This window comes from Protopterus annectens, chromosome 6.part0 (genome assembly GCF_019279795.1).
Source record: "Protopterus annectens isolate FY-2018-M chromosome 6.part0, PAN1.0, whole genome shotgun sequence".
Taxonomy (NCBI): domain Eukaryota; kingdom Metazoa; phylum Chordata; order Ceratodontiformes; family Protopteridae; genus Protopterus; species Protopterus annectens.
The window spans coordinates 1,873,732,821-1,873,804,909 of record NC_056737.1 but is presented as its reverse complement, the minus strand read 5'-3'; positions in this window follow the sequence as shown (position 1 = coordinate 1,873,804,909).

Genomic DNA, 72,089 nt, shown 5'->3' with positions numbered 1-72,089 from the left:
ACGCTATATTCTCTGTATTTAGACAAGTGCAGGGTACGATCTGGGGTTACTTGCATGTGCACTGACTAAAATGTTATCATGATGTTGTTGTACTTCACACTTCATGTTATCAGAACAGAATGTGAGTACAACTTAATCAGCGATGCATCATTGTGTGAACAAATTGATAGTGACTATAATTGTGTTGCTGAAGTAAACAGAGTTAGTGGCATAGATCATTAACCTTAGTGAGGTTTAATGCAAGCTGAAGTCTGATTCTTATCTGAGGCAGCTCTGCTCTGCAGATAGTTTAGTGATATATTGGGCCATACTTCAATAATGTGTAAATATATATATGCTATCACCTTTTTATCAGTGCCAGCCATATGGACTGTATTAAACTAAGGTGATTAGTGCTGAATGAGTTTAAGATTTGTGGAAAAGAAGCAAAGAAAAAGTTATCACAAGAGTGATGGCATTTTGCCCAGTGGATAAAAAAAATCAGGCAAAAACTGAACCTATGTCTAATCCAGTGCCATAACCGAAAAAGTCTGTTATTCGGCAGTGAATCATTTTTACTGAGAGATACACTAGTTTTGAGCACGGAAAAGCAAATTTACAATATCAGCTCTGATGCTAAGTAAATGAATAATATCAACTGCCATAAAAAAGTAATGTTATATTTATAGTTTCAGTCTTAAATGCATGTAACACATAAAATAAAATCCATTCCACATTTATAATGTGGCAAAAGCAACATGGGAAGTAATTGTTAAAAATGAAATGCAGATGAATTATGATGCCTGGCTATTATAACTGTCAGAGGAGTTAAGCAGGAGGCTAAACTTGCTATAATATGCCAAATAATAACAGGAACTGTTGAATTTAGCTTATTAAAGCAGCTATTCCTTTTAAACACAAATCTATTTACTCAGCATAAAGGATTCCAGCTATACCATTTCTTGTCTGATTTGTAATGTTGACACCTCCTTATGAAAATGAAAAGCAGAACAAAATGTGCCCCAGCACACAACCATATCATACACAAGGGCAAAAAGGAAGTTAAAGTCCCCACTACAGCTTACTCATAAAACAGCCACTGGTGGTCCACTTCCTCAACATTCTTAGTACATCTACGTCCACAAAAACCTGCCTTGCAAGAAGACACTTCAAGGGAATGTGTGAATAACAAGTGACCCTAGGAAGGAAAAAGAAATGGAATATGTAACCAGTCTGAAATTAGTGATGGCTGATCCTGCAAAAATAGGAGAAAGTCACACAATCGTGCACAAAAAAATCTCTCTCTCTCTTTCTCTCTTTCTTTATTTTAGTTGTTTGAAAAAAATGATGTGAGTGTCAATAGCTCAGTAGTTTAACTGAATGATTTGGGTTTCAGGGAAACTGATCAGTTGGACTAATTTCAGATAAAGAAATTAATGAAGACACTTTTATAGCTTAGATTGATGTTGTATGACTTTGTAGCATGTCAAAATATTTTAAGGGTGCAGTGAACTTCACAGACTACTTTGAGTTCCCGCTTCATACAGGTGCCATTTTTAATGTTGTTCACTGAAGTGAAATTGCTTTAGTGGGTTTCATAGAAATATATATTTGCATTTATATGCATGTTAGGTGAGAGAGAGAGAGAGAGAGAGAGTGAGAGAGGTAGAAACAGGAGCTTGAGAGCTAGGAAGTAATATTTCAGATACATGGAACTTTACATATATACACTTTTTCTCACAGATAACTCCTGTACAGAAATTTGTGGTAGCTGAAAATCTTATCTACCCATCCTCAAATGTTTGATGAATGAAACAAAACACATACACATAAACAAACATGGGGAGCACCTTCTCTGTGGAGTCTGCATGTCCTCCCCACGGTTGGTTGGGCATTCGAAAGACATGTGTAAATGGGTGTGCTTTGTTGAAGGTTGAACGTCAAGCTGGCACCTCAGCAATCGTGAAAATCTACTGCCAATCATTAGCGGACCGGAGTTCCGCTGTGGCGACCCCTAACCGGGAAAAGCCGAAAGACAACAACAACACATAAACTAACATGCTCACACACACTCACACATAATCTCTCTCTCTCTCTCTCTCTCTCTCTCTCTATATATATATATATATATATATATATATAGGTGCTACGGTAGCGTTGTCGCCTCACAGTAAGACGTTATCCTGTTCGATTCTCAGCTAGAGAGTCTTCTGTGTGGAGACATGCGTAAATGGGAGTACCTTCATTGAAGGTTGTGCGTCAGAGCCGGCAACTCGGTACGTAAAAAAATCTACTGCCAATCATTAGCGGACCGGAGTTCCTCTGTGGCGGCCCCTAACTGGGAAAACCCGAAAGACACAACAACATTGTTTGAAATGTTTTCTATCTATATCTATATATACATAGATAGATATATGATTAGCCATGACTGGGTTCTTTCACTCCACTCTTCCTTGTCTCCCTTCACTTGCATTTCTTCCTTTAGATGACCCTCAATATCAGAAGCTAAATTCCTTACTTTAGTCCTCCACCAGGCTATTCCCTTTTATATCATAATAATTCACAATTAAGGTTTTGAGATCTGCTTAAATGCTAAGAGAATATCTCCATACTACAAACCATAGTACACATCAGTATATAAGGTAAGCTTTTTTTTAAAACATAAAGAGTTATTAGCACAGGTTCAGAACAAATAGTGTTTTTTTAGTTCATTAAAAGATTCCATTTGCCCAAGACTCCATTGCATCATGACAGGATGTTTCTCATTGCGAGGCCTATCAAAGAGGCAGTGATAGTTGCAAAAACGGTTTCAAACTTTCTGCAGTACTCAGCTGATCAAAGGAAAACCTTCACCTGTCTCTCAGTAGAAGACAAAGGTCAGTTATTATGGACTCTGTATTTTATGACAGAAACATCACAATCCCTTTTCCTCCTAGATACCTTAAGTACTTAGCTTCCAGTATACCCACTTTGCTTTTCTTGGCAGTTACAATGAGTTCTGCCTCTCCTTTGCCTTCAAACACAGCTTGCACTTTAAAATACAGAGATTTCCAGTCCTGTGAATGAAAGTCCGTGTCATTGGGTATGCAGCACTATGATTGGGGATTCATTATTTCAACCATCGGCCTCTGGAAGGTGGCTGGGCCTGCATGAAGGCCAGAAGGTAAAAATGTGTACTGAAATATTCCATAAGAAGTTACGAAAGCTGTTTTTATTCCTTGATAGAGGGGATAAGTGGTATCTGCGATCATCCCTTTTTCAAGGTTATTGTTGTCATGAATCTTGTCTTCCCTCAGTTCTCTATTAACTCTACAACTCTGAAGGTGGGATAGCTTTCAACTTTTGAAATTCTGTTCAGTTTTATAAATTTGTTACAGAATCTGGCTTAGAGACTAGCACTACTGCTCAGCTCCATAAGCTTTCTGATTCTTCTCTCATGCCTGCTTTGAATATTTTTCAACTTCTCTCATTAAATATTTTTGTGACTCTAGTACTCGACAAGATCTCACTCTAATTTTATTTATGTATTTGTTTATTTTATTTTACATTTGTTTACCAGGAAAGTCCAACTGGGTGTGAGCCCATTTTCAGCGGAGGCTGGGGAGAAAAGCTCCACATACAAAATAGAACACAGAGGTCAGTCGTTAGCACAGGTGAAGTCTCTATATTATGCTCTATTAAATTAGTTCTCCAAAGTATTTCTGAAAGCACTCCTTTGTTTCTTAACAAAAACCACTCATTTCCAGCTTCTGTACTTTTGACCAACTTTACTGTAGCTGGACCTCAGGTAGAGGTGTTCTGTTCTTCCCTGTAGGAACTTGAGCTTGTGTCATCTCTTGCAATTTCTGTACCTGTTTCTGTGACTTCCGTACATTAATATGATTACTTTACTCTGTCTTTCTCTTTCTGGGGCTGTCTATCTTCACAGTTAACTGCATTTATTCTTTCCATCACCTCCAAAAAAATGCCATTTAACCAAATATTTGCTTTACTTGGAGCACACTGACATTAGTATTTGAGCTCCTAGTTCAAATACTCTTAAGTCGAGCATTCTTATCATAAACTCAGTATTCACCCACTTAGCTTTCCAATTTCTAAACAGAGTAAATAGTGCCTTCATAATAATGTTCTGTTCTGATACCTCTTCCAGAATACATAATGTCTTTTTAAGCAAAAAAAAAAATGTCCAAAGTTTCAGGCTTTTCTCAGGTAAAACTTTCAGCTCAAAAAAATGGAATATATGCAAGGTATACTCCACAGACAACACTATGAAGTTTAGTCCTTACTGTGGGCCTTTCACTCCACAGTACCAATTCCAAGTCTTCTTTCAGATGCAGGTCTTCCTTCAGATTATCCATCATTTGAGGCCTTATCTTTCTTAGTTTAGCCAACAGGCAGATCAGTTTTTATCACAATAACTGACAATTAAGATTTTATGTTCTAGGTAATTCTTGTGAGAATATTCCGGCACTCCATAATGCAGCGCACAATCTTAGTCCACGTTTAAAGGCGCATAACAATTATCCGTAGCTAAGTTATTATAGTATGTTATGCATTTTATACATAGAACAAAAGAAACAAGGTAGGACCACCAAAGCTATAAAATCCAGTTTATTCCAAGAATAAAACCAAAAGGATAAGCGCTTTCACATGGGGTAACCACGCTTCATCAGATCTCAAAATACAGAGTCAAGCACTCAGTTTAAATAACAAAGCTAAATGCTAATTAAAATCAAGTAACATCAAATTAAGATGAAAAGCAAGAGCACATCAATTAGGTAGTTACAAAACTACTGCAAAAACTCACTTAAAGGACCGTGCCTCTAAGGCAGGCTTAATACTTACATAACTATTCAAACTCCAAACTCAAACTCCATAATGCAGTGCACAAATCTTAGTCCACATTTAAAGGCACATAAACATTATCCATAGCTAAGTTGTTATAGTATGTATGCATTTTATACATCTATAGATAAAAAGATAGATAGATATGTAAATGAGAGTCTTCAGACAGGGTGATGCCATTACACAAGGTTAGCCCAACTACAGAAACTGGTAACTATAGACCCATTAGTCTCACTAGCCTCATGTGAAAAGCTATGGTGCACATTTTCACAGACTTTATTAATCTGGACATTGAAAACCACCCAGCCCTGGACTCTCATCAAGTTATCTTTATCAAAAGAAGGTCCTGCCTCTTTTATCTCATTAATTTCTTTGAAAAAGTAACTGAAGCATTAGATAGTGGTCATGCAGTGCATACAGTATAGCTAAATCTGGCCAAGGCCTTTGGCACTACTCCCCATGCAAGCGTTATTGATTCTGAAAGCAAAACAATTACCAGTGGTACAGCACAAGGCTCAGTTTTGGGCCCTCTCTTATTTGGCATTTATTTCTGAGACCTCCATGCCAGCATTTATGGCCTACGGTTAACTAAGTTTACAGATGATTGTAAATTGGGTGTTTTTATTTGATCTTCAGCTGACTCACAACTACTCCAAAATGGCTTAGACCATGTTAACAACTAGTGCAAAGACAATGGTCTCAAATTAAATGTAAAAAATATGGCATTGTTCATTATGGTAAACAAAAGTCTTTCACTTACCATATAGGAGATGACTGCCTCAGACTTTGAAGTAAGAGAGCTGTGAAATCTTGTTTATAATTCTTTATCATTTGACCGTCATGTCTCCACAGTGGCTTGAAAAGCCTGTTATTTGGTCCATTTAATTTCCAAAGGCATCTGCACTAGATCCAAAGAAATCTTAATTTGTGTTTACATATGTATGTTATCAGACCCATTATTGAATATAATGGTTTACCTTCATAATGTTAGTAGGCACATTGTCGAAACAACTTCTGTGAGCTCTGAACTGCGACTCCTTAAAACTGCAAATGCCGATATTCTGAATCACAAAACCTCACCCCCTTTTTGATACATGGTAGCACTTGTTTTATATATGGAGCAGTCTGAAATGTCGGCGTTCACTGTTTTGTTCGACTTTTTGATGTGTCATCAGTACAGAATTCATGGAAATGGTTTGACCATGTGCACGTTCAGGGATGTGCCTGCCGACATTATGATGGTAAACCAATATAAAGCATCTTTTGGCATGTATTTATCAAAACAAATGACATTACTTGAGAGACCTCAGAGTTTCATAACTAAAAAGGTTAGTGTCTCCAAAAATATTAGTTATCAGGAGTGAGTGGCAGCCCTTTCTCTACAGAGGCACTCAGTCTTTTACAGACTCCTCCACGAAGATCTATCTCTAGCCTTTTGCTATGAAAGATCCAACCCTATTTGATCTCCTATGCATTCAGAGAAATAATGGTTCATCAAATACACAGTTAAAGGAAGTAAACCTTCACCAGCAGATGAAAATGCATGTCAGTATGACACATTTTCATATCCCAATGTATCACCTAACTCTGGAACAAAATGCCACCAAAGGTAAAGCATATTGGCAGCCTTGCCACCTTCAAGGTAAACCTAGATAATTGGATGGGTAGCCTCAAATTCTCTCCTTGTCTATCTTGTCTTGCCTTACTTGAGGCTGGTGGGAAATGAAATTTTGAATAGTATTTTGGCCTGGCCTGAAATGTTCTGCAGACCAGTTGTCTCATACTTACCTATGACCCTATGAGCCTACGTATTACTTGAGGGTGGCAAGTTATTTTAAGGGCATCTTCTTAAAGATGTATATGTCTAGGCCTCTTATAGTCCCTGTGATCACTTGCCTTATATTAGTTTCATAGCTTTAGAGGAAAGTACTCAGCTAGCTGCCCTTGTGGGCCATTTAAGCCTAGCCAATTTCCCTTTTTTGTGCTGGAAATAACCTATCCCATTTAGTGCAGATCGACCTTAGCCATGGTCATTAATTATATATTACCCCAGTGAGAATAACTGGGATCTTACCATAGACAACTGGAGGGGACCCATGCATGGGATAAAGCATGTAGAAATTGCCTCCACCATTAGTAGTATAGTTAGGAGTATACGGGGCAGTCCTGGGGTAAATTTTCTGTACACATTTTTGATCACAAAGTAATCACAAAAAAAAATACTCCAACAATACTGAATACTGGAAAAACAAAATCATCCACAGCACACCACAGACATATTTCCCCAGCAAACACATTCAAGGCAAAACTATTTTAAAAGGTACAAACACCTAGTATGTTACTCTTAAATCCAATACATTTCCTTAACTTTTTTTTCAATTAATTTACATTTCTGCACAAAAGCACTAAAAACACCCACTTAACACTTCCTAAAACAAAGATTCACTTACTGTCAAAAAAAGTGCAAATAATGCACTTCTGTATGCAGGGCTCTGCTGCTAAACCCCCAGTAAATGTACATATCAACTCTATAATTGCACCACCGTGAAAAAAGGCATAACTTCTGAATTCTGCTATAGTCGACCTATTGCATTTCAGTTATAGTGTAATTCTGTCCACTTCATCACTGACAATAAAGCACTAAAACTTTTTTTTATATTAAATGAGCAGATGACTATCTGTATGGACACTTTCTCTCTCTCTCTCTCTCTCTCTCTCTCTCTATATATATATATATATATATATATATATATATATACACACACACACACACACACACACACACACACACACACACACACACACACATATATTGCTGTTTTTTTTTTCTGACTTTGAGTCCTGTGAAGCCATATTGCAAAAATATTTCATGTTTTGATAAGCTTTGTTCCTGCCTTCTGTTGGTTATTATTATATTTTTATTATTTTTATTATATTTTTTCCTTTCTGTCAGAATTGTATTAAAATTATCATGTTTATTAAAAGTAGATGAGACTTTTGTCAGAAAGAGCTTAACATTGTGTTTGATCTTGCCTCAGCTGATTTACCTTCAAGCATCAGCACTGCACTGAACATCATTGTATCTCCAGGTCTTCATTTCCTGTTACGAAAGAATCATATGAGGAAGATGTATTTGCCTAAGGCAAAAAATACAGAAAACCTTAAATCCAAAGATAAATCTGAATGCTCCGGTAAATGTGCAGAATTCAAAGTCACCAGTAAATATTTTTTGAGTGACAGAGTTACCAGATATTGGTAAAACTGCTAAGTCTTAGTACTCTAAAGCAGATGGCACAGGTATAGTCAAGCATGGTTCTTCTGGGGTCAAATCAAATGACACAAGGCAGAGTCACAAAAATCCAAGTCATGCAACATTACGCATGTAAAAATAAAAAAATAAAAAAATCACACAAAAAATAGCTAACTGCATTTAATAACAAAGTGTTCAAACTGAACTAAAATATATGGAAAACAAGTAAAAAAAATACTGTGATTTAGTTTTAAGGCAAGGCAGAACTGTTTTCCTAGTAACCCAACTAGGAAATTAACTATATTCAGTCTGAAATTGCACTATCTTTCAGACAGAGTAGATACAGGAGTTTCAAGCAAAATCAGTTATTTGCCTTATTTTCATATAGTGCAATCTTACAGTTGATAATATTTGGGATGAGTGCATAATTGTGCAGTCAGCCCAACTGAGTAGCAATATAATATCCCTCTTTCGGAATATCTATCCTTAGTAGGTATCCAAACATTTTATTTGCTGCTATCATGGCTACCTCACACTGTTCCTGATGGTTCAACTCATGTGAGATAAATAAGTGTAATTCCTTTCAGGTTCACATCCATAGCTTCTACTTAACACAGTGTTGCTGTAGGCATATTTTAATGCTTTAAATTTGACTGCCTTGAAATTCAGCTGCCATATTTCAGTCCACAAATTCAGCCATGCTAAGCGCAACCTGGGGAAATTCCACAGCCCTTCACAGCTGCATATGCTGGGTTATCCCTAGTGAGTTTGATACTGTTCTCAATTCTTTCAGCTATATTTGAAATGAACAAACACAGGACTGTTGGACAAGGACCATCCCATCTATTATTGACCAGTGTCTTCCTTTATGCAATAGCATCCTTCTTTCTCTTTCTGCAGTATTCATAAAAAGTTTTTATTCCTTTTCATCCTAGCTTCCATCAATACTCATTCAGCTTGCACAAAGAGCTCAGGAAGTTTGCACTGCAACTTTTAATGGGCGGAGCCTAAACCTTTTCACAGAATCAAATTATGTCCTCACATTTCAAACTCTTCTTCTTTCGGCTTTTTTCCGGTTAGGGGTCGCCATAGTGGATCATCTGTCCGCTCATGATTGGCAGTGGAGTTTTACAGTGTAGAGTTGCCAGCCCGGCGCCCAACCTTCTACAGAAGGCACACACACTCACACCTAGGGCCAATTTAGAGTGTCCAATTCACCTACTGCAAGTCTTTGGGAAGAAACCAGAGCACCCGGAGGAAACCCACACGACCACAGGGAGGACATGCAGACTGTGCACTGAAGGCACCCCAGCCGAGAATCAAACTGGAGAACCTCTTGCTGTGAGGCGGCAATGCTAACCGCTGCACCACAATTCAAACAAATGTTCGTATCACTGAAACCATAAAGGATTATGAAGGAAATATAAATGGCAAACTCTTCAGCACAAACTATTTTTATAGTAGTAATATTCTTTAGGTTCTAGGTCTTAATCCAAATTTTATAAGTCACAGTAAACACAAACTATTACATTTGTAATATTTTGTAAACAACTTACAATACCTCAGCAATCACTCAAGTTCCTCACATACTGTCAGCAGACTCAAGTTACTCACATACTGTCAGCAGCATTTTATTCAGCTAGTTGAAAACTTTCATATGAGGCTAAGGTGTTCTGTCTGTTACTTGCTTGTTGAGATATTTAGAAAAATTTGAAAAATTATATCTATGTAAATTAAGATCATAAAAGCAACAGTTAATATCTATTTGCCTGCACTAGACAGAGGTCAAATATTAATGCAGGTGCATTTGCTATTGTTTAAACTTTAAGATGAAGTATTTTAAAACCTTGTACATAGCTTGATTTTGGAAACATCAGTGGGTGCAGTGCTGTATGACCCAGGCACATGTTCCAGAATACTTACAATCTGTGCCATGTTACTTAATATAATACTTAGAAAACAGATTCAATAAGGACAGCAGGGGGCAGCACCACAGTTTCAAGGACTAGGCATCACAGGTATGGCCAGCAGGTACAGATGAGGAGTCTGAGGGAGAACCACCAGCTGCAGATGCTGCTAGCAGATGGAGGCATGCACAATATGCCCTGGCTCTGGCTAAGAGACAAAGGATAGCACACACACAATCACTACCTAGCCTAAACACTAAGATCCCACTCAAATACACATAGGAAAACTGATGCCTATCAGACACCATAACCTTTACTTAACCATGTAATGGCTGTGCTCTCACAGCATCAGAGAGGGACAACTCCCAAGGTCATAAATGTTACATGCAGTAATGACACGGTACGAGTGGAACCTGTAAAGAAAAAGATAAAACAAGTTATATCACTGATTACTCTCAGTTTTAAATATGTATATACCACTAAGCAGAGCCTTTTTGCATGATGTGTGCAGTTATGTCGGTAATATCTCCTCTGTAAGATATTTGCAACATACAAATATGTTTTAGAATTAATAGTTTGCATCACGTATTTCAAATGACCACCATCCATAAAACATGGAACAGGTCAATTAAACCCTCGTTTGCACAACCATACTACAAAGCAAGACTGAAGTACCTAATGCTTCCAGTGCTGTAAGCATCAATATAAACTGAAATACAATGCTTTACAACAATATAGAGGTAATCCATTCACAAATGAGTAGAGAAAAAAATCTAAACTACTAGCTCTGGATTATATACTGATAAATCCAATCTTGTGAATAAGCAAGCAACAGCTATACACTATGGTCATCAGACTTATAAGCATCCCTAAATCACAAAGACTTGTGCAAAGGGCAGGGCACAGTCACTTCCATTTGCATAGGGTAAGTGTGTGCTGTGGGGGGGGGGACAAGGCTGACACCAAAGAAGTGAATGTCTGCAAGTAACAAACACTGGTATCTCTCAAAGTATACAGCATTCAGGGCTAGTAACAACAGATTTATAGCAGTCAACAGCACTGTTTAGATAGTTTGCACGTGCGAGAGTTGGTATGGGCAATATGTGTGTGTCTGTATGAACACAATCAAGCATTGTGCTAACAATACATCATGGAATCTCACACAGGTGTGAGCCCTGTATAGCAGCCTATTTAGTTAAGAGTCATTGCCCCAGCTACAAGAAGCACTTCTGCCATGACTTGAACTGGTAATTACATGGCCCTGGCTAGAAGCCGGGCTGCTACCTGAATGTGATCAGTGTCTGCTGGATGAGCTGTCCATCAGGACTACGTCCAGAACCATGATCCCCAGCCTGCCATATCTGGGTGTGGACACTGCAATCACTAATGCAGCAGTGGATGTAGTGTCACTGAAGGAAGGGGATCCTGCATGGCCACTACTGCTGACAAGAAGATGGAGTGGCTCTGCAGCCATGTGGATGCCCACCCTCTCCCATAAGACATTCCATCACAGAAACTGCCTGATCCAGTGTGTCATTTATCCTGCGTAAGGAGTTGCCCACATGGTTCAGGGAGTCACTCATGTCAGAATGAACAACATTTTGTAGTCAAACTGTCTCTTTTGAGGCCCTGGTGGAACATGTCTGTGCCTCCACTATGGTCCTACATATTTTTATGGTGGCACCTAATGACACACTAGTTTCAGGAGGAGAGTGAACAGCAGACCTCCTCTGAGCACCCTCATCAACCCTCCAGTGTGGCATCATGCCCTCACAATGGCTGCCAATTGCTTCTGCAACCAGAGAGACCACACTAGCCGGATCAACTGTGTCAACCTCAACCTGTCCTGCATCAGAGGTCTCTGTGTCTTTTATACTCATTGGCATACTGACTGTGCTTGAAACATGGGGGGATATGGGAGTCACAACCTCAGTGTCAGTCTGATCCACTGCACCCCCCCAGACTGTGCCTGTTCATCACCACCATCATCATCATCAGAGGCTACTGAGACTCCAACATCAGGTGTTTGAAGTTCCACATTGCCACTCTCAGGATCACCTATGATAACAAGGAGTAAACGCAACACACAGAACAATGGACAATAAAATTGATCACATGTTTTCCTTATAAAAAAAACAAGTTAACTTTCTAAACAGATGCTAAAGCTACAAAAACTTTGCTGAATCTATCTTATATATAGTATTAATAACACAATGTGTGGTTACCATGTGCAGATTGGCTGGCAGCCTGCAGACCAGAAGTGACTGTATGAGAGGAATGGTTATGAAAGAAGTCCACTATGTATCACAATGCAAATGAAACAAGTAAAAGAGAACATTCCTCTCACAAGCACAGGCTAAAAACATTCTCATAAAAATTTAGTAACCAGACGGCTGTCCCTCCCGCAAACTCACACAGTTATCTCTGGTTCTCTATCTCTGTACACATATATATATATATATATATATATATATATATATATATATATATATATATATATATGAGCCCATTGTCAGCAGAGACCCAGGAAGCAGACACGTCTTTGAAATGTGGGAGGAAACCAAAGCATCCAGGGAAAACCCACTTAAACCAGGGAGGATATACAGACTCTACACAGAAAACACCCCAGCCTAGAACTGAATCAGAGAACCTCTTGCTGTGAGGTGACAACTCCAACCACTGCACAACTACACAACACAATGTATGTATATCTATATGTGTTATTAATACTATATCTGTCATGGCTTAGTGGTACATTACTTTGTCTAGGGTGTGCAGGGTCCTTGGTTTGAGCCTTGCAAGAGCTGTTTATTGGGTTGGGAGGGTGGCCTAATGGTTAAGATGTTTGCCTTACAAACACAAGGTCTGGGGTTTGAGTCTCACAAGGGGTAATTGGCTAGGCTTAAAATGGCTTGCAAGGGCAGCTAGCTTAGTACTAATCTATGAACCTAAGAAAGGCCTGACTTTCAAATTGGGTTGGGAGGGTGGCCTAATGGTTAAGGTGTTTGCCTCACAAACATAAGGTGCAGGGTTTGAGTCTCACAAGGGATAAATGGCTAGGCTTAAAATGTCTTGCAAGGGCAGTTAGCTTAGTATGATCCTATGATCTCTATCTATATCTGGGTCCCATACAGAACGCTGACAGCTCACAATGTCGACACCCATATGGCCGATGCCATATGGTCGACGTTCAGAATATCAACAATGGGGAAACGCTATTTCCCAATAGTGCAGAATATAAATATTTCCATTCTTGCACTGTAGTGCGATCTTGGAGTTGGTATATTAAAGGTAGGGGGGGGTGTGGGGAGCGGAGCACAAAAAAGGACATTTTATTTTCCTTTTTTGTGAAGTTTTGGCACTGTCGATATTGTGAGTGTCGACCATATGGCATTGGCCATATGGGTGATGGTGTTTTAGGCTGTCGGTGTTCTGTAGGTGATATATATATATATATATATATATATATATATATATATATATATATATATATATATATATATATATATATCTATATAAACATATATATATATATATATACACACACACACACACACACACACACACACACACACACATACATACACAGGGGGTGTGGGGGGCGGAGCACAAAAAAGGACATTTTATTTTCCTTTTTTGTGAAGTTCTGGCACTGTCGATATTGAGTGTCGACCATATGGCATTGGCCATATGGGTGATGGTGTTTTGGGTTGTCTGTGTTCTGTAGGTGATATATATATATATATATATATATATATATATATATATATATATATATATATATATATATATATATAGATATATATGTGTTTGTGTATGTATATGTGTGTGTGTCTGTGTGTGTGCATGTGTATATATATATATATATATATATATATATATATATATATATATATATATATATATATATATATATATATATATATATATATAAAAACATATATATATATATATATATATATATACATACACACACACACACACACACACACACACACACACACACACACACACACACACACACACACACACACACACATATATATATATATATATATATATATATATATATATATGTATATATAGCCATCAGACATCTTAGATATATGCATATAACAATATAACAATGACACTTGCTTCTTGCATATTTGGAAGATATACTTCTGACTCTCTGGGTCTGTTGTCCACATCTGCACCAACGTCAAACAGTCTGGTGGAACCCTCTGATGAGCTATCTTGATCTCTGATACTGGACTTCAGTTTGAGTTAGTGGTGGTTTGGTTGCAGGACCACCCTTCCATAGCCACCTCTGCCTGGGAAATTGCAGCAGCCTTATGGTGGGCAGAGGTTATCAAGTCAGTTGCCCAGTGTCTTATCTGGGAGTAGGGTCTCCCATGCTCTCCAACAGCATTAAAGTCATTGATCACCTGCTGCCATATCCTGTTCCAGGCACATTGGTCCCCTCTACCTCGCCCTAAGAGAAAAGCTCCATGGTGACATAAGGCCAGGATAATGACCATTTTGTGCGTCATTATATGGTGGCTTATAAGGTACAAATTTCCTCTAGGGTACCATATCCCTGTGTGGGATGAAACAGTAAACAAAACAAATAAATAGACAGGTTGGCTGTGAGCTCATTTCAGTGTGACCGTATGCATTCAACATGCACACAACAAATTTCTACACATTAAGTGCTTTCTATGACTACATACAAGTTAGAACCCCCAATCCATCCCCCCAAACCACAAGAAAAAAATGAAGTATATTAAAAATAAATAATCATCATAGATCTTTTAACACTTCTATAATGGAGATGACAGAGGTTTAATTAAACTTTGTAATACGTTGCTGCATTAAGAATAACAATTATAAATGCTGCATTAGAAAAGTAACACCAAACTGTGACAACTGCCATATCCACTGCTGTGGAGTTCAATCCAGTAGAAATACAAAAAGAGAACAGCATTATACCTTACATTTGTTTACCAAAACAGAGCAAATTTTACTTTTCCTTATGTATGCTGTTAGTTATTAGATTAGCATGTAGCATTTATATAACCATACAACACTTGCCTATTACACGCTTGTAGGTGATAAACCCATTTCCTATTGGTAGCACTGTTATTTCTTTGCATATACATGTCCATTTATAAATTACCTGAAATTACAGCTGTAAGGCCCTTTTGTTTTTGTGTATATATGGTGAGATGGATAATACAGCGGTGCTGTCAGCTTTTATAAATGTATTCCCCGTGTAGACATCCTTATATGCAATAACTGCATTCAGTACATTCAGCCCATGATGTATCTTCTATTCTATTCTATTCTTGCTGTTATCTCAATGTATATCACATCGTCACTCTATTTGTTACAATGCAGGTTTATGTCCCTATTACATCGTTTATAGCATCCGTTATTATTTATTTCTGAAACTGGGGGATCGGCATTCACACCAATTATCATTACATGCATATTACAGGTTTTATGTTGGAAATGCTTCTTATGCACTTTCGTCACATTTGCCTGCAGAATATGAGTGCACTTTAGACATTTCCTCTCTCCAGCAGTACTACATCATTATAACACCTTTTTGGTGGTATATTTCCTCCATTTTACTTCCCCTCATGCTGTACTGTGTCCCTGTACTTCCCCTTAATATATCTGAGCATTGCCTATATCTGATTTGTTTTGTTTACATTGTCTGCTGGTGCATGCAATCACCTTTTCATTGCTACTAACTGGCCATGGAAAGGTGACTGCAACTGTATAGATGGGATGAGCAGCATGCATACTTGATTAATGCTACTGTTTATCTTGCTAACATGCTTACATTGTGTGGGCATAGCATGGCGCAAACATGATTGTTAATGAATCTCATGGCATGTCTTTTACAAGATATGTTCACATAAGCTCTCTCTCCTGATTTTACTATTTAGAATTAGTTTTAATACTTAAAAGGATATTTGTCCATTTCGTAAATAACAAAACACTGCTGTATATTGAATTGCTTTTGGATTTGGCTGTAAATACATATAATTGTTTGACCTAAATAAATAACTAAATAAATAAATAAATAAATAAAATAAGATTTAGTTTTTTGGCTTGTATGAAACTTCTCAGTTCTTCTTCTTCTTCTTCTTCCTTCCATAGTATTTTGTGTTCAAACCAGTATGAAAATGATTTTTTTAAAAAGTATTGTTTTTAATTCTACAAATCTAGTATGAACAAAAATTTAACTTAAAAATGTTATAATTGCTATTCTGATTGAATGTGTTATTGTAAGTTTTTAATGTGAAAATAATTAGAAAAAATTTCCTGATTCCTTACTAGAATGAATATAGGCGCACTGATAATATGCAGTATTATTACTTTAAATGTAATAATTACGAAAATCAAATATAAATTATGCCTTCATATTTTACAAATCATTAAGTAACAGTTGAAATAATTATTTTAAATAGTTTGGGTCATCGATCACCAGCTGCTGAAATTCACTTCAGCGAACAGCAGAATTTTCCCCACGGTTCTGAAACACTCGCCCATCAACCATCCAGAATACACAAAGCCCTAAATTAAATCCACTCAAATGGGGGGCTTACCCTCCACACCCCCCAACTATATATACCAACTCCGAGTTTGCACTACGGTGGAGAAAAGGGCAAAGCTAAGATGATGGCTAAGTGTTTCTGAAGAGTGGAAAAAATTCTGCAGTTTCCTGAAGTCAATTTTTGCGGCTGGTGATCGATGAAGACATATTCACTGAATATGTCTTTTGCTGAAGTAATATAGACCCATATATATATATATATATATATATATATATATATATATATATATATGTGTGTGTGTGTGTGTGTGTGTGTGTGTGTGTGTGTGTGTGTGTGTGTGTGTGTGTTTGTGTGTGTGTATCTATACATGGGAATAACCCTTTTGTCTAATTGTCATTCATTTCAAATGCATTCTGTGATGCGCAAGGTTATCAGATGGGTTATAGAAAAATATGAGTAGGAGACTGGTGTTATCATGAGGTCAGTCAATAACTGTCATAGGAAAATGTTCTCCTTTCTCCCTGGAGTCAGTATGTTTAAGTTAGCAGGGATGAAGAGGATGCAGGGGTTGAAGAGGGCTTGACTCCCTGAAAAACACTTATTTGGAGTTTTCATTGGGTTGCCTTTCAGTTAGGCTTTTTCAGTGGGTGTGCATGTGCATTCAGGGAGTATTTTTTTGATACAGTGTCAAGTACCTATATTATATGTATATACATATATATATATATATATATATATATATATAAATATAAATATATATATATATATATATATATATATATATATATATATATACATATACAGAGAGAGAGAGAGAGAGTGAGAGAGAGATTTATTCATCTATATGAATGTAAGACACCCAATAGAATGGACATTGCACCAACACATCTGATCAACACCATTTGGTCAATGTAAATAGATGGTCGACAGGTGTGCAATATCGACAATTCCTTGTTAGAGAAATATTCCTTTTCCATGAGGATTGTGTGATATACAAATTAGTATATATAATTAACAGGGTGTGTTGGGGCAGCGGGGCTTGCACCCCTGCAAAAATACTTGCTGTTGGTTTAGTCCATTCCTGGGTAATCACTGAAACATGCGCAGAATATGTTGATATTGTTGACTTTGAACTTATGACGTTGATCTGCTGGATGTCTCTGCACTCTCCATTTGGTCTAGTGCCCTAGACCCATGTATATATATTAAATAGGTCTTTTAAATGTCATCTGCACTAGCTTGACAATGCTACATCAACATGCTATCACCCAAGCATACAGAAACAACCTTGGTGCATGCCAAATTTAAACTAAAAGAAACAGAAAACATTGTTTTTTGGCAGTCACTAGCTCCACTGCACTCCCAATATGTTGAGGCTATGCCCAACACAATCCTTGCTAATTATATATATATATATATTAACTCTGAGATCATGCAACATTGGGGAAAGGGCATATTATCTGACCATGGAAATTGTGCAATCTTGCACACCTGTTGACTATCTGATGAATGCAGAGGCATAACTGGATCAACTAATGCCCTGTGTTGGTCCTGCGAACTAGCAGTCCAATACTCAACTCTTCAAGTGAAGAGCAGAAAACAAGAAAAGAGTTTTCAGATTACTGTAGGAAGTCAGTTGACTTCCTACAGCAATTCAGACAATCCACAATCCGCAACAATTCAAGTGAAGATCAAAACAAGCCAAAAAAATACACCAAACCCAAGTGCCATTCTGTATTTGTACAAAGAATAATAACTGCAGAACTAGCTTCTCAATAACTTCCCCTAATACTTTGTGCCTTTTATATGATTAATTACTGTAAGCATTTCATTGTGTTGAAATGCTGGTGATTTTGTATCTTTGGTTCCTTTGTTCTAGTTATGTAAATGTTAAACTTCATTTGATTGACCATTACATAATTCCGAGATGTTTTTCCCTTTTCTTCAATGTTGCATGATTCTGGAATTAGTAAACTTAATTTTTGATGTTCTAGGAAAAGCCCGAAATGTAAAAGCTGACTTTTGATTTACTTTTAATAATCACAAATGTAACCTTTCAGATTACATTTGAATTACATTTTGTTATGATTTAGCTGGCGATTAATAGTAATCACCAAAGAGTTTGTTTGCTGTTTTGTGTTTTGAATAAACTCCCAAATGATTATTAATTATAAATGTATGTATGTATATATATATATATATATATATATATATATATATATATATATATATATAGGGGTCATATTAGAACTCTGAACGTTTGAAATGTCGAATGTCATATGGTCGACACCATATGATTGACATTTCAAGAGTTTGAAGGTTAAACATAACGGCGCCGTTTGGTGCAGAATGGGAGAATTTCCCTTTTCTGCACTGAAGTGCGATCTCGGAGTTGGTATATTTAAGTGGGGGGAGTGTGGGGGGTGTAGGGGGGTATTGCCCACCTGCCTGCACCATTAAGGTAGTTTTTTGCTTTATTCTATATTCAAACTTTTAAACTTCGATCATATGTTGTCGAACATATGGGACTCGAAGTTTAGAAAATTTGAATATATAATATAGACCCTATATATATGTGTGTGTGTGTGTGTGTGTGTGTGTGTGTGTGTGTGTGTGTGTGTGTGTGTGTGTGTGTGTGTGTGTGTGTGTGTGTGTGTGTGTGTGTGTGTGTTTATGTTCAAATATGAATTATATGAATGTGTGTCTGCATGTGTGTGGGTATAAATATGGATAGATAGACATGGAGTGGCAGACAGAACTATCAAGTGAGTGTGTGTGTGTGTGTGTGTGTGTGTGTGTGTGTGTGTGTGTGTGTGTGTGTGTGTGTGTGTGTGTGTGTGTGTGTGTCTGTGTGTGTGTGTGTGTGTGTGTGTGTGTGTGTGTGTGTGTGTGTGCGACCCTGGAGTTAGAATATATAGTTGGGGGGGTGTTAACTTTTGATATAATATTGCTTAGTAAAACAAAAGTAAGTGGGGGGCTGTGCACCCCACACCACCCCTAACTATATATTCTAACTCCAGGGTTGCACTACAGTGGGGAAGGGGGCATATTCCATTTTCTTGCTAATAATACCTGTCGGGCAAATGAAGTGTCGGGCAAATGAAATTTCAGTCATTTGGTCTCGGGCAAATGGGAGTTAGGTACTTCTTTTGACCTAACTCCCATTTGCCCAACACCCATTTGCCCGAGACCAAATGACTGAAATTTCATTTGCCCAACACTTTATTTGCCTGACACATCATTTGCCTGACAAGTATTATTAGCAAGAAAATGGAATATGCCCCCTTCCCCACTGTAGTGTGACCCTGGAGTTAGAATATATAGTTGGGGGGGTGGAGGGCACAGCCCCCCACAATGGGTGGTGTGGAGGGCAAAGCCCCCCACTTACTTTTGTTTTACTAAGCAATATTACATCAAAAGTTAACAATATCATATGAAATGAAGTGGGGGGCTTCACCTCCCACACCCCCCCAACTATATATTTTAACTCCAGGGTAGCACTACAGTGGGGAAGGGGGCATATTCCATTTTCTTGCTAATAATACTTGTCGGGCAAATGAAGTGTCGAGCAAATGAAGTGTCGGGCAAATGAAATTTCAGTCAAATGGGGTCAGGAAAATGAGTGTCGGGCAAATGAAAGTTAGGTCAAAAGAAGTAGACCCAACTATATATATATATATATATATATATATATATATATATATATATATAATATTTATATATATATATATATATATATATATATATATATATATATATATATATATATATATATATATCTACACCTATATATATATATATATATATACATATAATTATATATATATATATATATATATATATATATATATATATCTATACACCTATATATATATATATATGTATATATATATATATATATATATATGGTTTACTGACATAATGTTGAATTTCATAATGTCTAATAGTCATTTGGTTGAAAAATAATGGGCCAGATTCAGGAAGGCTTACACGGAGTTCAAGAGTAGTGTAAGCCTCCGTGTAAGCCTCCCGATTCAGGTACAGCCCAAACCTCCGTGTAAGAGACAGCTAACACGTCTCTTACACGGACTGGCGGAAATGCTCAATACCTCATTTGCAGCTCCAAGATATGCAAATGAGGTATTTGAGCGATCCACGAAGCAGAAACCAGTCCGTGTAACGGACGTGTTAGCTGCAGAAATGTACTCAGCTGACAACTGAGTACATTTCTGCAAAATCAAAAACGGAGCTATGTCAGCTCCAAATAAAGGGTGCATATGTGTCATTAAGCATGCCAATGGCCAAATATGTGGCCATTGGCATGAAAAGTGTTGCAAAAATAAGTTATTTAACTTTTTTTTTCACGGGATTTTTGTGTTTAACTGCAGCGCACACCCACGCAAACGGGGTGCGCTACCTAAAACTGAAAACTGAAGCTTATAAGCCCACAATTGTGGGATTTATGTATCACATGGAATGTCAATGGAGGGACTTGCAGACTAAAAACAATATGGCCTCCGTTTAGTGGTTGTTAAGGGGAAGCTCCTGTAAGATATGTAACTAAGCATTACTAGGCAATCCTATGTAAATGAGGGTTACAATACTGAATCACACTGCCACATAGGTAATGAGCACTTTCTGAGTAGTGTAAGAGTTAGAGAAGGGGAGGAACAGAGTAAGAGGTAGGTGACATCACGGAGGGAAGGATAGAAAGAAATGTACCAGATTGGAGGGCAATGTAAGGTAACAGATGACAGACAGACATCAGGGAGGGAGGTGTGTCCCAACAGAACACTAGGAAAGTCAAGAAATTGAGGGTATACGCTATCCCTACACTCAAAGTTTCTTGATATCACGTAGCTTGTGCGTGCGCGTGTAAGGCAGGTTCAACATGTGGAGCGTGTTGCAAACTGTTTACAACGGTTTGCGCTGCGTGCGTGTAAGGCAGTGTCGCGTTTTAGCATGAATTAGCCTAGCTAACACCGTGTTAGGATGTGTGCGTGTAACACTGTGTAGGGATGTGTGCGTTTAAGTGACTGTGAGCGTGTTTAAGCTGGTGTGCACATTGCTCCCCTCAGGAAACAGAGAGGAAAAAGGAAACAACCAAAATACAGGGAAACTGCCAGGGAATACTGCTGGAGTTAATTGGTAGAAACAATTACAAGCAGGCAATTACACAGGCAAACTAGAAGCCCAGCCCAGCACTTAAAACACAACAAAGAGCAGTGAAGGCTGTTTCTCACAAGAGATACTGCCAGAAACTAAGCTATCAGAATTGAAAACTGAAATAAAGCTGAACTCAGAGCAGAAATGCTAGGGGCTGCCATGGCTATTATAATCAGGCATAGGCGAATTGCTGAGGGTGGTGACAATGCAGATGCTGACAGACAACCCATAGTGAGGAGAAGGAGAAGAGTATACAGGCCCAGGGTCACCTACCATGGGTTACATGAGCTGGAGATAGTAGAGCGCTATAGAGTGGACAGAGAGCTCCTGCAGCAGATTGTTGAGCTGTGCAGGCCACACCTCACACACAGAACCAACAGAGGGGAACCCATCCCAGTGGAAACCAAGGTATGTGTTGGCCTAAGAATACTAGCAACAGGTACCTTCCAGAGACCAACTGGTGATATGATGGGGATATCACAGGCATCAGCCTCCAGGGATGCCATGTCACCACATGTCAGTGATCATATATATGTCCCTAATGACCGTGAGGTTGTGGCCAGCAATATGCGTCTCTTCCAGCAAATAGCGGGATACCCTGAGGTGCTGGGTGCAATAGACTGCACGCACATACACATCAAAGCACCAGCCGGTGAGCGGGGTAGAGTCTACATTAACCGCAAGGGATACCCCTCCATCAACTGCCAGGTCGTGTGTGATGCCCAGGGCATAATAATGAATGTGTGTGCTGGCTGCCCTGGGAGCTACCACGATTCCCACATCTGGCATCTGACGCAGCTGTACCAATCATTTGCCAATGTGGGCTTCCCACACGGACACCTAGTGGGGGATGCAGGTTATGCACTTGAGCCGTGGCTGATGACACCCATCAGAAATGCACACACACCTGAACAGGAGCGCCATAATGAGGCACACGCACAAACACGTAATATCATAGAGCGTGTGTTTGGGCTGCTCAAGTCACGGTTCCGGTGTCTGGTCACATCTGGTGGAGCTTTGCAGTACACACCAACTACATGTACCCAAATGATCATGATATGTGCTATGCTACATAATATGATCCTGCGCAAACACCTGCAGCAGGACCTGCACTGGGCTGGGCCTAACAACCCCCCACCATTGCCAAGGCCACCACAGGCAGGGGTTGACTCGGAGGAGGAACAACCTGACCTTGTCCCAGTAGGCAGAAGGAGGCGTGCCCAGTATGCCCTGGCCTTGGCAAAGAGGCAACGCATAGCACATACGCTTGGTCAGTAGGAACACTGGGACTGATACCCGCTCTGACTCACTCATACAGTAACAGGGATGCCTAACATGACACAACCTGCTTCCAAATGTACAGGGAGTGTAGTATGTGTATCCGACAGAGGTGGCCCTGCAGCACCACCTGAGGCATGAATGCCATGTGTTAAGTAATGTAATATCATGTACAATATGCACACCTGAGGACCCCAACTAACATCCACCAGAGACATTCGCTTCGGCTGCTAGCGTTTCGCTTGTTTCAACGCCACTTCCGAATCAGGAAGCAAATAATGCAGTACAAGCCTTAAGAACCACTACGGGAGCCATTAACAAAAGGAATAATTATGAGAATAATCCTTTTTTACCCTTGCCGATCAAGAAACAAACCTTTCCCAAAGGAAGAAGAAACAGCTGGGAGAGCAGGAAACGCAAATCATCAGGCGAGATGAACACTCATCAGTCGAGAAGGCAGAGACAGTAAGCAACCTCTTTTTTAATCTATCTGACTATGCTTTGACCACAAGTGACATTGAATTATTAAATAATGGTCTCTCATTTGTTCCCTCAAGAGGGAGCATACTGTCATATTTATTAATTGACTTACGTTCCTTTGCCCGAGCGGTCAGTTTGAAACTGCTCTTTAATAAAGACAGTAACAATCCTATACTGAATACGGGCAGTACTTCAGCTTATAAGAAGAAAAGTTCATTCACACCTGCCATGCCTACTCATGTAGAATCGTTTGTGAAACTGTGTGAAGCAGACTTCTATAATTATTTTAATAATGACATTAAACATTGCGCTTTTTTTAACATGTCAAGAAACAATATACAATCTTTGCAAACTTTAAGACATGATGCTTCACTCACTTTTAGACCAGTTGATAAAGGAGGAGGCTTAGCCATTCTTAACACAGCAGATTATAACAGTTTTATGTTTAACATGTTGGAAGCTGATACAACTTATGTTTTGATAGATCAAGTCAAACTTGGTCTTATTATTAAGAATATTAGAGAAGATATGTATGATATGCTTATGTGTGGTCAGATAACTGAGAGTTTATTTAATTATTTTCATGTTGAGCATCCGGTAATACCAGTCATTAAAGGCCTACCGAAAATGCACAAGGGGATTTACCCACCACCCATGAGACCGATAGTGTCTGGTGCTAAATGGGTTACCGAAAATATTTCCATCTTCTTAGAGAAAACACTTAGACCATTGTTGGAAGCTATACCCACTGTCCTTAAAGACACATACCAACTTATTAGTTTCCTAAAATCTATAGATTTTGAATTCATTCAGAATAAACATCTTTTAGTTACTATGGATGTACAAAGCCTGTTTACTTCAATCCCCAATGATTTGGGAATTGAGGCTATCCGTGAATTATTACAATTTCATCATGATTTGAAAGGAAATAAAGCCATTATGATATGTCAATTATTAGACACAGTGCTAAACAATAATGTGTTTGCTTTTGATGAAAAACTTTACCTCCAGTCCTGTGGTGTAGCCATGGGAACTCCGTGTGCAAACACGTACGCAAATTTGGTGGTACACCACTGGGAACTGAATCATGTTTTTACACATCCTTCCTTCAACAAAGTAATATTATACAAGCGTTTTGTTGATGATATTCTGATTGTTTGGGATGGCTCCATCAGAGAATTTCATGAGTTTAGAGCCTCTTTAGAAACCACCACATCCTTTTTAAGGTTTTCGTTTGAAAGCTCTTACTCATTGATCAATTTTTTGGACACTAGTATTTCTATTAGAGATGGGAAATTGATTACTACATTATATAAAAAAGAATGCTGGAAAAACACAATTTTGAAATACAACAGCATGCATCCCCGCCATATATTCAAAGGCATTTTGAAAAGCCAGTTTACTAGACTTAGTAAAATTTGTATTGACAATCAAGACCTGATCATGAAAGCTGATGAAATGGCTAACATGTTTTTATCAAGAGGATATAACCATGATTTAGTCATGGAAGTCAGAAACAATATGTTGTCTCCACAATCTCTGACTTCATATGAAGTTAGCACTAATTACCGGCCCCTTAATTTCAATAATATTAATTATAAACCCAATTACACTGAAAGAGTTTCTTTTATCACCACATATACTAATGACTTTATGAGCATAAAAAGAATTTTAGTCAATAATTGGAGAACTTTAACGTTGGATGAACCCACCAAAGTTATAGTTGGTCAATCTCCACACATAGTTTATAGGAGTAACCAGAACCTAAAGTCTTTGCTATGCGACATAAAACCAAGACTATTGAACACATATCCAAATAGTAATGTATTGTTTGGAACTTATCCTTGTCATAGCTGCAATTATTGTAAATTCATTACCAAAAACCAAGTTTTTATGCATCCAGAACTCAATTTTACTTTTACACCCAGGTTTAGAGCAAATTGTAATACCTCGGGTTTAGTTTACCTAGCTACATGTGAACACTGCAGTGCATTTTATATAGGCCTTACAAAAAGGAAACTTAAGAACCGGATTTATAATCATCAATATGATATAAGGAAGAGAAATGAGCTGAATGCTCTAGCTAAACATGTGATTTTGAATCCATTGCACTCTTTTGTGTTCAGAGTACTGCAAGTGATAGAAGTAACAGAACGAGGTGGTGATTATCCAAATCATTTAGAACTTAATGAACTTAAATGGATACTTAGATTAAGAGGCCACTATCCGCCAGGTCTGAACAATTATATTAGTATTAGATCCTTCCTAAATAATCGAAGATGAATTTATCCCGAGATGTTATTTTCCTTTAAACAGTTTCCTTTCAGTATTCACATTTAAATGATTTATCATGCATTTTCTACTTGGATTTTGTTTATAACAAAGTATAAATCTTTTAACCTGTTTTCATATTGACATAATTACAGCTATTCAGTTTTTGCTTGGATTTTATTACTTCATATATAATAATGTGTTTTTAAAGATACTCATTATGAATATCAATTTTGAATTATATATTCATATTTATATTTTTGTATTATATAAATTCAAACATATCTATTATTACACATTATTTATATTTATATTTATATCTATATTTATTACTCATACTAATATATATATTCCATATATTTTTACTAACATATTTGTAATACGTTTTAAATTATATATGTTTTTAGAATTTTTATAAATAAATAGCCTTATATATATACATATGTTGAATAACTGAATATTTTATTTCAGCTTTGAAACATTTTAGCAATTTGTTTAAGCTCCTGCGCTATATAATTTTTCTAGCGATACTAAAATAATAGAAAAGAAAATTTATAGCTGCAGCTAGCTCTTTTAATAGCTTTAAACACTGGAATTTTTAATATATAGACATACAGACATCAGGCATGGCTAAATTCCAATATATTTTCAGCCAAGAAATGTTATTATGGTCTTTGAAGAATTTTTGACATGTCCGTTTTTATACTTTACATTTTATTTATTTATTCATGCTGCAACGCTTACTGAGTTGAGCTTTGAGCAATATTATAATATTGTAAAATACATATTACTATATCCTTATGTGTTTTTAACTTTTTACATATACGATGTTTCATGTTGACTGTTTTTTAGCATTCAAGTTATTCATGCCTATAAATGCAGCTTCCCTGTTAAACATTCAATGTTTTAGTTTGGTCTTCTATGCCTTTAAATGTGTTACTACTGTATTAAATTGATTAATCTAACTTAATTGTTAATAGGCTAAGCCTTCCTATAAATTCACTGATACTAACACTATTAAATTGTCTGATGAAGCGTATGGTAGCATATCTTGGCGCTACCTTCTTTGTTTTTATTTTATTTTAAATAAAAAGTTAACAATTGCTACGTGGCAGAGTCAGAAGTTTTATTACTATATAACATCCATATCCACGCATATGACCCTGTGGAAACAGCTGCACATCATACAGTGATGTACATGTGCAAAAACATGGAACAAGATACAAAATGAGGGTGTCTAGCAATAAATAGCATGGATAACCACACACCCATGTTTGTACCACAACAAGAAGCAACATGGAATAGCCATGGTCAAAAAACAATGGCTAAAACCGACTACTACTATATAGCCTGCTGCAGACCACTGTCCTAATAGCAGGAACTGCCCCAGGCCTATGTCCATAGGTTCATACTAGGCTATCTGCCCTAGGGCATTAATAAGCGTAGGCCAGAGTTTTGTGGCGTCTGCCGCCCCTGCAAGTTGATGGATAATATGCCCATTATTTTGTTGTGCCTCTGTCAAGCAGTGATACTGAGGTTATCCCTGGGGTATACCTGCAATCTCCCATCCATTGGTCAAGACCTCACTTGAACAAAGCCAGTGAGGTGCTCAGCCCCACATGTACCAGGATGTTGTTCCACAGCATATGGACTCTCTGGGTGATGAATCTGTCCCTCCAGCACATCCTATTAATATCTGTGTTGAGGTTTAGGTCTCCTGCCCTTGTAGTTCTGATGGATGTAGAGGTCTTGAGGTGAAGCATGTTCATAAAGTCTGGGTTGGACATAGCCTTGTATGTCAGGCACAGATCACCTCTGAGCAGTCAGTAAGTGACTGAATACAGCTGGAATTCCTTCAGTCGGGCAGCATAAGAAATATGTTTGAGACCCTTTCACCTCCTGTCGAGGAATTTGTGGGCCCATCCAATCTGAATGGGGCAGTGTATGCAATCATTGGTGTGATGAGTACAGGAACGATGACCTCCCTTGATCTAGATGTGAATCACTGCATGATGAGGTGGCCAATGTAGAAGGCCTTCCAAACTACCCTGGCAATGTGAGTGTCAAGCAAAAGGTCACTGTCAACCTGGGTGCCCAGGTCCCTGATAACCTACGTTGTGCTTAGAGGATTGCCACCTAGATGGGAAGTAGTGGTAACGTTGTTCTTCCTGAAGGGTATGGCTATGCATTGTTTAGTGTTTAATGTAAGGCCATGGCCGTGGCACCAGTTATCTGTGTCTATGAGACCCTTCTGAAGGATGTCTGTGTCAGATGGGTTTCCAGCTATGCTTCCCAGTTTGCAGTCATCTTCAAACTTTGTCAGCCATAATCCTCCTGTGTTTGCTCGTACTTCTGAAAAGTAGATACTGAACAAATGTGGGCCCAGGACTGAGCCTGTGGGACACCACTTGTGACAGCTGTGGAGTGTGAACTGGCACCAGCAACTTTGACCCTGTGTGTTCCGTCAGCCAGTTTGCAACCCATGCTGTGATGTATGGGTTCACAATTAAGCTGGTGATGTTTTCAATGATACCTGAGTGGGGTATTGTGTCGAACGCCTTTGCCAGGTCAAGGTAGACTGTGTGGACTGCCTTGCCCACGTCAATGGCCTGGGTGAGTGTTTTGAAAAAGTCAACCAAGTTTAAAGGCATGATCTGCCCTTGACAAAGCCAAACTGGATTGGATCCAATGTCTGCAAGTCCCCTATGTCTTCATTTAGAATTCCCATTATGATCCTCTCCACAGCTTAGCAGAACAGGCTTGTCAAGCTGATGGGATGGTAGTTTCTGGGGTTGGTGGAGGCACCTCCTTTGTGAAGTGGGTCCACCATTGCTGTATACCACTCCTTGGGAACATATCCTGAGGTGAGGCTAAGATTAAACAGCTGCCCTAACTGTGGGTGTAATTACTCATTGAGTTCATGGAGCACACAACTGGGGACACCATCTGGTCCCATGGATAAAGTGTTTTCTGCCTTGGATTGAGCAGTTCCCACCCCAGCAGTGGAGATGTTTGGGGGCTACAATCCTCTGGTGTACATACCCCCCCCAGTTGGGGAGAAATCTGCACTGAACCTGTCAGTCAGTATGTTGCCAATGTCTGTAGGTGCAGTGATATCAACATTATTCTGAACTAAGTCTGAGCATATCTGGGAGTTTCCTCCCAGGTTTCAAACATAGGTAAAAAAGGCCTCATGATTGTCCCTGGGGTCCTGAGTGGGTTTACTCTCTAAGGCATGCCTCGGATGATTGTATGGGGAACCCAGTGTTTTAATCACAATGAGCAGGGTGTCTTCCCCACGGATTACGCTCTATCTTGTAGTAGCTCCTTCCTTGTGTTGTACAGCTTGTTTATGGCTAGGGTCCACCAGACTGGATGCTTGCCTGTGGTACAAAGAGTCATTATTATTTGGGATTGCCTGAACCATGCAGTCCTGGAGGTGCTGGTAGAAGGCATTTCTAAATGATACAGTGGCTTGGGTAATGGTGTCTGCTGGCCTGGGGGCCTTGAAAGAGACCACACCAGTCCTCAGAAATGTGAAGTCGGCATTTGAGAAGGTCTTCACCGTTCATTTCCCATCTGGGGTGTGGGTGGGATGTGGACTCCCACTGAGAATAGTCCATGATCTGATCTCACCAATGATGGGTATATGTCTGGTGTTGAACAGTGTGACCCCATGTTCGTGATGATGTGTTCTAGTATGTTGCCTCCACTTGAGGGGATTGGGACCAGTTGTTCCATGGCATTTCAGTGTATGAACTCTTGGAACCTTTGTGTTAGAGTGTTGTGGCATGATTAGTGATCCCAGTCTATATGTGGATAGTTGGAATCACCCAGTAGGATGGTGTTTTGAGATACATTTATCCTTCAGTGTTTGCAGGATAGCTGTGTGAGGTACCTGAGTTTGAGCGGGTGGCATGTAACATGCTACAAACTGCAGAGCAGTCTTGCCTACGGTCACTGGCACCTGGATGGTCTCTGATGCATCGTGTGTTGCCACCAACCATGAGGTGAGGGTGTCCTTGATGAATATGGACACCCACCATCCTTCTTGGTGTTGTCAGGATGCTGGTGCCGGAATGCATGATATGAGGTAATACCCGATAGTGCCGGGGTGCTGTCAGAAGCTGTGAACCAGGTTTCAGGCACAGCACAGACATCAATGTGCTACATACTGAGAAGGGCATAGAGTGTGTGCAGCTTGAGGTTGAGACCTTGGGCATTGAGCAACATTCCCTTAGTGTCTTTCCTTATCTGTGTTCTAGGGTGGTAGGTGTAGAATCTGAATCTTGCATAAAAAAGGCACAATGGGGGTGGCAAGAGCATCATCTGAACCGGAAGCCCAAGGGTGACAGGTGCAAGCCGTCCCTTGCAAATCACCGTGGCCTGTCCAGCATGTCATCCCAGGCAGACAGACATTGGACCCCCTTAGAATGACACCATAGTCTAAGCAAAATACTACAGCTGATCATCTTGTCTCTGTTTATGTGGCATCATACTTGGTGAAGGTAGGATACTGCCGAAGGTCAGGGTCATACCTGCCTGGCCTACATAATCAGAGGGATCCTCTATGTCTCTTTCCATGTAGTCCAGGGAGGTACATCTCAGGTCGTTCACACCAGCATGGATTATGACTGGGTCAGACCTGTACTTGCAGTTTAGTGACCTGAGTGCTTGCATTATGTGGTGGATTCCAGTGCCCGATAGGCAGCTTACTGTGACCTCCTCTGTACCTGATCTGGTGAGTGGGACATCAGTGTGTCTGACTATGGAGTCACCTATGACAAGTGTGTCCGGCATTCTGTTTGGCCTTAAGGGCTGTGACTGTTTGGCACACCAACTCTGTGGTCAATGTGTTGCATGTGCTGTGCCCTGTGAAGGCAGTTGTGTGAGTGTCTGCTGTGGTGGCCACCGCCATTCTGGTAGACTTCTGATAAGAGCCTCCGAGAGTGTCTCTGTGTGTCTATGTGTATGATCTTAAGTTGTGACAGTGCCATGTGAGACTGGATTAAAGATGTGTGTGTGGTTACCTTCACCCTCTCTCTGGTCTTGCTAGTCCTATGTTGAGAGAGCTCAGCCTCCACTTTGGCTATATAGTTGCATCTCTCACATGTATGTGTGTTTTATGGCAGAAGGAGAGGGTTGTCAGTGTACATGAGGCAACTGTAACAGTGCCTCAATATTCCCAGGTTCACCAGCTGAGCAGGAGAGGACACTAGCAACTGATCCCTAGACATGCTAGAAGGAATAGACAAAACAATGTTGGAATACAGGGAGATATCAAGCCCCCAAGCCACATCATACTGTTTGATTGACAATAGCTACACATACACCGGTGTTTCATAGTGTCATAGTGTACTACTAGGCTATCTGCCCTAGTGCATGTATAAGCCTAGCCATAGTGATGTGGCTGTTGCCACCCCTTATAGTGGTAATAAGTGTACAGAATAGATTCTGAATATTGTGCCTCTGACTTAGTAGTGACACATTATGACCCCTTACGTAATTGAATAACATGACTGTGTCTCTGTCTAGTCTGTGCCTCCATCTCATATGCAGTTGTCCAGATGTCTCCTGAAGAGAGTCAGTGAGGGACTCTGTCAAACATGAACTGGGATACTCTGCTAGAGTGTGAGATGCCTCTGAGTTATGACTCTGTCCCTCCAGCATGTCCTATACATGTATGTGCTGAGGTTCAAATACTCAGCTCTCATGGCTCTGGTGGATTTGGATTGCTTGCAGTGGAGTATGTCCACCAAATCCTGATTGGACATGGTCTTGTATGTCAGGCATAGGTCACCTGTAAGTATGCGGTATGACACTGAACAAAGCTGGACTTCCTCTATTCTGGAAGCATATGACATGTGTTGAAGAACCTTGATCTTCATGGTAGGTACTTTCGGGTGCAAAGGTGCAAAAGGCAGGATCTGCCCTGTACAAAGCTGAACTAGGTGGGAACAAGGGTCCGTAGGTCAGTAATGTGTCTGTGTAAGAGCTCCATGACTCCTCCCATATCTTTGCAGACAAGGCTGGTTAAGCCTGTGTGGTGGTAGTTGCCATGGTCTGTGGAGGCATCCCCCTTGTGGAGTGGGACCACTGTTGCCGTATGCCAGTGTTCAGGTACATATCCTGTAGCAAGACTAAGGTTAAATAGCAGTTGTATATATGGGTCCAGCCCCTTCTGGAGTTCACATAGCATGCAACTGGAGATGCCAGCAGGTCCCATGGATGCTGTGTACTTGTCTTTGCTGAGTGTGGCTCTCACATGGACATCCAAGATGACAGTGATGTTACATGCAGCAGTGATAACTATCTTGTTTTGGGGGTGAGGGAGGGGGTAAATCGCACTGAAGCTGTCCGCCAGAATGTTGCCAATATCTGTCAGGTCACTGGGATATATGTTGTTGTGTACCAACTCTGAGCATATCCGAGGGTTCACAACCAGGTGTCTGACATAACTGAAGAAAGCAGTGTGGTTACCTTCATTGTCTTTGGTGATTTATGTCCCCAAGTTGATCTTGCATGTCTTTATGAGATAATGTAGCTTTCTACTAGTGCTGATCACAGCTGTCTTCCCTTTTGGAGATGTAGCTCTGTCTTGCATTAGTAACCCTCATCTGTCATACAGTTTGTTTATGGCTGGGTCCACCAGACAGGACACTTTCCCTTTGTGGAGAGGGTCCTGTTTTCAGTTGTGATTGTATGGTCCATGCTGTCTGACATCTAGCTAAGGGAGGTCATTCTGGTTCTGCAGTTATCTTTCATCAGCATTAGAAATGACCACAACAGCCCCTGTGGGTGTACCTCATGCACACACATCCAGCACCTGTAAAGTCCACAACAGTACCTCACCAGGAGTGTGACAGAGCTGGAACACATGTAATGTGTAGTCTGATTAAACAGAGTGCAGCTCCACACACTGCCATGCTGTCCACCCAGATGCAAGCTGTGCCTGATGTGAAAGCCATGTCCAAGCTGGAATCAATGCACATGCTGCACCTTGTACAATCTGAATGGCAGGGAGCTATGCACATGAGGGACCTGAACCCCAGCACTGACATATATAGGACAGGCTGTACTGCATTATCCAAAACACAGAAGCCACCCCCACACATGAGTAAACTACCAGTACAGGTTGTCCATAGAGACACTGGTTGAGTCCCCTCAACAGGAATCCTAATGTGGATGGGAGATGGGAGGTTTACCCTGGGTATCAATGTTATGTCACAGGTAGACAGAGGCACAGTATACTAAACAAGACATATGACATGTCGAACTATGCTTACAATGTGTTGATGGACAAACACATTCTCCGACTAGCATTAGGTCAAGATACCTCTTGAACACAGCCAGCAAGGTGCTCTGCCTCAAATGGACCAGGATTGTATTCCACAGCATAGGGAGTCTCCGAGTGATAACTCCATCCCTCCAACATGTCCAACATACATCCCTGCTAAGGTGTAAGTCACCTGCACTAGTGGTTCAGGTGGATCTTCTGAGTCTGAGGTGGAGCATGCCCATTAATCTCTGTTTGGACATGGCCTCGCATGCCAGGCACATGTCACCTCTAAGCAGACGGTATGTGAGTGAATAGAGTGTGAGTGTCGTCAATCTGGCAGCATATGACAGCTGTTGGGGTTCCTTGATCCTTTAGGTGGGGGACAGTCAGGGTGTCTCCAATTGCTGTGCAGATGTTGTGCGGAGATACAGCCAGAATAGGGCATTCGGACTTGCACTCACCAGTCTGATAAGTGAAGAGTACAGGGGAACAATGACCCACTAGATCTGGATGTGAATCAGCCTGATCAGGTGGGCAATGGTGAAGGTCTTCCTAGCCACTTTAGCAATGTGAGTCTCAGAAGAATGGCGACCGTTAACCTGGGTCCCCAGGTCCATGATAAATTCTCACTCTGTGCTAGAGGATTGCCACCTATATGGTAGCTTGGGGTCACCTTTGCTTTTCCTGAAGGGTATGTCTACACATGTTGTGCACTCTGACTTCAGGGGCCATGGCCCCTGGCACCAGCTATCAGTTACTGTGAGTCTCTTTCTGAAGGATATCTGTGTGTGATGCACTGTCCACTATGGTGCCCAGTCATCTGCCAACATTGTCATCCAAAGTCCTCCCATGTTGGCCTGTACTTCTGGGAAGTACATGACAAACAATGGGGACCAAGGACTGAGCCTGTGTGACACCACCTGCTTGACCAGCCTGGAGTCTAACATAGTGCCAGCAACTCTAACTCTGGTGGGTCCCGTCCTTGTTAGTTTGGTAACCCATCTTGTGACATATGGGTTTACATTTCAGTTGTTAAGGTTTTCCACAATACCTGGTAGGGTATTGTGTTGAAAGTGTTGCAAGCGCCAAGGTAGAAGCTGTATGGACTGCCTTTCCCCAACAATGGCCTCCAAGTGACCAATTTGAAGATGTCAACCCAGGCAATACAAAAGGCATGATCTGCCCCTGACCAAGCCAAAATGGGATGGGTAAAATGCAATGTCTGCATGTCCCCTATATCTTTGTTTATGAGCTCAATTATGATCCTCTCCATAGATTTGCAGACTACACTTGTTAAGCTTATGGGGCAGCAATTAACATGTGGGTCTGTAGAGGCACTGCCTTTTGTGGCAGATGTGCACAACTGGACCCTAAATCCAGGCTGTTGTGCACACTATGGAAATATAAAGCAGTGATAGGACTAAAGCCCAGGATACTGCCCACCACAGTGAGAAATACTGAAACACTACACTAGACAGTGCTACAGTGTTAGGTCAGTATGAACGGATGTTGACAATTGTGTGTGCAAAGTATCCCATGCAAAACCTGCAGGCACAATATACTCCCTGTTTTGTTCACACAAAAGCATTCGGACAGTAACTACACAACATGGCACAGAACACACAACCGTGAACTCTCTGTGGTATTTGAAGGTCACACTCATCCACAAATGTGATGGGCTGCAGAGTTCAACATATGTAAAGCCCACACTGGGCATGCTCAACACACTTAGATAAATGTGACATCTTTCACACAACATGCCATGTGAAGCCTGAACTGAGCATGCTCACACACTTGGTCCAAATGTTACCCCTAGCAAATGTGAAAACACACCAGAGGATGCTCATCCCCTTTCTAGACACTGATCATGTAAGCACTTATAAGTATATTGGAGAAAGTGGCGGATTTTCTCAGTAATCCGAATAGCGCCACAAAGCTAATGCGTCACGTTCTGCTCTCTAGTGTCATATCATGGTTAGGTAGGGTTTTGAATTCAGCAGGGGGCAAGTGTGTGTGAAGGGGGTAAGTGTGTGTAAGGCGTGTATGAGTTAAACATCCCTTTTGGCAACTGGGAAAACACACACAGGATGATCATCTCCACTTTCTAAACTCTGATGATGTCACAACCCTATAAGTATATCAGATGAAAGAAAATTCCCAATGTAATGCGAATAGCGCTACTGTGCTAATGCATCCGTCGGCCTCAGTGTCATAACATTAAAGTTAGATAGGGTTTGAATCCAGTAGGTGGCGAAGTGTGGGTGTGTAAGTGTGTTAAGCCAGAAAGAAACATCCCTTTTGGCAACTGGGAAAACACACCACAGGATGAAGTCATTCCACTTTCTAAACTTCTGATGATGTCAGCACCCTATAAGTATATCAGGGAAAGGAAATTCCCAGTAATGCGAATTACGTGCTGTGCTACGCGTCCGCCTTTAGTGTCGCATAACATAGTTAGGTAGGGGTTTGAGTCCAGCAGGTGGCAAGTGTGTGTGAAGGGTAAGTGTGTATGAAAAGAAACATCCCTTTTTGGCAACTGGGAAAACACACCACAGGATGATCATTCCACTTTCCTAGGACTCTGATGATGCTCAGCAATTCTATAAATGGGGTGGAGAAAAGGATTCTCTCAGTAATCCGGAATAGCGCGCCATGCCACAAGCACGCGCGCCGCCCATCTGTAGTGTCATAACATATAATTAGGTAGGGTTTGAATCCAGCAGGTAACAAGTGTGTGTGAAGGGGTGTGGTGTGCATGAAAGAAACATCCCTTTTGGCAACTGGGAAAAACACACCACAGGATGATCACTCCTACTTTCTAGGACTCTGATGATGTCAGCACCCTATAAGTATATATCAGGGGAAAAGATAGTCAGCGCTAGTACGCGTAATAAGCGGCTACAAAGCACGCGTCCATCTGTAGTGTCTTAACATAGCTAGGAGTAGGGGTTTGGAATTCAGCAGGTGGCAAGTGTGTGAAGGGGGTAAGTGTGTATGATTGATATATCCCTTTTGGCAACTGTGAAAACACACTACAGGATTTTACATACCCCTTTCTAAACGATATCACAATTATGTATGGCTTTTTGATTACAGACATGCCATGTGTGTTGTGCACACAGAATGCCCATGTGTGGGTTGTCCTCACAATAATGCATGACATTGATTACACCGGGTTATGTAGGCAATGAACACATGCTGTATGTGGTGTGCCAAATACACATATGTACCTGTGACTTTCAATAGTTACCATGTGTGATGCTGCCACATGTGAATACATGGTATTTGCACAGGGTAACATTATGGACCGTGGTCTTCATTACCCAGATGCTTTGCATGTGGGATGTGTACATACAGTGTGAGGTGTAGATGCTATCAGCCTAGTAGTGAGGGATGCACACACTGGTCTGGGGTATAAAGTCTACATGTTGTTAATGTACAGGAGCTGCATGTTCTCACCTGTTGTGGGAGTAGTAAGACAGTATTCCATAGCAATGCAGTGACTGCATGCTAAGAACCATTCAGCTAGGGTGTTGTAGCTACACTTATTCATTAGCATTCATTAATTTGAATCGGAATCCTGGTGAGGGTCTGATGCCAAATCCAAGGTCAGGGTCTACCAGCCTGTGTCACTTGCTCAGTGATCCCTTCCATGTTCCCCTATCACGTATCCCAGTGAGTGACATCCCACATCAGCTGTGGTGGCATGGACAATGACTGAGTCATGTGTCCATGCATCTGACTGACTTTGTATGTTATTGTTACAGTTTGGCCATGTGTTTCCATCTCATACATGTGATGTACATCAATGGGTAGGGATAGGGTTGACTGTGTACATGTGGCAGCTGTGACATTACTACCACACATGACACACATATTCCACAACTGTACCATAGAGGTGACTGACAACTGACCTTTGCACATGCTACCGGGAGTATTGAGATTACATTGGTGATTGACAGCACCTTTTATAGGGCCAATGGTGAAAAAAGAGACATAGGTCCATAGGTTCGGTGACAGGATATCTGCCCAGGGGCATGTATCCACCTAGCCAGAATGTGCGCAGCCTTTCAACATGCATTGTGAATCTGTCTTGCTATGCCCTTTTACCAAGGTTAGTATACTGTGCCTCTTTCTCACAGTGACACATAAGTGATACCCAGGGTAACCCTACAATGTCACATCCAGTCATTAATATCGGCTCTTGAAGATAGTCACTGAGTCAGTCTGCCTAACTCTGTTGGGATAATAATCAGGAATGAAGGGAGCCTCTGAGTTGTGAATGTGCCCCTCCACCATGTCCTATGTATATCACTCCTGAGGGTTCAAGTATTTCCAGGCGTGTATCCCTGGTGGGATCTGGATATTCTGAGGATGCAGCATGGCCATTACGTGAGGGTATGACCTGGCCTTTCTATGTTGCAGGTACAGATTGCCCTATGAAGAGGCAGTATGTCCACTGAATTAGAGCTGCTGGGGTTACTTTAACTTTCAGTCAGTATGTGGCATCTGTTTGAACACTTTGAGTCCCCTTGTTGGGGTACATATGTTAAGTAGCCCCAGTTGCTGCAGGTGTGTCTGGTAAGGTGCATGCCGACAGGTTCATCATAGTCAATTATGGGCATGATGAGGGATGAGTAAAGAGGCACAATGTCACTCCCCTGGCCTACATGCTGGATCCATGATGATGTGGCCCATATAACATGCTTACACTAACCACTTTGTCCATGTTGTTGTCAAATGGTAGAACAAGCTATCAACTCATGCGTACCCTGCTGTCCATAATTCCTTGGTCTGCACTGCACTGGATTAATACATATGTGGTGGCCATTGTGGTCACTTAGTGTTTGACAAAGGGGATGACTATACTCTTCTGTCATTCACGTTGAGGCCATGGCTGTGGCACAAGTCGTGTGTTTGCAAGAGTCCCATTCCCACCCTGTCCCATTATACATTTGACAAATATTTTTTCCACAACTGGGTACCCCAAATAGAGGTTTTACTGAAACCCTGCCCTTTGGCCAAATTGAAAGGGGGTATTTGGGGATTTTTTCCCCCAATTTGGGTTTGTTTGAGCTTTTTCCCTTTGGGAAAACCCAGTTTATTCAAGGGAAGCCCGGTTACATAGCCCTTTGGGTTTAAAAAGGGGAACTGTCCCCTGGTTTTCCCATGTTTGTGTTTTTATACATTTGTATTTTTGAAATTTGGGATTAAACCCAAGGTCCATAATTCCAACCTTTGGGGTTTAAACCTAGGGCTTGTGGAATTTTCAAAGATTCCTTTTTGAAAATTTCATATGGGGGCCGGTTTTAAATCCCTTTTGGGGGGGGGTTTCTTTGGGAAAGGGGGGATCATGAGTGGCCCTCCTTCCAGTATATTGTTTTGGCCTTTGTCCGGGGAAAATTGCCTTGGGGGGGAAGGTCAGCTTTCTTTGTTTTTCATGATAATGTTTTTAAAAATGTTCCCGGCCCACAGGGGATTGAAAGTTTGGCCATATTTTCCAACCCTTTTGGGCCTTTTTTTCCCAAAAACACATTTAAGGGGGGAATTTTGTTGACAGAAACTTTTTGGGACAGGTGGCCCCCAAAAGGGAGGGAAATTTTTTTTCCTGTTTCCGTACCCGGCTTGGGGGGGCCAAGGCCTTTTAAGCCCCCTTTAAACCCTTAGGTTCCCACAACCCTTTGGCTGAAACAAAATTTGTTACTCTGGGGCAAACCCCACCGGGGGATGCGGTCCCAAACATGTTTTGTTTGAACATTCAAACCCCCAAAATAAAGCCTGGTCTTAAAGAAAATTTTTTTGGTTTGGGGAAAGGACAAACCTTCCCCGAGGGCCCGGGTTTTTATATTTGGGCGTTTTCCTTACAAACGGGGAGTACACCCCTTCAAATGGATTATCCTCATGTTGAACAAACCAAACAACAATGGGGCGTTTTTCCCAATTCAAACCCCCAATTTTGGGAGGTTTTTGGGAAATGCCCTTTGAATTGTTTAGGCGGTGAAATTTTTGGGGGGGGTTTTTTCGGGTTATAACACACCTGAAGTGTCCCAGAATTTATCGGGGTCTCACGGTCTTTTTCAGGGTTCCTAACCCTTTTTTAGGGGGTTGAACCTGCGGGGAATGGGTTTTTTTAAGGGTGACTAGCGGGGGGTTTTAAAACCTGGGCCCTTGGGCCCTGGGGGAACCCCAAAAACACAGGGTCCATCCCCCTCTCCACAGGGAGGGTTTTAAACCCCTCAAAAATTAGGGTTGGGCCCCCAACTCGGGGAAATTTACCAAAACCTCCCCAAGGTTCTGTTTTCATTGCAGCCATTTTTGGTTGGGTTTAACCCCCCAAAGGGGGGGGTTATTGTTTTACGGGTTGTTGGGGATTTGGGCAAAAATTTCACACATGGGGCTACCCCCTAGGGAAAAACAAAGGGTTTAAGCCCCTTCAAACAAACAAAACAAAAAGGGGTTTTAGATAACCTGAAAAACACTTTTTGGGTTTTCCACAAAACAAGAGGAAATCCCAAAAATTTTTTTATTTTAAACACGGGGAAACGCCCCCAACGAGCCATAATAACTCTTACAACAAATGTAAAATTATACCAATTGTTCTAACCTAATTCAAGGGGGAAGTTCGGGTTTTCCCCATTCAAAAAAATGTTTGTTTGGGGGAAAGTTTGTTACTTTTGGGTGGGGTTTTGCCCCCTGTGGTGGGGGGGTTTTCCCTGTAAACCTAGTGCATTCCCTTTAAAAGGTTTTTATGTATAACCTAAGGGGGTTTTAAAAAAATTGAAGGAAATTTTAGTTTTTAAACGGGGGTTAAAAAAATCTTTAACAGAACAAACGGGGTTGAATCTCAAAAACACACAAAGCCACCCCAAAATTTAAGATGTGTTTAACTAATTTGAATGGGGGGGGTTTTCTTTTCTTTTCCATTAGAAAGGGTTTGTTTGGGAAAAAATATTGTTTTTTTTTTAAAGGTTCCCAAATGTATCTTTAAAACCAGTGTAAACCCTTACAAATGTTTACCCCTTTTACCCCCCAAAGGGGGGTTGAAAATAAAAGGAGGTCCTTCTTTTGACAGGGGGGTTAGGTTCAAACCATTTAAAAACAAAAAAGCATTGTTTAATGTTTTTGTAGGGGCAGCTACAGGGGGAAGTGGGGGTGCAGTTTGGGATTTTGTTTGCCCGGGTGGGGTTTTTTCTGGGGAACGGGGACACAGTCCCACTTTTAATGGCCCCCTGTACAGGGTTTTTGCACCAAAGTGAGTCAGGTACCCAAAGACAGGGGTTGTTTGGGAACGGGGCCCCGGGGGGGCAGGGTGTAGGGTTGTAAAAACAGACGGGTACTGTTGGGCAGGGGTGTGTTGTGGCCTTTTTGTTGGGCCCTTTTTAGAGCCCCCGTCACTGGTTCCGGGGGTTTTTGGGGCACACAGACCCCCACATTTTTCCTGGGGGGGGGGCCTGGCAGGGGGTTGTTCCCGCGGACTGCCAGGGTGTTTGTGGCCAAGCCCGTGGGGGAAACCCCCCTGCCCTGGCCCGGCTCGGTTGCGGGCCGCCCCAAGTTGTTACATCTTTTGGTTCGGGGGCAGCCACGGGGGCCCTCTTTGGTTGGGGCCCCCCCCCAGCCCCCCCCTGGCCCAGGGCCCGGTTGTGGACCGAGCCAACCCTTAACCTTTTGAAACGGTTTGCACTAAATTTGGCTTCTGGATGAATTTGCCAACCCACCCTTGTGGGGCCCCTATTTAAAAAAACATCCAAAAGGGGGCGGGGAACCCCAAATCCCCCTTTTAAGTGCCTGTTTTATATTGTGAATTTTACGGTAATTTAAAACCACGGCTGCTGGCTGCATGGCTCTCATCAGATGGGTGTTTCCATACGTGCCTGTGCCTGCATGACAGTTCTAAACATAGTGGAGGTTGACATACCTCCTTGGGCACGTCGGCCAGAGGCAGTGACCCACGGATGCCCCCACGAGAACCTATGGGTGACTGTCTGCGTGGTACCATTGGAGGCCTCTGCACATGGCTGCCTTGTGAGGATGCATGTACCACAGGTACCACATTACCCTGATCTATGCCCACTGCTGACTGTCCATCACCTAGGGACAATGGTGACAAAGGATGTAACGGCAGGATGACTGTGCGCATTGACGGGGTTGAAAGCTGTGTACTGTCAATTGGCTGACCAATGGCGGACCCAGACACACCTTCCTGCACCATTACAGACATTTCATCATCATCAGTACCTGGGGCACAAGATTCAGGTTCCCTGCTGCAGGTCACCAGAGCAGCACCAGAACCTACGGGAGGAAAACATGGAACACAGATTACAGTCTCAATACATATTTGAAAGAGATGCACTTCAATACTAATGCACACATTCAGAAATGGACACATGCACTCATGGACACTAACACACATGCACACTTGGGCACAGGCACACTTGCACACATGCACACCCCACAGTAAACACACACACATCAGTACCGTGTTACACTACTCAATTTACTACCTGTCAATTACAGTTATTGTGAACACAGTCACCAGCATGTCTACTACAGAGTTACACTACTCTTCCTAGTTTTATAAATTGTTTTACAGATAATTTTAAAAAGACTCACCAGCATGTATGGCCTGCCTCATTGCTACATGGGAGGGACCTGGAAGTGTGAAGAGAGTAATGTCAGTGGGCACATGTGTGCCATTCATTTTGCACATGATACAGTACAGTAGTACACTAGTTGCCTTATACACATCAGCTGCACATCATGTCTGTATATATATCATGATGACAGATACATACCACATGCACACCTTATGCGTGCATGAAGTAACAGCGTACAGAACAGTCATATGTACATACCAGGAGTTAACTCTAATCTCACCCTTACCTCTCTTCAAACGTCAACTCAAACTGTACTTCCAAAACCACTGGCTTTGTTCTTCTTGGAGTCCAGGCTAACGTCCCTCTCCCTACCCTCTCTTCACCCTTAACCCCTCATTGTGCATAGAAACTAGCTTCTTCCCTGTTTCTTTCACCTTGATGTCCTTCTATGCTCTGACCTACATCTCCCATCCCTCCCACCTCCTCTTGACTGTCTTCCTTCTTTTCCTCACTTCCCTTCTTGACTCCTGCCTCTTCCATATCATTGTATCTGTCATACTCCTTCTACTTCTCTACCCTTCTGAGCCCTAACTATTATGTATATGGCTTTTGCCTTATTGCATAACCATTATGCTTTAGGTAGGATTGCTTTGAAACCAACGGTACAATGTGTATGACTCTAAACTGTTTGACTTCCTTACATGTATGTTGATTTAATTAACAGGCTGGTGTACAATTCTATTATGTTGGCTGTCTGTAATGACAACTTGTCTGTCTGCCTTTATTACATTATGTGTGGAGCTTTTCTCCACAGGCCTCTACTGAAAATGAACTTATATCCAGCTAGACTATCTGGGTCAACAAATGTAAAAGTAATAACAATAAATGAATATGGCATCTTACCTGCACGCCGCTGTCTTGCTGCTGTGTGGATCCAACCTCCATCAGGATGCATGATGGTTGCTGTTGTTCTGGGGCTGGATCCACAACACTTAGCAGTAGCCCCTCCTGTCTGGTGAGGGGGGGATGTGTGGCCACCGCGCCACCTGTGGCAGCCTGTTGCCTGCGGATATCTGCAGCACGCTGGCGGACATTTCTTATCAAATCACTGCAGTGATGTCTCACCTGCTCATATGTCCTATCATGCATGCCAACATCATTTATCCTGCTAACAAGGTTTTGCCACAGTGCAGACCTCTCCTGCTGATTCTGGGTGGTGCGTGAGAACAGGATGGCATAGTCACACACCAGGCTCTGGTGGATCACGTCATCCTCTGCAGCAGAGTAGGCAGGATTCCGTTAGGTGCCATGTCTATCTGGAAAGGTACACAAACAGGTTATCAGCATAGTATCTCAACAATACATGGTACACATTCTATACAGGTAGTGTTAACTTCTACTTATTACTGATTGGTTAAAACCTGATTACAGTGTAGCTATCATTCTATGTCATTTGTACTAAGTACTTGGCCTTCAGACCAGTTGTTTTACATTAGCGAGGTTGGTGGCAAGCACTGTGGTGGCAGGACACATATCTTTCATCCATTGAAGTTGGGAACTGCTGATTGTGGGCCCAGTGTACAAGTGTATTACTTCTGGTATGGGCAGTTGGCCTTCAGGCCAGTTATTTAACATTAACGATGTTTGTGGTCTGCACTCATGTGTGACAATAGGCTGTACTCAGCCATTCATAGCTGGGGACATCTGGTTTCAGGTTTATAGTGCCTGCATATCTGAGCTGTATCTTACTGACATTGCTACACCTTGTTTGTTGTAGAAAACACTACATCCAGGCCTCCTGCATCTACCTTTGTTTATATGCTTGTTATCTGTTAGCTTGTTATTTCACTGGTATGCTACTTCCACATAGTACACATCTTTGCAACACATCTGTGACTCACTACTGTTATCTGCATTGCTTACTGTACGTACTTCCATGTTACACATGACAGCAAGTGACTGCTTGTCATTGTTGCATTTACTTCATTGTGACACATTGCACTTAGGTTACCTGGCATTTGCTCACTGACGCTTTTATATCAGTCAGCAGTAGTAGGTAATGTCAGTACACCCTCACTCCCCACTGGACCTTGTTTTCAATCATTAGTGATTACAGAGTTCACAATAGTATTCTAGCATGTCCAGAGGTCAGTTGTCAGTTCCCTCCTCAGTCCAGCTGGTGAGTGTGGTACTCCAGAGACAATGTTAGAACAGATGCATGTACACAGACAGCCCCCTCCTCCTAACAACAAATTCAAACTCATGTGAGTGATGCAACCATATACCAGACTGGAGGCTAGGCTCTGTCTACTCAATAGCGCCATAACCAGTCACGTGGCAAAGGGGATCACTCACTACAATTCCAGTCTCACGTAGACCTACCACAACAGCGGACCTAACACATGATCGCACATGATCATACTTGTAGGCTCAGACCACAGCTCTGCCTATGCAGCAGAGACCTCCTAAACAGACATCCAGGCAACCACTACCACATAAACGAACATGTGCAACACATATCACACAAAGCCAATGTGCTGAACACTCACAGCCATTAACAGTTAACAACACACCTCATACACCTGTACTAGGTGCCTCTATCATCAGGCACACTCACATTACGTTCACCAGGCTTAACGAGGTGAGGGTCACGGTGTGCAGCCTGTCAGACACTATGAACTGCCACATAACACAAACAGTCAGGTAACCCCAAGGCAGGTACAGGTATGACTCAGTCAATGTCCATGCTGCTGTGAATGGCCTGACACATTCCTCCCTGGACTACATGACATGAGACATTACAGAGCTCTCTGAGCACGTAGCCTGAGACAGTTTGACTCTGACCTTGAGTAGCATCCTACCCTCACCTACAACAATGCCACCATATCAAGGCACGATGATCCCTTCCAACAATTGACTGACATACTGGTGTCATTCACAGGTGTGCCAATGCCTGCCATCTTGGGGTGGTATGCTTTGCTAAGGACAGCTTGCACCTGTCACCACAGTCCTATTGACATTTGGCGGAGCCTCCTGCTACACCCATAGTGCCTGTATTAGGCAAGGCTCATAAGGCAAACCCACATCCATTTGTATCACAAAGGATGAGGAAGTAAGAGTGATGCTACTCAACACTGGACGTCTAGACCCAAGGATGCACGCACCAAAAACCCTACCTAGCATTCTGGACATCGATATCTGTGCAGTAACATGAACCTGTTTCAGGTTTCACAGGAGCACACCAGTACTACCACGTTATAGCTGTTACCATTCTTGTCGGCCACAACACTTGAACAAGGGAGGGAGTATCAGTATTCAATGCAGATTCCCACGCCTCCACATTGGTGGCATAGTACAACATAGGCATTAGGCCATTGAGTACAGAAGACGTAGTTGGGGACCTGGGGAAGAAACATGGTAGCGGTCTGTCATTTGTCTACCACATGGCCAACGTGGATTGACAGACATGTTATATAGCCCAGCTAATCATGACTGATTCACATGTATGGCAGGGGAGGTCATTGTGCCTCTGTACTCATCCATCATCAGGCCTATAATTGCGTACAATGCACCTTTTGGGATGTACCTAACCAGACACCTACAGCAACTGGTACAGGACAACAGTACATCATCAAGGGGATGCAATGGCTCACACAGATGTCATATGCTGCCCAGGTAAAGTGAATCCAGCTGGACTCAGTGGCATACTGCCTGTTCAGAGGCAATCTGTGCATGCCATATACAGCCATGTCCTACCTAGCAGTAATGAACGTGATGCACCTCAGGCAATCAGAGTCCCATACAGCCACATGCTCAGGAGAGCTGGACCTCAGCACTGACATACATGGACATGCTGGAGGGGCATATTCCTAACCGAGAGGCTCCCTTCACTCTGTAATGAGCTCACACTACTGGTTAGGCAGAGTCCCTCATTGACTCTCTTCCACAGGAATCTGGATGAGTGGATGGAGATCATAGTTGTACCCCAGGTATCACTTCTATGTCGCTGTTAGACAGAGGCAAAGTATACTAAAGTCGGACAAGGGCATAGCAGCATAACTTGTGATTGGGTGGCAAAAGACAAACACATTCTACTAGGCTTACCAATGCCCTAGGGCAAATAGCCTAGTATGAACCTATGAACTGTTCATTCTCAACTGTTCGAGCTCATTACAGAGTGAAGGGAGCCTCTCAGTTAGGAATTTGCCCCTCCAGCATGTCCATGTATGTTCTATTCAGTCGCTTACCGCTTGCTCAGAGGTGACCTTTGCCCAACATACAAGGCCATGTCAAACCCAGATTTGATGAATATGCTTCACCTAAAAAACCTAGATCCATCAGAGCCACAAGGGCGGGAGACTTAAACCTCGACACGGCTATTAATAGGACATGCTGGAGGGATAGATTCATCACCCAAAGACTCCCTATGCTGTGGAACAAAATCACGGTATATGTGAGGCAGAGCACCTCGCTGGCCTTGTTCAAGAGAAATCTTGACCAATGGATGGGAGATCGCAGATATACCCCAGGGATTACCTCCGTGTCACTGCTCGACAGAGGCACAGCAAAATAATGGGTATGGTTCCCCATACTAAAGGGGTGGCGTAAGCCACAAATCGATGGGCTAGGCTTGTAAATGCCCTCGGGCAGATAGCCTAGTATGAACCTATGAACATGTGTGTACTGCTATAGTACATCTGCCATATGTTGCATGTGTGTGTGTTGTGGGGATGCACAGGTAATGGCCAGATACTTCTGCACAGGTGACACGTCTGACACATTCTGGGTGTTCATCCATACATACTGGATGTGTGCTGCCATCCAACCCTGTGATGTGGACACACATTACTCAGCCTGGATATACATATCTGAACAACACCACAAGCACAGTACACTACCTTGCTATGTATGCATGTTATTACACAGTTATTCAGTAGTTATGACAGTGATGCTATCCATGCAGCCCACTGGGCCAGTGGAAGCCACAACACACACCGCCAGCACCTTTGCATATGCTTACCATAGACATCCCACATACTGCATGTACTGTGCACACAGTTATCTAACCCAGAACAACTGCACACCACTTATTAATCCTGTCCAGTGGACTACAGATACAGGCATATTGTATAACAATAGTAGGAGGCTACTGCAGCACAGGGCAGATTCACATGACGGGAAGGCATCTGTTGTCTGCAGTGTTAAGATGCTTCACATTCACCAAATGCACAGATATTGCCAACATTGTTGCAGACAGTTTAGGTGCAGGTACCCCCCCCCCCCATTGTCCTACACACGTATTAGTTATCCCAGATGACTGTAACCTCCCTATCCTCTCACATGTCCAGGTGAGAGCCACCCTCATCATTGCAGAACACATATCATCACTGTTACGAAATGGTATCCCTGGATGTGTGCTACATTCACCCCTGGAGGACATAGCACCACATGACAGACTGATATTAATCCCTGGACATACTACAGGATATGTACCTGAACAGTGCCATACATACACAGTGGTCCCACACCAATGAGGAGGAACCTCTACTGACCCTGGGAACTACTGCATCATATGCACAACTGGCCTTGTGTTCTAAGCTATGGAAGTGTTAGTTATGGCCCACATGTACAACAATATTACATATGTTTATATTTCATGACTATGTACACAGAACCTATCTCATGGACATACCTATAGATAGTGAACTATGATACATTTGGAGGTGTCACAGTATACACAGGATTAACCTGCTACTTTGCATTACCTGTGTTTGTGGCAGCTGTTGGTGTGTCACTGGTGCTGCTTGAAGTTTGCTGCTGCTGCTGCTGCTGCTGCTGGTTTTGCTGCTGGCTGTCTTTATTTCTGTTTTGTTCTCTCTCTGTCTCTCTCTCTCTCTGTTGGTTTTGTGCAATGAATGTATTGCATGAGTGTAGTGTGGGTACTCATTGCTTTTGTAGGTATCTGCATAGGTCCATGTGATGGCCTCTGCACCAATTGTAAGGCAGCATTTGCTAATTGCATGCAGCTGGGTGTGTACTGATTGCATGTCTCACTGTGAATTCAGGACACTGCTATAAAAGGGTATGTGAGATAGGCGTTGCCCTTTCAGATTGTAGGGCGTGGACCATGCTGGTATGCTGTTGACAGTGTTTTGTGAGTGTGAAGGTTAGTACATCTACCATGCTTCATGCTGTGTTGTAGATTCAGGTTTCTGCATTTATCTTGCCTGTTCCCTATAGTGAGTGTGTATGCATACTGACACCTACAACTATATGTCATATGTATTGCTATATAAATATATATATATATATATATATATATATCTGTGTACATATACATACTTTCATATATGTACATTAGTTGACATTATTGGGTACAAGCTAACAATTAGCAGGTCTGTTTCTGTTAACACTACACTAGTATGGGAACCCAGTAATTGGGACTATAAAAGTCTGCATGACATGCTTTGGGTAGTAGACATACTATATTGCCTTTATCTTCATTCCTACTATTACGTGTTCCACTTATTTAGCACTATATTCCTGTATGAGAGTCATGGCTTAGTGGTAGGTCATACAGACTAGTGTTACAATGGTCTTGTGGTAGGGCCTACTAGTATGCTCATATTCTGCTTTTGAGTTGAGTATAGGGCTTATCAATCAAAGTGCTGGAGGCACTTTTAAGCAGTTAAAGGGCTTAGTAGGTCTCACAGGAGACAGGCTGTGTTGCAGATTCTGGTTGCTGCATATATCTTCACTGTTTCCTGTAGTGAGTGTGTATGGCTACTGAGACCTACAACTATATTTCATATGTATTAATATATATTTATATATATGTATGTGTAGATATACATACCTTCACATATGTACATTACCTTACATTATTATGTACAAGCTAACAGGTAGCAGGGCTGTTTCTGTTCACACTGAACTAGTATGGGAATCCAGTAATTTGGCCATTAAAACTCTACCTGACATGCTTTGGATAGTACATCTCCTATATTGCCTTTATACTGATTCCTACTATTACATGTTATATTTATTTTAGCACTGTGCTCTTGCAAAGCAGGCATGGCTTAGTGGCAGGTTATACAGACTAATGTTACCAAGGTCCTGGGTTCGAGACTGACAGTGGGGATTTTTTTTTCTTAGCAAACTTTCAAACTGAGTACAGGACCTGTCAATCAAAGTGCCATAAAGGCACTTTTAAGCACTTTAAACCAGGTCTGCGCGTTTAGCTGAGCTCACGACAAGACTGGCGGTGAGCTCCGCTAACACAAGCACCAGCTAATTTCTTTGAAAGAAAAGAAAAAGGGGTGACAGGAAAGTGGTGAAAAAGGGGTCACAAAGAGGGTAAGACAGTAGGGAAACAAGCGTGGGATTTCCAGGAGGGATGTAGGTAAGGCCCATAGATGCCCATGTCTTTGGCAGCAACAGCTGTGCATTTCCATGTATTTTGGTGAGACATTAGAAACCTTTCACCCCTGAGAGAGGTGTCAGGACAACATTAATAGTTGTTGTAGAGCCAATTGTAATTAACTGTTTCAATGTCAAGCAGACATGTGTGCGACATGGACAGCTATGTATGGGGCGTAATTTTTTGTGGGTACAGAGTGCCCTTTTTTTTTTTTTTTTTCAGGTGAGAGTGGTATGTCAGGTGAAGGAAGTGGGTATAGCTGGGGAGGTAGGTTGGGTAGGTTAACAGACAAGACAGACAAGACGCATACAGGGGCGGTGTATGACACACGTGGGGGGTTTACACAATTGACGGGGACGGAGGTTGGGATTTCCAAGATGCATGAGCCCACAGATGGCAACAGTGGAACTGATATCCCCACCCATAGGCAGTTGCCACTGTTCCTTCACAGCCCAGGACGGGCTGTGCTGGGGGCTGTGTAGGGGGCAACAGCTGGGGCCGTTAGCTGTGCCACACGAGCCTCGAGCTGGCGAGGGGCCCAAGAACAGTGTCTTGGATCTCCCTTCCCACCACAGACCGGACACCCCGGAGGGTGAGTGGACGAACCCCTCCGGCCACACTTGCAGAAGGGGGACGGGCCCCATCCCCTGCAGCGCTTCCACCCAAAGGTGGCACAGGGCCACCGGAGGGTCCGCCTGGGCACTAGTGCCTGGTGCAGTCACCAGCTGAGGTGGGAGAGGTGGGTCCGCTGGGACCTGCCTTCCCAAGCGTTCTAGGTTTGTGAGTAGTTATGTTAGTTTGGGTTAGTGGCATTGTATTCCATTCAGATTAGTTGTAACAGCATGCATTGGTATTCCCATCAAACAAACACCCAGATATTAACACCATTGAACAAGGGGCATATCAATATCACATGCATTATTTGAACAGAAATACACAGTCAAACAACATGCAGGGTTGATTAATGGCAACAGGCCATCAGATTTGCAGGTATGAACAGGGCACATGCACGAACAGACATGCATATATTTTGAAACGGACAAATGTCCATGATTAATGAAATGTTCACATACCATTATTTAGTGGGTGTTGTTATATGGAATTATAGGGTTGGGCGGAGATAGAAAGTGATGACACATTCATATGTTACACATTGATTTACATTTATAATAGGTACACAATTAAGTTGAGGCTGATGTTTCAAAATAAATTTTATTTGACTGTCAAGCTACACCTGTTACAAATACATCACTATCCTGCTTATTTTGAATTTGATCAGATACATCATCCTGCTACACTTTGATGACAGGACAGGGGACAACTATGGCTGTTTAGTCTGTCAGATAATCATTCATTCTATCTGCAAATTGTTTACTGTGATCACCATATACAGCATTTGGCTAGACATTCCAGATTCTGACACACTGAAATCAGTTTGGTATATTAAGTTGTACTTCCCACATGCATTTAGTTCTGTAGAAACACACTGGGGCTAATATATTCCGGGGTTATTACTACTTTATTTATTCATACATGACCCTTTCTGTCAGCCTCACACTTCCTGCAAATTCACAGTTCAGGTTGCTACTTCTAGGCTTTGTTCACATGTTAGACTAGTGGTGATTCAAACACTTTCCAACAGCGTCACTTCTGTCATGATTCAGCATTTCAACAGGGGATATATCTCACATGTGACTACCTCAGATTCTGAAGCTGTACTCTTGAGACTACTGCAGGTTACACTATATTTAATTAATGGTGGGACATCTGTATTACAGCACTAAGATAAATAGTTAAAAACAAACACCGCTGAGCAAAACAATGGAGGATTGCAGTCTCATTTAAATCACAAGTAGCTCCTAAATCCAATAGCCAATGATGTAAATAATCCAAGTGCAGGCGAGGTATGTAAAAAGCAGGTTTATTAATAAAAAGAGGTGAGCGCTTTCGCATGAGCTTCTTCAGACCTATACAACTAAACTGTCTGTAAACATCAGTTTAAAAGCCAAAATGGCCAAAATCCTGTCCATTATTTAAAGGTACATGGCTCATTAAAATATCATGTAAAAGTCATATATAAAATTCCTATACACCATCATAAAACAGTACGGCATTTCAAAACAAAGCCATTCATATTCATATCCATTATTGGAATAAATAAATCAAAAGTATGTGCGACAGATGGGGAATTTTAGTAACATAACTATCAAAACATTGACAGAGCATCTATGCATATAAAGGTTCAAAAGACCCTACTGGCCACAAAGTAAAAACTCTTCATAGCCTCTTAACATCTTTTGGACAATAACCTTCTTGATTTCAGCAAAGGTCGCAGGGGAACCCTTCCATTGAGACCTGGGGTGATATCTGCCCTAAACTTAATAATCCAATGGATTTCCTGGTCTCTGTATAATTGTTAATGTCCCTCTCCTGTATGTCCTTGAGATCTGTTCCAAGATCCTGAACTTAAAACGATGCTCTTGACCTTTGTCATTAGTGTGTTTGGATAGTGCATTATGTGTAGTACCTCTCCTTGTGTGGTATACATGCTCACGAATCCTATCCCTCAGTGTCCTATTGGTCTTGCCTACATAGTAGGCTGGACAGACTGTGCAGCAGGCTAGGTAAACTACATCTCTGGACATACAATTGCCCTCGTCCTGATGTAGTAAATACCAAACCATATGGATATCGGAAGACAGGGTCGGTTTCTATATATGAACAAAAATTGCATTTGTCGCATGTGGTCATGTAGGGACCCAACAAAGCAGGTGGATCATTATGGACCCTTGGGTAGCAGAGCAAACTCTTTAAGTTCTTTTTATTCCGGTAAACGAATCTAGGTCGAGTACCTGTAAGGCTCTTAATAGTTGGGTCAACTGATAAAACGTGCCAATGCTTAGAGAAAATATCTTTAAGTGTACCTACATCCCTGGTGTAAAAAATGGGAAATGCAATTCCATTGTCCATATGTGTTTAGGACACCTAGTACATTCCTCCCTCCGATACACCCTCTGGTTGCGGCATATAGCAAACTGGTAGAAGATGAGATATATAGGTTGAATGGGTCAGAATCTGGCAACAGGAGAAGGAAATATAACCTCAGCCTTATACAACGTAGGGCCTTGGACTCCCTACGTAACAACAGGGAGATTATTATCCGACCCGCAGACAAAGGAGGTGGGATTGTAGTTTTTGACATGGACAGGTATAATAATGATATGCTACTAATGTTGGCTGATGACAAGTTTTATGTTCCTATTACCAATGATAGGGTGGACAGCATCATTGAGAGCATACGCTCCATATTATTTGGTCTTTTGATAATGGTGTTATTGATACTTCTCTATATGAATTTTTCAATGTGGTTCATCCCCTATTACCTACCATTCAGGGTCTCCCAAAGATCCATAAGGATTCACTACGTCCACCTCTTAGACCCATAGTTGCAGGGAGAGGTGGTCAACTGAACCCTGTCACTTTTGTTGAGGCACAACTCAGACCATTGGTTGATGCCAATAGGTTCATTCTTAAGGACACCAGACAGTTTTTGTTGGATTTCTACCAATATATCAACACTTGTTCTGGAATTGAAGACCTCATATGGGTCACCATGGACGTTCAGTCCTTATTTACGGTTATACCCAATGAGGAAGGTAGAGCAATGGTAGGTGCATATCTGAGGAGAACAACCTCCTCTGAAGTATGATGTTGATTTGATTCTTATGTTGTTGGCTATTATTTTAGAATCCAATCTTTTTGTTTCCATGACAAGATTTTTCTGCAGAAGGATGGTAGCTATGGGCACTTCCTGTGCCAATAGCTACCAACTTGGTGATGGCAGAGTGGGAACATAGCTTCTTGTTTCAGAATAGTTTGTTTCAGGAGTCAGTACCATTCTATAGGCGTTTTGTGGATGATCTCTTCCTTGTGTGGAGTGGCTCTACAATACAATTAGAGTCCTTTTTTACACAGATCAACATGTCTGTCACCTTTCTGAAGTTTACTATGGATTGGTCGAAGACCACTATTCCTTTTTTAGATGTCTTTGTTGATAAATTACCCTGTGGGATAGTCAACACGGGTGTTTATCGCAAGACCTGCTATAGGAATACACTGCTGCATCGCTCGAGCATGCATCCTGGCTATGTATACAAGAACATAGTGAAGGGACAATCGATGCGGATGTCTAGATATACACCCTAGACAGTCATCTGGCAAGTGAATTAGAGACCTTAGCAGCAATTGAGGGAACGTGGCTATGACCACTTAGATATCTCCAGAGGAATGGCGGGCATTGCAGATCTGAGGATAGACAGAGAAACCATATTTCTCAGATGGTGCTGTTGAAATATCTGGAGAGGCCAGTGATGGCTTGGATAGCCAAGAGGGCAGTTCAAATATGGACAATGGAATTGCATTTCCCATTTTTTACACCAGGGATGTAGGTACACTTAAAGATATTTTCTCTAAGCATTGGCACGTTTTATCAGTTGACCCAACTATTAAGAGCCTTACAGGTACTCGACCTAGATTCGTTTACGGAATAAAAGAACTTAAAGAGTTTGCTCTATACCCAAGGGTCCATAATGATCCACCTGCTTTGTTGGGTCCCTACATGACCACATGCGACAAATGCAATTTTTGTTCATATATAGAAACCGACCCTGTCTTCCGATATCCATATGGTTCAGGTATTTACTACATCAGGACGAGGGGCAATTGTATGTCCAGAGATGTAGTTTACCTAGCCTGTTGCACAGTCTGTCCAGCCTACTATGTAGGCAAGACCAATAGGACACTGAGGGATAGGATTCGTGAGCATGTATACCACACAAGGAGAGGTACTACACATAATGCACTATCCAAACACACTAATGACAAAGGTCAAGAGCATCGTTTAAGTTCAGGATCTTGGAACAGATCTCAAGGACATACAGGAGAGGGACATTAACAATTATACAGAGACCAGGGAAATCCATTGGATTATTAAGTTTAGGGCAGATATCACCCCAGGTCTCAATGGAAGGGTTCCCCTGCGACCTTTGCTGAAATCAAGAAGGTTATTGTCCAAAAGATGTTAAGAGGCTATGAAGAGTTTTTTACTTTGTGGCCAGTAGGGTCTTTTTGAACCTTTATATGCATAGATGCTCTGTCAATGTTTTGATAGTTATGTTACTAAAATTTTTTCCCTCCCCCCCCCCCATCTGTCACACATACTTTTGATTTATTTATTCCAATAATGGATATGAATATGAATGGCTTTGTTTTGAAATGCCGTACTGTTTTATGATGGTGTATAGAAATTTTATATATGACTTTTTTACATGATATTTTTAATGAGCCATGTACCTTTAAATAATGGACAGGATTTTGGCGCCATTTTGGCTTTTAAACTGATGTTTACAGACAGTTTAGTTGTATAGGTCTGAAGAAGCTCATCAAAGCTCACCTTTTTATTAATAAACCTGCTTTTTACATACCTCGCCTGCACTTGGATTATTTACATCATTGGCTATTGGATTTAGGAGCTACTTGTGATTTAAATGAGACTGCAATCCTCCATTGTTTTGCTCAGCGGTGTTTGTTTTTAACTATTTATCTTTGAGCTTGTTGTTCCGTTGAGCATTCACTCCACTGGTCCTCTTTATTCATTATGTATTACAGCACTGTTTAATTCTATCAATTATATTTCCAGTTACACTTGCATACTGATGAACTTGTTGCAGCCATACCTGCAGACTTTCAAATCTTGCTTGCACATTATATTACTTTTAATCAATACACTGCAGTGTTCTGATACATGCTACAGTATAATATTTATTTACAAGTACTGGGTGGGGTTACTAACCTGCACGGTGGCGCATCCGCACCAGCCTACGGGCATGCATCTCGCGATTCATAGAGCGGACACCTGCAGCTGTAATACAAAAGAAGTAATATTGGACTACACATCTCCATGGTATCAGCTAGTTGAAATCCTTACATACATAAGTAAAATGTAACTTACTTAGTAGTGGGGCGTTGGGCATATCCCGGGCCTCCTGGATCCATTTGGACAACTGATCTTGCTTGCGTCGTTTCAAGTCCGCATGGTGGTGACGGACCTGCTCACCAGTGCGTGGAATGCCAGTAGCACTGGTCAGATCACGAACCAACTGGTCCCATGCCTCTGCCCTATATGCTCCCCATGAGACCTGGCCCTGCATGAGTTGGGCCTCGTGATGATGGACAAGGAGCCAGACCATGTATCTGGACTCCTCAACGCCCCAACGCTGTGCTCGAAAGCAACGTCCCTCACCTACTCCACTCATTCTGACTGCAGCTCTGATCTACAATCGTTTCTGCTGTGTATTCCCGCCTATGGGGCTTATATATGCCGATTTTCCCGCACATTTCTCTGATTGGCCGTTTTGGAATTGTATCTACTTCACTGAAAATGCTTTATCATGCTCCATTCTGAATTTTATCCCATATATATGCTATTTCTGCATTTCTAGGTATTGCTGTCATGGCTTAGTGGTTTAGTACCTTGACTCTAGTGCATGGTATCCTGGGTTCGAATCTAGCAACTGATTTTTGATTTTCCTGACAGAAATGAGTTGAGACCTGTCAATCAAACATGCCAAAAGCACTTTTAAGCACTTAAAATCAGGTCTGCATTTCGTTATGGAGCTAACGCATGCGCACTGGCAGTTAGCTTGTGGGAGCGCCGCGCAAACGGTGTGCGCTGGGATAAACCTTAATTGGCTAGTGACACACATGTTCAGCTAAGCACAGCTAGTTGCAAACAGTTTCACTCTGTTAAACCGATGCCTAGCAACAGGCACGCAGTTTGCAGCTTTTTAAACACTACTCAGCTACGGGCACTCCGTCTCACAGCAGCTTAGCTATCAGTACATTTCTGACTATTTTTGTTATTGTGTTACTTCAGAATATATGCTCCGTTTCATTCCATTTTACAAAAGGGAATACATTTACATGTGTACAATACTGTCAGGGGGCTTTTTAGTGCTTATTTACAAAAAAAAGGTTGTTGTGGGGGCTCGAACCCTGCCTGCCTACTCTTAGGCCAGCAACTCTACCGCTAAGCTATTACTTCTTGGCTTACTTTGCATATTTAGTTCTTATATCCTTTTCCACTGATTGCTAACTGTGATTGGCGCTTAGTAGCACACAGGCGCATACAGTAGCAAACATTTACGGGTTTTAAAAAAAAAGGTTTTAATTTAATTTTATTACATCTCTTCACTTTATACAGTGATGGTCTATCGGGCATGTGTTGTGTAGTGTGTTTATGCACATTTCCATGGCCTCTCTCGTGGCTGTTTACTTTCAGCCATTCTAGTCTTCAGGCGTGTCCGCTTGCAGGGCTTAGCCTACTGACATGCCCCCTACTCTCTTACACGGACCGTGTAAGAGTTACTAGTGTGATTCAGCATGCCTCATGCACCTCATGCATATGCATGACATGCTGACATCACACAGTTTCACTGCGGCCTCCGTGTAAGAGTTATAACTCTTACACGGAGGCTTCCTGAATCTAGTCTAATATCTCAACCCAAAACATTGAATTATCAAAATGTCTACAATAATTTCATTGAAAAAGCAATAAGATCAACCCTTTTATTTTGCAGGGGGGCCCTGCAGCCCCCACACCCCCTACTTAAATATATCAACTCCGAGATCGCACTACAGTGCAGAAATGGGCAAATTCAATACTTAAACTTTGTGTGTTTAGATTATTTATTTCAACATTTTGATCATCCAATATAGTGTGTTCAACCAATTCAGTTTCATCCATTTAGCATTCAACATTATGTCGGTAAACCTATATATATATCTATCTATCTATACATATATATATATATATATATATATATATATATATTATATATATATATATATATATATATATATATATATATATATATATATATATGTACACATATGTATAGGTCCATAGGTAGGTACTAGGCTATTGGTCCTAGGGCCTATATAAGCCAGCCAAAAAGGTACCATGCTTTCGCCACCCAAGAAAATTATTTTCCTGTGCCCCTGTCACACAGAGCCACAGAGGTGATCCCCAAGGTGAATTTCCTATTTCCCATCCAATCAGCAAGATTTTTCTTGAAGAGTGCTAATGAGGAGCATTGTTTGATATAGATAGGTAGTTTGTTCCAGAGTATGGGAAGTCTCTGGGACAGGAATCTAGCCCTCCAGCATGTTCTGGCTATTGTGGTGACAAGGTTTCGGTCCCTAGAGCAAGTAGCTCGGATGGATTGGGATTTCTTTAAGTGGAGTATGTCCAAAAGCTCTGGGTGTGACATAGCTTTGTATGTTAGGCAGAGATCACCTCTGAGTAGGCGATATGCGATGGAGTAAAGCTGGAGCTTTTTGAGACGGTCTGCATAGGGCATCTGTTTGAGGCCGGTAATCCTCTTTGTGAGATATTTCTTTGGCCTTTCCAGTTGTTGTAGATGTCTTGTGAGGTACATACCAAAAGGGGCATTGTACTCTATAATGGGTCTAATGAGTGATGAGTAGAGGGGAACAATGACCTCTTTTTTCCTGGATTAGAAACTTTTTGTGATGAGGTGTGCCACATAGAAGGATTTCCTGACTACTGTGGCAATGTGATTATCAAAGGAGAGACTACTGTCCACTTGTGTCCCAAGCTCACATATCACACTTTTGGTGTTAAATAGACTACCACCTATGTGGTAGCTCATGGGTACAGAATTTTTACCAAAGGGGATGACAATGCACTTTTTGTCATTGAGCTTGAGGCCATGGCTTTGACACCAGGCATCTGTCTCAGTGAGGCCCTTTTGTAGGATGTTCACATCATTAGGAGTTTCGATTATGGCTACTAGTTTGCATTCATCTGTGAACTTCATTAGCCAAAGACCTTCTGTGTCAGCCTGAACTTCAGAAAAGTAGACACCAAAAAGGAGAGGCCCAGGACTGAACCCTGTGGTACTCCACCTGTCACTGGTCTGAAGTCGGATTTGGAGTCTGCTACTTTCAGTGTGGGTTCTGTCAGCGAACCAGTTGGCAACCCATCTCATGACATAGGGATTAATACTTAGTTTAGTGAGTTTGTCTATAATTCCAGTGTGGGAGATGGTGTCAAAAGCCTTGGCGAGATCTAGATAGGCGGTGTGAATCACCTTACCCTCGTCTACGGCCTCGGTGACTGCTTCAAAGAAGGCTATCAGGTTTAAGAGACATGATCTGCCTTTTACAAACCAGAACTGGGTGGGGTCCAGAGTTTGGAGATTACCAGTGTCTTAGTTTATAAGTTCCATGATGATACGTTCAATGGCCTTGCAGACCAGGCTCATTAGGCTGATGGGGCAGTAGTTCGCATGATCTGTGGTGGCTCCCCTTTTGTGGAGTGGGATAACCATTGCTGTGCGCCATTCAGTGGGTGCAAAGCCTGAGGTGAGGCTGGGATTGATTATGGTGCTTAAGTGTGGTGCCAGTTCATTCTGCAGTTCATGTAGAATGCAGCCTGGGATTTTGTCAGGTCCCATGGATGCTGTGTTCTTGGCTTTGGAGTGTGAGGTTTTTACCTGCACAGTCTTGATTACAGGAACTTTGCATTCTTCTGGTATAGAGATGGTCCCTTTAGGGGGTGAGAGGGGGGTAAAGTTAGCACTGAACCTATCTGCCAGGATGTTGGCAATATCAGTTGGTTTTGTATATTTAGTGCCATTGTGCTGTAACTCAGAGCAGATCTGAGTGTTGCCATTGAGATTCTTGACATAACTATAGAATGCTTTGTGGTTGTCTTTAGAATAAGTGGCGATTTTGTTTTCGTAACTAGCTTTGGAGGATTTTATGAGAGATCTCAGCTTCTTACTGAGGATGACCAGGGAGTTTCTCCAATAATGGGATTTTATTATTTTTTGCAACAGTTTCTTTCTTCTGTTGTAGAGTTTGCTTAAGGCAGGGGACCACCAGATCAGCTTCCTTTTTTTGGAGGATAGCATCTTGGTTCTGTTACGGATAGCATGATCCATGCACTCGTGTAAGTGCTTATAAAGTGCATTTGTGTAGGATTCAGCAGTTGTACCTCAATTGTACATCTGCATGGGTGTGTCGTGAAGTTTGCCACTTCTGTCTTAAAAAGCGTGAAGTTGGCTTTGGAGAAACGTTTTACAGTGGTTTCCCTAATTGGGAGTGGGGACGGAATGTGGATGTCTAGGGTGATTAGCTTGTGGTCAGTTCTGACCAATGAGGAATTGACCTCTGGTGTGAAACACCAATCACTCATGCTCGTAATGACCAGGTCTAGGATATTGCTGCCCCTGGTGGGGGTATGGTTAAGATGATCCAAGGCGTTGGAATTTATGAATTCCAGAAAATGTTGAGCAAAAGAGTTGGTACATGAGTAGTTTTCCCATTTAGTGGTGAGGTAGTTGAAATCACCAGTATTAGGGTGTTGGGTTGTACCCTAATATTTTCCAGTGTATCACGAAATGAGGAGTGGGAGTCCTGGGGCATGTTGGGGGATCTGCAGCAAGTTACAATTTGGATTCTGGTCTTGCCCAGAGTTAGTTGCACTTGGATAATCTCGGCTGCACTATGCTGAGCAACTAGCCTGGAGGTGTGGATATCCTTAATGAATATGGACACGCCTCCACCTTTAGTGTTTCGGTCCAGGTTATGTAGCCAAAAGGTGTGGTATGAATTATAGCCTGGTAATGCAGGGGTGCTCTCTGAAGCCTTGAATCAGGCCTCTGCACTGCACAGATGTCAATGTTCTCTGTTTTAAGGAGTGCCTCAAGTGAATGCATTTTGAGATTTAGACTTCTAGCACTGAGTAGCATTACCCTGAGATTTTGCTTGCTTGTACCTGTTACACGGGAAAATTTGTCATTTGAACCTTGCCTAATAAAGGCATTATAGGGGCTGCAAGAGCCTTAGCCAGTATCTGGAATCTCAAGGGCGACAGGTACAGGCCATCTCTGCCAAAGCATCGTGGTCTGTCGATCATGTCATCCCAGGCAGACAGATACTGGATCCCCTTAGAATGAAAGCGGAAGCTTAGCCAATTGTTGAAGTCAGTCATTTTGTCCTTGTACTGTGGTGTCATTCTGGGTGATGGCAGGATGCTACTCAGGGCTAGGGTCATACCTGCCGGGCTACAAGATCGGAGAGCTCCTCCATGTTTCTATTCATGTAGTCCAGGGAGGTACATCTCAGGTTATTCACACCAACATGGACAATGACAGAGTCATATTTCTACTTGTGGAGTGACCTGAGTGCATGCGTTATGTGGCGGATCCTGGCACTCGACAGGCAGCTGACAGTAACTTTCTGCTTGTTTAGCCTAGTGAGTGGAACATCAGTGTGCCTGACTATAGAGTCACCTATGACTAGAGTGTTGGGTACGTTGTTATGCCTTATGGGCTGTGGTTGAGTGGCACACTAAGTTTGTGGGCTATGTGTCATTTGGGTTGTGTTGGGGGGTGGAGATTGCTTGCATTTCTGCTTTGGAGGTCTCTGTTACTTGAGCAGATTTTCATTGAGAGCCTCCACGAATGTAGGTGCGTGTTTTGTGTTTATATGTGTGTGTTTTGGTGGTGTAGGTTTTGAGGGACTATGTGATGAGTGTGGTGTGGTGCAAGTGTTTACCTTCTCCTCTTGACTGTCTAGTCCAGTCTTTGGTGAAGAGAGCTTTCCTTCCAGTTTGGCTATATAAGTGCATCTTTCACAGGTTTTAGTGTTGGCTGGAAGGAGGAGAGGGTTGTCTGTGTACATGAGGCAATTGTTGCATTGCCCCAAGATGCCCAGATTCATCAGGCAGACAGGAGAAAACACCGGGAGCTGACGCTTAGACATGTCTGGATAGGTGCTTATTTATAAGTACTAAAAACTGTTTTTCTCTAAACAAGTGTCACTATATCTATATATATAGAGAGAGAGAGAGAGATTAGGTGTGCTGATGTTTTATTAACAAATCAGTTTGTCAAAGAGAAAAATTGTTGGTGCAACTATTCAAAAATCAGCTGGCAGCATGTACTTGGCTTTTTTTTCTGGGCGAGATTGAGGTATAGAGGAGGTATTAGAATTTTCCCTTTCTCCATTTATTGTGAATTTAGACAGTTGGTATATATACTTAGCAAGGGGTGTGGGAGTACAAGATGGCTTGCCCCCGGAACAAAGTTTTACTCATTTTTTTTGTTATTTGTTATTGTTTTTGATTGGCAGCTGATCAATAACATTTGTTCAGTCTGTTGCCACTCATTATTTTGTTTTTGATATAAAGACATGCACCCATGTCTATGTTTTGATATATATTTATATGTATATATATATATATATATATATATATATATATATATATATATATATGTGTGTGTGTGTGTGTGTGTGTGTGTGTGTGTGTGTGTGTGTGTGTGTGTGTGTGTGTGTGTGTGTGTGTGTGTGTGTGTGTGTGTATGTGTATGTGTGTGTGGATATATATATATATATATATATATATATATATATATATATATATATATATATATATATATATATATATATATATATATATATATATATATATATATATATATATATATATATATATATATACATACACACATACACACACACACACACATATACATACAGATGTATATCATGGGCCGGATTCCATAAAGCTCATAGAAGGTAATTTCAGACAGTGTAACACATGGAATGGAGACTTCAGCGCACCTGTTGTGGACAAGATTTTAGAAGACATGCTGAAGGCAGTCTGAGTACTTAACTATTCAGCATAGGATAATTAGGGATTCTGCACGTGCCGGTCTGATTCAAAAACACATTGTGCATACAAAGAGCAACATAAATATGACAAACTGGAACACTGACTCTGTTTCTGAAATCCTCAGTGTATGATTTATGGACCACAGGGAATTAATTAAAGCTAATACTGTAGCTTTCAAGTACAAAAACTACATAAAAAATTCAACCTGCTGTTAATGAACTGCAACATGCTGCAGTGATTCAAGCCATAAATGAGGCTATGGCTGTGCACCCTAGCTAGATACAGAGCAAGGTTGTAACTAAACTAGAAGGCAGACCAGCAAATAATTGACAGGTACCACCCAGACAGAGAACAGGTGCAGGTTGTCTGCAAATGTGTGCACCATACATGTATGTGCAGACCTTGCAAGCAAACTTCATTCCCTTGAAACCAAAGTATGTCTCAGTATGAGTATAATTATATCTGAGACATTCCAGAGGCACATGGGGGATGCTGTAGGAGTGTCACAGACATTTGTAAGCCATATCCTGGCAAACTTACTGGAAGCAATTTGCAGCAAGGTGGATGACTGCGGACACTTTCCACCCATCTCCATGGTGTGGAGAAATGTAATGCACAGGTTTTACAGCACTACAACTTCCCTCATGTACTCGGTGAAATACCTTCCTCACACATACCTATAAAGACACCAGTACAGTCTGAAGCAGACTGATATATATAAAGAGAAAGGGCTGGCCATCCATCAACTGCCAGGATATGTATGCAGCAGATGGCAACATAACAAATATCATGGCAACACACCCTGGAAGTGCCCATGATGCTGCATATTTAGGGAAAATGGACTGAGAGCTGCATTCCAGTGATATGTAGAACCCCAGTGACTTCTACTAGGTAAGTACAGGAGCACAGCTAGGATGTATGCCAAGGATGCCCCTCACAACAATATCCATTCTGACCAAATGTGTTTTCATTCTCCACAACAGGTGACTGTGGGTATCTACTTGAGCTGCATCTAATGACATTCTTCAGAGAACCATCCAACCCTGCAGAGGGGTCCTACAACAGAGCACAATCAACAACCAGTAATGCCATAGAGCATGTGTTTGGTGTACTGAGAGCTAGGTTCAGATGTCTAGACAAATCTGGGGGTGCAATGCAATACACAACAGACAAGCAGCACAGATGATAACAGTTGTGTCAAGCTATACAACATGCTAACTATTGCACCCAGCAGTCTTTCAACTGCAGGTGTGGATGAACTATCCCAAGAACCCCAGATGTCTGAAGAGGACATCCCACAGGTATCAGAGGAAGATCAGGAGAATGTAGCAGACAGAAGACAAACAGTAAAACTTGGAATTCCTAGTGTGCACAGACCTGAAGAAGAACTGAAAGTGAAACCATTTTATCTTATTATTATGATTTTTGTTTTATAGAGATGCAATAAATAGAGATGGATTTTCAGAAATGTTGACTAGCATGGTATTTTAGGTTATCTTGGATCCTTTTTATTACTTTATTTTAATGGAAGGAGTTTATGTTGGTTTTTACTACAGCTGGACTGGTTTGTACTTACAGTGGAAACTTCATCACTTCCACTTCAACTGCTGTTTACGTCATTGTTCTTAAATGTATGAACCATTAAATCTTATGGCTCGCTCATCTGTGTTACTAATAAACTGCAAATTCAACATATCTAAGATTGGATTTTTTACTTGATTTGCTAAGTTTAAGAGATTTATTCGAGCAGACAGCTTTGTTTATTTATTTATTTATTTTTATAGTGGTTAATACCAGTACTAGATTCATATTGTTTCAAATCTGGGAAGTATTTTCATGTAGCTGTTCCACTGAGAACACCTGGTGGAATGTTTGATTGACCACTTCATTGTCACCATTAATCATGTGAACACAGTTACAATATACAGAAGGTTTGACATACATGTACCACTCATGCGTGCACTTGATGAGGTTGATGCAGACTGCCCTAGGAATGTGAAGAAGGACACAGTATTAATGGAGGACAACAACAGGATTAACAACAATAACAGGTATGAAACATAGTTAATAGCATACTACTGACAGACTCCTTCTGTGGAGAGATTGTGGGTTGTACTGTGGATCCTGCATTTGGAAAGTAAAGAGAAAGACAATACAGTCATGTATTTATTGAAACCAATACTTACAGCAATACATATACAATGCAGTAACAGAGGCTGCAGGTATTCACATGATGGATATTGCAACTGTAAACTAGATAGACCTGTGTTGACAAATATTGACATAAATATCATGTGTCACATGTGTGCTACACATTGATGCAAGCTATGCCAAATTTGTTGTAACATATCTGGTCTGTGTGAACTTGAACCTGCATGACTTGGGCCCCCACAGGTTGTACCTGTAATGTACAATGTTAAGGAAATAACAATATGACAGTAAACAGCAGTGCCATGAATTGAGGCTGCGGGAATAACAGGTAATGGTCACAATAACAGTATGTACACACTCACCTGTTTTTCTCTAGTTTAGTCCTGAAATAAATGGACCTGAGAATATTAATGCAAACAGCATTACACATGTTGTTTGGACTGCTCTGTCTCTACTTCAATTGTCTGAATGCATGTCATTAGACTTATTTTCATCATCCTCACCCTGTGTGGATGTGTGTTCATGGCTCAAATCTGCTACTGTAAATCAAAAACAGCAGTACATGAATATGCATGTTACAGCAATATGCAAAGATTTTCTCTTTACCCAGTCAAATAATGGAAAAAAAGACATACATGTTTGGCCTGGAACTCCAACTTCAGTCCCACCTCTGGGTATGCATTGGCCCCTTTTTGCTGTATGCAGTAGGGACAGAAATATTCTGAAGTTATCAGTAGGTCAATTGTGGTCCACCACTGGTGGCATCACTTGATTTCTCGTAAATTTTTAATCTGTTGGTTGCATGAAGGATCATCTGAGCAGCATCATGTACAGGTATCATGGGATCAGTTCTGACTTCCAACTGCATTTATCATGTTGACAAGGTCAGTCCAGATTTCATGTCACCGAACTGTATCTCTAGAATGGCAGAGAAATCTCCATCTGCATTGCTGGAGAGCATAAATTATGCTTTCATTTTTCTTGAGGGATAAGTTGTCATCCCTAGCACAGTTGGCCATCTGAAAAATAATGATATGCACATGGTAATATTCCTGTATGAGCCTATTAATACAGTTGATCCTGCAGACAGTGTATATTAACATAAACAGTATGTATTCTTGTACAAAGCAAAGGTCTGTATAACACTGTCTATGATAAATAATAATCTGACATAAAAAAGGCAACAACAATACTGTCATACATAACATTTGTAAAATTAACATAACTGTAACATTTTTCGATTTTGTGAATGGGATTAGAACCTCTCACACTACATACATGTTGAATGAGGTCCAAAGACTACAGCAGCATCATGCCACAGGAATCTGCATGTATTTTATATGACAATATTATAGTAAGTAATAATTAAACAACTTACAGAAAGAATCAGAAAATCACAGGATCCATAGGAAGGCCACAAACAGTATGGATCTCTTGTATATTGACCCAGTAGTGATTACACCTTTGTTAAGAAACATCACTGAAGAAATATGCATAGCAGCAGCACATGTTTTTATCAGTTTTGTTAGGCCACATGAATTAAGATGTATCCATAATATCAACATAGCATAGTACATATGGATAGTTCTGTATCCATAGGGTTCTGTAGTTATACCACAGAGTACAAGGAATTGCCAGTAAGATTTAAGGATGATCTGTAAATCTGCCTTCATATACTCTTCACAGTTGTAATGTAATCTGTCTATACAGGTGCATATGGGTGTGTGGCAGAGTGGTGCAGTGGGCAGTGTTGTCACCTCACAGCAATAGGTTGTCCGGTTTGATTCCTATCTGGAATGCCTTGTCTGTGGAGCCTGCATGTCCTCCCTGTGTTCGTGGGTTTTCCTCCCACATTCCAAAAACACAGTAAGTGGATTGGACACTCAAAGTTGGCCGTGAATGTGTGTAGGAGTGGTTAGTAAGGAAGAACAGCTGTAGCAGGGCTAGCCACCCAGCAGTGCAAATCTTGGCTCTGGAAGATTGTCACTTCTTGAAGTGGCACCTTGCCCCATGTGCAAACATGGGAAAAAGGGATGTGGGTAGATGGGACTGAAATCAATTATTTAAAATGGTAACACATATGCACACCTTTCAATCAAACATCACTCCATTAACTTACAACAACTTCTCTAAAGATCTAATTTTGAGTAAAAAATCATTTAAACAGTTACCTTTGGAAATGACTGACTTCAACAGATGCAATACTCACCAAAACAGAAATGCTACAAATTGGCAACGTACCTTTCACTCCAAATTACAGAATCAAAATGCACTTAATGTGCACCCACCTTTAAGTACCATTTTCTCCATACATTTTTAATGGGTTCATTAAAATTCAAGTTTTTGTGATCCCAGTTGCGCATCTCCACATAAACTGGCTTCATGCACTGTAACATCCAGGTGTACTGTGCAAACACCGAGTAGATATTGAGAAATGGTACCATGTGTAGCACATGCCCATTATCTGCCAATGATCTGACAACATGACATCAGTGCCACTTTCAAATATTGATTGTGATACATTTATAGATCAGACCATTGCTAGATTCAAAATGAGTGGTACTTCAGTGAGCATTTCTCTGTGTTTGTATTTTTCAAAGTTTTTTAATATGTGGATCATGATGGCTATTATGGGGGGGGTTGAGATATGTCCATGCACTCATCTGGACCGATGAGGAGACAACCCAGATGTTGACCTTGTATGCCAGATTGAAGCAGCAAATGAGAGCCAGACCCAGGAACTTCACCATGATAGATGTATGAAATGGAATCATGAGGGACAAGGATCTAATACATTTCAGGTTCACCACCGCTAAAATGGCCTGCATCAGATGGATGTGGAGGAACTTTGAAAGAGGGTCACTGATGTGCAGAACCAGCCTGTAGATTATAGTAAGTGTGACTATTTTACATATACCTGAGCATTACTACAGAATTTAGAGATATACCTTTCCCATATAAATCAGATAGATGTTTTCTATAGTCAGTAGCTGCTGTGATAATTAGCTCATGGGGATAACAAAGTGGGCATGTTAACTGCTGTCCTTATAATTGTGGGTTCCATTTCCATGCTGTTAATTTATTGAAAAATGTTTATAATATCCATAATTATGACCTTTTTAGATCTACATAGATTTTAAATATCTAACACCATCATTTCACATAGCCACTGTCCTCATGCATTACTGACGCCTATAGCACCTAGGCTGTGGATGACTGAGCACTCCGTAGTTTTCTGTTATTGTATTACAGTATCACTTACTGTACTGTTATACAGTACATTGGAATAAGAACTCATACATACATTTTTAATTCATTCCTCCTAATAAAGTAAACAGTCACATTTATTTAAACCAAGAAGTAATGCCTGTCTGACTACTTACGCATATTATCATTTATGTGTTGATAGCTGTTATTTTTTACAATAAAATATCCAATAAGTGTTTGCAATTTCTATATTCATCTGTTCTCTGTAGGAACTCGAATAAACACCTATAGTACCTGTTTGTTAAAGTGAAACCCCTGTTGGCTTGGCCTGTAAGGAAACCAGGTGATATGCTTACATTTTGTCATGCTGTGGGTTCCAGTCCACATTGGGGAAACATATTTGTAAGTATTATCTTGGTTTAAATTCACCCATAGCATTTCTTTTGACAAGCATATTCTGATACTTGATATTAATGTTTATGCTGTCCGTGGTTACAAATAAATGAGTTAGTCAAATTCCTATAAATTAGCTTGTGGGGAATTATGCTCTTTCTCTGCTGTAATGTGATCCCAGAGTTGGTAAATATAGTTGGAGGGGTGGGTTTTAGATAGTGTGGTGTGTTTTACTGTTGTGTTGGACAAGTGTTTACTTGCCCTGAGAATATTTACATGGTTCGGTATTTTAAGTTTTGCGATTGTCGTCTCGGTATTTTCGTCTTCGGATTCTGGAATTACAGGACTTAGAAGTAGACCCAGTTGTACCCATACAATACTGATAATACAACATATATTGCATTATTATATATCACAAGCTGTGATGATTGAACATACAACAAATTTGTTACTGTTGCATTCATTATATTGATGTGTGTTCAGCCAGTTATCATGCTGCTGGTCTTATATTTTTGTCATATGGCTCACCTATTTTCCACAATATTGACATATCACTTTCTCCTCATTTTAACAAAGACATTTGGTGGCTGTTTATATAAGTCATTACATGCACACAGTACACTCTCTAAATTTGAGCAGTCATACATTTTTACAGTGCTAATATCCCAGATGTGTGTCTCTAAGTCTACACAGGTTTTCACAACAGAATACTGGCATCTTGATTATGAATAGGACATTGAGGGCCAGGCATTTAAGATACATCTGTCCATAATGGACATGTGTAAGTCTCTGTGTAAAATTTTTTTTATATTAAATTCTGCTACATTCTTCATGGGAATGTTCTGTATGACAGACATTTAGTTTTCTTTGCTGCTGTTTTGCAATTACTCTTGACAGAGCATGGGACCTATGGATATTCTCCTCTCAGACGATGGCAATGAGCACATGCCAGGCCACTGTCAGAGTCTTCCAATGATGACGGTAATGATGATTAACTCAGTGCATTGCTAAGCATTTCCCCTGAGGTCATGAATAATTAAAAATAGCCTTATGGTTATCTTTCATAGAGGAGGCTATCTTTGCCTCATAGTTTCCTTTGGCAGATTTGAACAACTCTATAATTTGTTTGTTTAGACTGGTGAGTGTCTTTTTGCACTGATTTGTCTGTTCTTGCTTGGCTTTGGAGATTATTTTTTTTTCTATTTGTTGAATAGCCTATTTATGATAGGAATCCACCATGGTGGTTTACTTTTGCAGTAATCATAGGTTTAGGTAGGGGGTATGGTTTTCCATATTCATATTAGGGGATCTGTAGCTAGCAACGATATGATAGGGGGTCACACCTATGGTTATCTGGGCATAGAGTAGCTCAAAACAGTCATGTTGTTGGACCAGTCTAACAGTGTACTTGTACTTTATAAACACTGAGGCACCTCCTCCCTTTGTTTTATCCTGAGCTGAGGTGGATCAAAATGTATGAATGGCACTGTAGCCTTTGATATCTGAGGTGCTTTCTATAGTTCTGAACCATGTTTTTAAGCCATGTTTCTGTGACTGCATATAGGTCTGCATTATCATGGGTAAGGAGTACTTCCTGGGAGTGCAGCTTTCTATTTAAACTCCTGGCATTGAGCAGCAGTACCTTTAGGTAGTTGTGAGTGATTTTGTTATGTTGGAGCGTTTAACAACTTGACACAACCTAAACAGGGCACTATGGTGATAGATAAAGTGTTTACCAGTATCCTGAAGCCAAGCGGTGACAAGTGCAAACCATCTCTGGCAAAGCAACATGGTTTATCAATTATGTCTCCCTAGGCTGACAGATATTGGATCCGTTTGTTGTGACACCAGAAACTAAGCCAATTGTTGAAGCCAATTATTTTTTGCTGGCACTGTGGCATCATCATAGGTGATGGTAGGATGCTACTCAAGGCAAGATTTATACCTGCCTGGGACATATGTTCAGAGAGCTCCATCATGTCTCTCTTCATATAGTCCAGTGAGGTACGTCTTAGGTTGTTTATGCCCACATGGAATATGAGCGTGTCATACTTACACTTGCGGTTTAAAGACCTAAGTGCATGCATGATCTGGTGCACCCTGGTTCCAGACAGGTAGCTTGCTGTGAGCTTTTCCTTATTTAGCCTGGGAAGGGGGACATCAGTATGTCTTACAAAGGAATCCCCAGCAACTAGAATGTTTGGCTGTATGATGTGTTGTCTTATGGGCTTGGGAGCAGGGTTACTAGGATTTTCAGAGTTATGCATTTTGTTATGTGCTGTCTTTTTCGGGTGCGTGCAGGCCACTGAGAGATACTTTTAGCAGGTCTTGGAGGTCTGGATAGATTGCAAATGAATACCTTTACATATATGGGTCTATATGTTTGTTCCTTAGTGTTGGTAGTGAGTGTTTTGGATGTAACACTAACAACTTACTTTGTATTTTTTGCGTACGTATGTATGTGAGAACTTTCCCTCCAATGACATTGTGCATCTACATCTCTCACATACCATATTTGTTCTAAAATCAAATGGTTGTCAGTGAACATTAGGCAGTTACTACATTGCCTCAGGATGCCCTTATCCATCAGGCCAGAAATAGAGATAACAGGAAGCACCTACGCATTATAATAGATCCTTAGCAAATGGAAAGGAGTAGGAGAGAGTCACTTAATAGTCAAAGTGAGAATGTTTAGTAGTATACTATTAGATGAGCTGCAGTGGTACTGCCCTCTGCACAAACTGGCATCTCTTTGAGCAGCTGTAAAAAGTGAGAGACTATGGAGAGCGTTTCTAGAGACTTTTAAACTGGAGAAGTTTGTTTATATACAAGACACAGGAAACATGAGGCTTTTATACCAGCAACATGAACGATTTTTACAACAGTTAAGCACTCAGGCCAATCAGATAAATACACAACAAACCTTCCACCAGCAGTTTCCAACTTGGATGAGTTGAATTTAGCTCTCTGCTCCCACCAGAGTGCAAAAGAGCCCTCTTAATGTAAAATGAAATGATTTTGAGCTCATGTTCAGTAACAAATGTTTTACAACAAAAGTCAGAATTCCTACAGTATCAGGAATCCTTGGAAATAAGTTCATTAACCCTGAGAAATGTTCAAAAATACAGAAAAAGGTGTGCAATTTAAGACAACTACAACATAGCAAAACTATTCAAAATTTAGAAATATTTTGGCATATTCAGGAGACCTTTGTCAAACTCAGAACAACTTTTCCAGTATCAGAAGAGGTTAGGAAATATCAGTATACTGTTAAAACGATGTAAGACCAGTACAACAACCAACATACGGTGTTTCTTTAACAAGTACAAGCTGAAAAATAGTGATAAATTCAAGAAAATCAATAAATGCAGCACAAAGTGTTAAATAGTACTGAGACTGTTAGAGCAAGTGCAAACAATACTTACATTAGCTTTGTAGATCCTGATGGTTTTAGAAACAATCCAAGTATTGTAGTAACAAGTGTCCAACCCAGGCATTACTGCTGCTGTAGTATTTAATTACATTTGTTTGCTAGTTTTACAGAACAGTAGGATCTAGATTGGGTGGTTTCCTTGCACCTGAATACTAAAACCAGCATTTTTTTTCATGAGAAGGGGTTTTCTGACTGCACTCTTGTGGCAGAAATGTGCTATAGCAAACCTGTCTAAGTTAAAGATTATTGTGTGTTTTCCAGATTAGTCTGTAGACCTTTTTGTTATAAAACTTGTTTTCCTGATTCTATATAATTCCAGCGTTTGTGCTAGGCTGCTTTCCACACAGCTGTTAGCAGTGCCATGTATAGATGCAAATGCTTTCAAGTTGGAATTTCTCTTAGAATAACTATCTCTGTAACCTTCCCCAGTCTTCCTGCTGCTCCAGGAGTATCTGAGCTGTGAACAGAGCAGCATCGCCTTGTTGGATAACTGCAGTTCACACCGAGTATAGCACCCATCTTTCATCCATGTGCTATCACCCTAGTCTAGTTAAATCTCCCCTCTCTTTTCCATGGTTAAACCCATAGTAAAACCAACCTGAAACCATGGATAGGCCCTTTTCTCTTATTTCTGTGGCCAGCCTGGTGGACATGGGCATCCTAAGCCAATGTAGCTACTGTCTCATGTATGTCGACAACCACTTAATCCTGAAATAAACAAACACAATATGTGAGAGATGTAGTTACACTATGAAAATTGAGGCATGACTTTCACATACTGACAAATCAAATGACAAACAAGTTGTCAGCATATGCACACATCACTAAATAAGATTTCAACACATAAACCTACATTTGCGGTGGTACTCAGAAGTAACTTACTAAAACATCAGAGTTCTCCCATATACTGCCTACATGCAAACAAAACCAGGTCAACACCAACCACTACACATAAAAATACACATCACAGTGTCTCCATAATTAAGTTCCTAAGGCAAAACATCACACATTCAAACATCTTGGCCATAGGAGACTCCATTGTGATAAACATGGATGCCCCCATCATGTTGGGTAAAGAGAGGGTTATAGTTCGTTGCCTGTCAGGTACCAGAATTCACCAGGTCA